At 37.4% G+C, this 72,089-nt stretch overlaps 2 protein-coding genes and 4 long non-coding RNA genes across 9 annotated transcripts; all 6 read left to right on the forward strand.

Moving 5' to 3' along the window:
• Positions 1-3,249: 3,249 nt before the first annotated feature.
• On the forward strand, positions 3,250-27,781 carry strip2 (striatin interacting protein 2). 4 transcript variants are annotated; one of them, XM_084406510.1, is made up of 22 exons: positions 3,250-3,353; positions 8,456-8,525; positions 9,383-9,457; positions 11,679-11,813; positions 12,120-12,240; positions 14,413-14,481; positions 14,853-14,959; positions 15,101-15,228; positions 15,928-16,116; positions 17,845-17,895; positions 18,968-19,200; positions 20,904-20,969; positions 21,127-21,190; positions 22,027-22,098; positions 22,184-22,258; positions 22,938-23,035; positions 23,149-23,275; positions 24,292-24,392; positions 24,479-24,545; positions 24,689-24,793; positions 24,971-25,175; positions 26,484-27,781. In XM_084406510.1, exons 1-22 carry the CDS (start codon positions 3,330-3,332, stop codon positions 26,732-26,734), a joined length of 2,433 nt encoding a protein of 810 aa, XP_084262636.1. In that variant the 5' UTR covers positions 3,250-3,329; the 3' UTR covers positions 26,735-27,781. The 4 variants fall into 4 exon arrangements, with proteins under 4 accessions (XP_084262636.1, XP_084262637.1, XP_084262634.1 ...); XM_084406508.1 differs by having other exon boundaries at positions 3,313-3,443; XM_084406511.1 differs by lacking the exon at positions 17,845-17,895 and having other exon boundaries at positions 3,254-3,353.
• A 2,650-nt stretch (positions 27,782-30,431) lies between these two features.
• On the forward strand, positions 30,432-32,373 carry LOC311288904. Its single transcript, XR_014627039.1, has 3 exons — positions 30,432-30,716; positions 31,360-31,450; positions 31,628-32,373. It is a non-coding gene; the product is annotated as an uncharacterized lncRNA (long non-coding RNA).
• Positions 32,374-33,004: 631 nt separating this feature from the next.
• LOC311288901 lies at positions 33,005-34,605 on the forward strand. The gene is made up of 3 exons (XR_014627037.1): positions 33,005-33,490; positions 34,134-34,224; positions 34,408-34,605. It is a non-coding gene; the product is annotated as an uncharacterized lncRNA (long non-coding RNA).
• A 1,631-nt stretch (positions 34,606-36,236) lies between these two features.
• On the forward strand, positions 36,237-38,174 carry LOC311288900. Its single transcript, XR_014627036.1, has 3 exons — positions 36,237-36,465; positions 37,109-37,201; positions 37,384-38,174. It is a non-coding gene; the product is annotated as an uncharacterized lncRNA (long non-coding RNA).
• A 4,958-nt stretch (positions 38,175-43,132) lies between these two features.
• LOC311289108 (scavenger receptor cysteine-rich type 1 protein M130) lies at positions 43,133-47,063 on the forward strand (the record flags this gene model as incomplete). Its single annotated transcript, XM_084406866.1, has 7 exons — positions 43,133-43,138; positions 43,200-43,299; positions 44,519-44,878; positions 45,187-45,495; positions 46,350-46,658; positions 46,754-46,936; positions 47,038-47,063. The coding sequence occupies 7 exons, from the start codon at positions 43,133-43,135 to the stop codon at positions 47,061-47,063; spliced, it is 1,293 nt and encodes a 430-aa protein (XP_084262992.1).
• A 2,741-nt stretch (positions 47,064-49,804) lies between these two features.
• On the forward strand, positions 49,805-50,326 carry LOC311288905. The gene is made up of 3 exons (XR_014627040.1): positions 49,805-49,882; positions 49,976-50,077; positions 50,186-50,326. It is a non-coding gene; the product is annotated as an uncharacterized lncRNA (long non-coding RNA).
• Positions 50,327-72,089: the final 21,763 nt, after the last annotated feature.

Consider the following 72,089-nt stretch of genomic DNA (forward strand, 5'->3'; position numbering starts at 1 on the left):
TGTACCGAATTTTGGTTGTAGTACCACCAGAGTTCCACTGGGGGCGCTCGCCATGAGTGCAAAATGAATGGGAGTCAATGGGGCTAGACGGCTAAATTTGTCTCTTTCACCCGATTGCCGTTGAGAAATCTCAGATGTGATTGTAGATTTTGCAAGTTCAACATGGGTTTTAGGTCGAAAGTTGAATGAACGAGTACTTATGTCGTTTTGATTTCTTACAGGTTGAGTTGTTGTTGCCCATAACACGCTAGCATTCTGCTAATGACGTCAGCATTCTGACGTCATTGACATTTTGAAAGACTTTTTTAAATCAAATAAGTGACTCTAAAAAATCTAACACCCAGCAATGTGTAATTTCTTTGCATCTCCTTTCGAATACAACATTCAAATTACTAGACAAAAAATTATATCCTGAGAAAAGTGGATTTTGGGGGGTATACCGCCATTGACCTCCATTCATTCTGCACTCGTCCTGTGAGCGCCCTCATATGGAATCAGAGTGGAACTGCAACCAGTTCAGAAGCCGGAAGTGTAGTGAGAGTGAAACTTCTCGCCATATTAGACATTCTCTGGTATAGCCTAGCCTACATCTTTGTTGTGTAGCCTAAACCCTAAAAAGTATGGAGAAACAAGTTGCAGTGTGCAAGATATATTTCCATATTTATATCTCAAACCTTCTGAGCCTACACGACACCATTTTCAACAAAAAACGGAAAAACATTTTATGCGTTTTGGGGGCCTTAAAACGCAAAAACTACAAAAACGTGAATTTGTGAAAATGGTGACGTCATGCGCATGTAGTGTTTCTTTAAAAAGGGACATCGTCAGCTACTGGCCTGGCATGCATAATACAGCGTTTTTAGTGGTTTTCACTGATCCTTGCGATTGAACGGGGATCATTTTGACAATGATGTGAATAAATTATTTTTGCTGTTTTTAGTAGGTAGGCTAGTTGTAGTGTAAACATACCCTCAGAATGGTGCATCGTCTGAATTGGATAAAGCTGTGTGGCTCTCAGTGACCTCACTGCCAGTCTTAACCTTTTCTGTTGAAATCTGTACAATTTCTGGTGGGCGTCTTTCATACTTTCAAATTAAAATGTTTATTTAAGACAATTGACTTGTTGTAGCCAGGGCCGGCTCTAGCCCTTTGGTTGCCCTAGGCAAGATTGAGTCCAACCCCCCCCCCCCCCCCCCCCCCCCCCCCCCTCTTTATAAGAAAATAAGAAATAAGAAAATTGATAAGTGTCAAGCCTTTATTTGTTATAATTTTGATGATTATGGCTTACAGCTTATGAAACCCCCAAATTCAAAATCACAGAAAATTAGAATTGATATGAATTAATATGTCATAAGCTGTAAGCCATAACAAAGTCTTGAAATATCTCACTTTGCATGTAATGAGTCTATATAATATATTAGTTTCACCTTATAAGTTGAATAATTGAAATAAATGAACTTTTGCACGATATTCTAATTTTTCGAGTTTCACCTGTAGTCACTCCAACACTTCAACAAGCAAAATATTACTTAAATGATACACTCTAATAAATTGCACATACAAAAATGCTACAAAGAATGTTCATTGATGAACAAACAAAAATGCTCTAATAGTCACTCCAACAAGCAAATTATGACTTGAAGAATCAACTGTAAATTGTTTATACACAAATTCTACAAAGAATGTTCAAGGATATTTACCAAATTGGATTAATTTAAGCAAATTATGACCATTAAACTGGTTTAACTATACCCTACAAACAAATGTGCTATTATGGATAATGTATGTACCACTACAAAATTAAAATATTTAAGTTCTTTTAGTTCTATCTCAAATAATAAAATATTAACAGTTGTTTCTGCCATTTCTATTCACTTTCAAAGTAACTAACTTATAGCTAGCAAACGCTTAGTGACAGCAATGAAACGTACAATATTAGGTGATGTAGGCTACAATACTAAGTAAATTTATTTCATTGGTAAGATGAGAAGACTTACTCTATACTGAGCTTTATTTTTTTTATCTTCTTCCTTTCTCCGTTTTCGTCCCTGTGCACCTGAGGTTTAGACCGCTTCATTTTCGATCAACGCGCCAGCAGCTGAGCACTTCCCTAACGTAACGTAACGCAACCCTCCCGCCCCCCGCCAATGCAGAAATGGTCGACAAAAATCATAAATTCAATCTAATAATCAGGTTGACAAGCAATTTTAAACGTGTGGTTGAGGGGCGCCCTTTGCCCTTTCTAATTCTTTGCCGTTTCGTTCTAATTTTATGATATGGGAAGTAGATAGGGCGACACTAGAGTGCGTCCGCGCCCCCAACACATTTGTCGCCCTAGGCAACCGCCTAGTTCGCCTATAGCAATCGCCGGCCCTGGTTGTAGCCTATGTATTGACACCACCATTGAACGTGTCCCCTTCCTTTCAACGATCAATAATTCTCTGTCCAAAACATCACAATGTGGCTCTTTCTAGCTGTAGAGAAGAAAACTCAGTGTTCTTTCTGTTCCTCAATCTGAATAATAGCACTTTGTTTGGCCGCATAACAACAGCACTCTCTAAAGGCCACATGTCTTTCTTAGATTGACTGGTGGTTTTATTTATATCTTTATGTATTTTACATTAACTAATAAGCGACACAAGCGCACTGGGGTGTTAAAAAAAACACACACACACACACACACACACACACACACACTCACACACACACACACACACACACACACACACACACACACACACACACACACACACACTCCACACTCCCAGATATTAAATAGAAGATATTAACATTCATTATTGCAGGGTTTACCTCAATTTAAAGGCAACATAAACATTTATCAAAATTAGTAGGCCTACATTCTAAGATAATTATGGTCAGTTTTTTCAGTGGAAAAGCATTCATTGTGATGTGCTCTCTATTTATTTTTTATGAATCACCAGAATATACACAAAATTCTTAAAAATATATACAACTCACATTATGAAAACTCATAGGCTAAGTAAACAAAAACATGGATCTATGTAGGAGAAAACTATTTATGTCAGGGGTAAATTACAACGTTTAAGTAAAGAAATTAAAGTAACATGCCTCATAAGTCTTTTGCTTTTTTGTTTTTAAAATGGTCTAAAATAGTGTCTCATGGAATGCAATAGTAGCACCTGCATTTTCGTGGTCAAGTGCGGTGTGGGCGTGGCTCGCTGCAGGCGTTGCGTCAGCAGCCAATCAGAGCGGCGGGGCCGGAGATAACTCTGAGCGTGGAATCCAGCAGCGTATGTTCCAGTGTGACTGTGTATTTCCGTGCGGCGAACACATCCTCAGCCTGACAGATGCAGCAGTCCGACGACATGGAGGTACCTTTACTTAATGATTCTAACAGTAACAGACAGAAGTCTCTGGCTCAAGAGAGAGATGGGTTCAGCAATCAGCTGAAGGATTCGGAGGTAATCCGAGCACACTGACAGTTTGCACGGGTAGAGGAGTGTGTGTATATATGTATAAGGTGGCTTGTTGCTGGGGGCTTTTAAATGCCTCGAGCTGTTATTTTAGAAACATGCATGGTGCTAAAAATACCTTCTCCGTAGGAATTTGATATGGTGTGACTGGCTGATGGTAAATAGGGGATATACATGCGTTTCATGTGCGTGCCTTTGAAGGGGAAACATGAAGGGTGCATTTCTATCTCTCTTTAATTCCCACTTCTTCCACTGTATATGTGCACATGCGCATGCAAAATGCTGAGAATGTATGTATTTGGCTCTTAATCATGTGTATTCACCCATCAATGTCAGTGGGCATACATTCCAAATGCATTATATGAAAATAAATAATTCGCTAGCAGATTGTTTATTACAAATAAATTCAACAAAGTCTATTGAGTCAATAAAGTCTTGTTTCCACGGTTCTTATATATATTCAAAACCAGTTTGGTCAATATTAGCCTAATATTATAGAATATGTATTGGGATATTGGGCTTTAAAGGGGTCAATGGACTTTGTTGAATTTATTTGTAATATGCAATCTGCTGGTGAATTATTTATTTTCATTGCATTTATTTAAAAGAGGCATCCATCCATCCATCCATCCATCCATCCATCCATCCATCCATCCATCCATCCATCCATCCATCCATCCATCCATCCATCCATCCATCCATCCATCCATCCATCCATCCATCCATCCATCCATCCATCCATCCATCCATCCATCCATCCATCCATCCATCCATCCTTAAAAATAAAAGCAAGCAAATGCATATTTGAGTCTCTCTTTGGCACTGCTCAGGGCATATTCAGTCTTCAAGGACAGTAACACATGTTGTGCTGGAATATGTCCAGCCTAGTGAAGTTATGGTAATGAATTCCTCAACCGTGATCGTTGAGCATATTGAGGTTTTTTTTTTATTATTATTATTTTTTTTTCATAGAGGAATTAGAGCGTGTTTTACTCCTGCAGCAGACAGTGGTGGGGAGGCGGTTTGAATGTACATAAAAAGCCTTAAAATTATGTGCATGGCTGGAGTTTATGACGAGGAGTGAAACTCAAGGGTCAAATATGTGAGTGATCTGTCATTAAACCAGAAAGTACTGGATGTGAACCTCTGTGCTTGGTCTTATGATATATGCATGTTAATATTAGTGATGAATTATTGTATCTGGCTGCATAAAAGGAGTTATGAATATTAAATGATGAATATTGACTGGCGTCTTTGGGTTTTTGGTCCAGTAGGTTAATGCTTGCACAGGGAACCACATTGTACAGCCCCGTTTTGAGATTTGAGATTTACAGATTATTCCAGTTTGTTTTCGCATGCAACTCTTGTTCAGTTGCTCCTTGTTATGGTTTGGTTGGGCTTTGATTCAGCTGCACTTTGGGCTTTAGATTCAGTGTTGAAATTGATGTGAATATACCCAAAATATAAATAGAAAACTGGAATTTTAACCCTGTAAAGCCTGACATATGAAATAAGACTTTCAATAAGATGAAAAATTGTGGGGGGCAAAACATAATGCAGTACAATACAATGATGAAAAAATAAATGTTCATCAAAAGATGTATCATATTTTTGATACTTGCGTGTCTTGAGTAATCCGTGGATTCACGGCATAAATTAGTATTTGATTTATAGGATGTTCTAGTCTATAAGTATCCACAGTTTGCCTTTGGATCAGATGTTTTGGCCCTTGACCTGCCATGTTTTCTCTAAAACCATCAATATCTGGTATTGGTTTGGGTTAGACATGAGAGTTCTGCTTCTGGGAGATCAGAGTGGGAGTATAACATTTAGGGAAGGTGTCTGTAACGCTGTCAAAAGGAAAGCCCATGTCTCTCTCTATCTCTCTCTCTCTGTCTCTCCCACACAGTTCTCAGTTGGGGCCTTTAACCAGGAGTATCAATGCCATCTGCTCCTGAGGTCCAAAATAAAATGCTCCTGACTGTGCCACACATGTCTGTGAAGAGGGTTAACATGAGAAATCATTAGTTTTGTGTTTACAACTGCGTGCATACATAAAAAATCTGCACATGCATCATGATGATGATGATTATGATGATTTCTCACATCCAATATACATTTTTGCCCATAAAGCATTATACATTTAAAATTGAAATTTTGTTTTATTTCTAATCACTAGTTTACACCGATGAAAAACAATTGGTCTGATGCGGACCAGTTATTTATTTTTATTTTTATTTTTTATTAATATATTAAATTAACTTTTATATCTATATTTTTTTGTAAATTTGTAGTCATTTTGTTATGAGCTTTTGTCATTTTATTCATTTTTTTATATTGCTATTTAGGTTTAATTTATTAATGTAAATTTTTATTTAATTTTTAGTCATTTCATTTTGTGCTTTTGTCATTTTGTTGGTTTAAAAAAATATTGCTATTTAGGTTTAATTTATTCATGTTAATTTTTATTTAATTTTTAGTCATTTAATTTTGTGCTTTTGTCATTTTGTTGGTTTAAAAAAATATTGCTATTTAGGTTTAATGCATTTCTAAGAAAAATTTGTCATTTCATTATGTGCTTTTGCCTTTTTTTTTTCTTTTTTTTTAATTGCTATTTAGGTTTTTAGTTTTTATTTATTTCCAATTAATAATTTTAGTGCTTCAACCTAAACTTATTTCAGTTTATTGCAAAGACAACATTTCTAATTTTCAACATCCCATTTTATTTATTTATTATTATTTTTTTCCAGCTTTATTTCAATTAACATAACTGTTTTTAATAGCTTTAGTTAACAATAATAACCCTGATAGGGACTTATTTTAAGTTTCCTCAATTGGCCGCTGCTAGTAAAGTCATCAATGTATTTTCAGCTAATAGCTGTCAAAGTAAAGAGTACTGTAAAAGCACTCTGAGAAAGTAGAGCGAGGTCAACGTCAACGATCAATTTGAAAATGATCTCCGGTCTTGAACTCTGTAGCTGAGTCCACCAATATCAAGAGCTCTTTCAGAATCATTGTGAAAAGATGTGGATAACGCTGGCCTGAATGGGTCGGTGGCAAAAAGAGTCCATTAGTCAAAAGGTAGCATGTGAAAGCAAATCTGAGGTTTGTCAAAAAGCATAATAGTGGGTGACCCAGTTGTAATGTTTTTTTTTTAGGTCAGATGCCTCCATAATCGAGCTTCAGAGTGGTAATTATGGGACAAGTCTAATATAAACATAACACCATGCAGTGAAGAATAGATAATGCAAAATACAGGGATGAATCATTGTATATGGCTGCATTAAATAAGTTATGAATATTAAATGATGAATATTAACTGGCATCTTTTGGTTTTTGGTCCAGATCAATTCTGATACAGGACACATTGTGCAGCCCCGTTTTGAGATTTACAAATTATTCCAGTCTGTTTCAAGGCATAGAGGGGCGTTCCGCTCTTTCAGTTGCTCCGTGTTTTGGTTTATTTGGGCTTTGATTCAGTTGCACTTTGGGCTTTAGATTTGACGATTAATCCAGTTTGTCTAAAACACTGTCTTTGTTTAAAACACTGTCTTTTAAATCTTTTTGTCCACTTTCGACCACTTCTGTCCTGATTTCTTTAAGGGGAGGTTAATGTGTGGGTAAATGTATTGGCATTTTCAGATCTTTTGATCTAATGGAGGAAATAAGCTCACGCAATTTTTATATGAACATGAAATGAGACTGAAAAACATATGGAGAGCAGCATCTCTCCTTTCTGCTCTGACAGCCGCCAGATCACACCGAACATGATTGACGAAAATGCTTTTTAATACCAGGTGTAAACAGGGCCTTAGTCTAGAACAGTACACGCAGAAAGTTTTTTTTTTTACATTTTTTTTTTTAAATATAAATAGAAAAAATAGAATAGAAAGTGTTAGTATTAATGGGTCAAGTGTTGATGAAGAAGTTACGTCTTTAGCTGTTTTTTGAAAATGGCTAAAGACTCAGCTGCTCATGTTGAGCTAGGCAGGTCATTCCACAGGGAACAGTCAAGGTAAAGGTTCGTGAAAGTGATTTTGTGCCCCTTTGGGATGACGCCTCAAGGCACCATTCACTTGCAGAACTCAAGCTTCTGTAGGGCGCAAAAGTCTGAAGTAGTGAGTTGAGGCATGGGTTGCAGAGCCAGTGGTTATTCTGTTGGCAAACATCAGTGCCTTGAATTTGATGCGAGCCGCTATTGGCAACCAGTGAAAATTAATGAAGAGAGGTGTGACGTGCTCTCTTCAGCTCATTAAAGATCACTCTCGCTGCTGCAGATCAGTTATAGAGGTTGACAGTACATGCTGGAAGGCCTGCCAGAGAGCATTACAATAGTCCAGTATGGAACTATACTTTGGTAAAAAAACAAAACACATAATGAATCAAAGCTCATCACAAGTAGCTCTTCCAAAAGCTGAGGTAAATATTAATATATACAAGATGCACACAACAAAACAAAACAAAAATGTCAGTAGAGAACAGTTACAAACTCTTCCTCTCCCAGAAGTCGTACACAGTATAGACCCAAAAAGCTTATTACAGATGCAAACTTAGAACATCGACCAATATTGTATAGCATCAGTCACCCTTAACAAGCTATTTATAATCTGAGATGCTTTAATCCTAGTCACAATTGAGTACGTGAATTGAGATGCAATGTGTGGCTTTAATTGTGACTTTTCACTTACTGTTGTATGCAGTGGTGCTTCTTTATATTTAGATCTTTGTGGCTACTGAGTTACTGTGTGATACTGCACTGATGGAAATGCTCACTGTCAGTGTGTATGTGTGAGCATGTGTAAATTTACTTTACATTTCCCACTCTGTAGTTGTTGAAGTACTATAGTGTGTCCGAGCTTCATTTGCATAATTACAGGGAAAAGCACATGCTGATGAAATAGTGGAAAGACCTGAAATGCAGTTGGTAGGTGCTCCAGGATGTTAGACATGTGACACTTTCTGTTGTAGCAGTCTAGTTATTGTTTGCTTCTGGTCCGCAGGGGTCCATGGAGTCCCCCAACCTGGAGTTTGAATATGGGGACACAGATGGCTTCACTGCTGAGCTCTCAGGTCAGTCACACAAACATATCTGGGTGAACAATCACTGAATTCGGGTGATTTAATCTTTTAAAAGGATGTATTTATTTTAAATAACATATGGAAGCAGCACAAGAACAGTTTTAGATGTTGCAAGAGTTTAAACGTAGATTTAATATTAAAATAGAATTAATTGAAGAACAGATGTGCATTATATACTGTATATATTTTCTGATAAGTTTAATGTTGCAATTTTAACACTAGCCCTGTGCATGGTTCTTGTGTTTCATTATAAATTGGAGCTTTTATGCCTTTAATTATACTAAATGTAGCAGTATATAAAGTATTAGGTTACACTTTATTTCAATAGTCCACTTTAGACATTCTAATAGCTTTGCAACTACACACCAACTGACTTTTATTAATTTGCAACTACATGCCGCCTAACCCATTAGAGTATTGGTAGACTGTTAGGTTAGGGTTAGTAGAGCAAGTTGACATGTAGTTGCAATGTTACTTTATATAGAATATCTGTCGGGGAGCATCAAAATAAAGAGTTATCAAATATTAAGTGGACAGTCCACTCTAATGACTGCTAGTTAACATGTAGTTGCAAAGATAGTTAGTAGACTGTATGTTGGAAAAGTGTTACCAAGTATTATTATACAATATTATAATTTGTAAATGTTATTTGCTGTTGATGCTTGTTACTATAGTATTTAGGGACAGTTTGAGCCTCTCTGTCTAAATGCTCATTATAGTGCATTTTAATTGCCATGTAATGCACAACATGCCAATTAATGTTTAATGAATGTATTTTACTATGAAAAGCCCATGTCATGTGCTTGTTTTCTTTTAATCATGTCTTTTTTTTTGTCTCTTTCACACAGAGTTGTACAGCTACACAGAGGAACCAGAGTTCAGTCTAAACAGGGATTACTTTGAGGAAGACTTCAAGAATCATGGTAATGTAGCCAGTGTTATATTACAGCTAAAAGTCTAAGTCATATGTTTCTGTAATGCACTGCAAAAAAAAATATATATATTTCGTTTTTTTAGTATTTTTTTCATGGAAAGTTCTTCCCACTTTGGAAAATAGTTTTTCATGTTATAAACCTACGGAGGTCTAAGGTACATGGTGATGGAAAAAAATGGGAGGAAAATACATATTTTAATGCTGTTGCATTCGCTCGCAAAAGTTTTGTGTTTCCCCGTGAAACTTTGCGTTCTCAAACACAGATTAACAAACAGATCTTTATTTGTTATTGCATCTTCCACACTAACACTAACATCATAGTGTTTAAGATTTTTGTGCTCAAATTGCATTGTAATTGTAAGAAACTGCTTGGAGTGCAGGTTGGTTAAACTGCTAAGAGTTACAAACTTACAAGTTAGACATCACTTTTTTTTTAAGACTTGATAACGTTTTTAAATCAGTTTGGCCTAATATGATACTGAAAAGTAAGACTGAATACCCCTTGACTAACTGCTAGTGGTCATACTAGATCTTAAGACACTGTCTTAACCTATTGGCTATGTTTATGCAACTGGCCGAAGCTTCGTTTCCACCTGTGTCTGAAAGAGAACAGAAATAAAGCCTCAGCAAAATTCCACAGTTCTTTTTCTGTGAGAAAAGGAGAAGTTTAATGAATGTTTATGTAGTGACGATATGTGTGTGTGTGTGTAGCCTCAGGCTTTACCCTGCCTGCTGTGTGAACAAACTCACCTCACCAGACCTCTCGCTCTCTGTCTCTCTCTCTCTCTCTCTCTCTCTCTCTCTCTCTCTGTGTATGCCTTGGCTTGGCACTGCAGTCTCTACTGAATGGAAAAAAGTGCCTGGATCACCCACGTGACGTTAACTTTTGTGCGTTTGTGTGCGCTGTACGTCTGTGTTGATTCTGAAGCAACATGTCACGTGTTGGAGTCGGTTACAAGACACATTCGTACTTTTGCAAGTTATTGCCATCCAAAGTGGTCATCTTTTTATTTTATTTTGTCCACTTATGAGTTTCATTTTCCACCCTCTCTCAGGCACTTACAAGAAAATAGGTCATTTAAAACTATTTTTAGTTTTGACTAGTTTAAACTAGTTTTGTCTTGTTTCCCAGTACAAATATCTCAACATTCTTAAATCAAGATACATTTACTTGAGAAGCAAAATGACTTAGAGGGGTCATGAATTGAGAAATCAAATTTTCCTTGATCTTTTAACATATAAGAGGTCAATCATGTACTATAAAAATGTCATCATTGACATTCATCTTCTACATCATTGACTCTTTAGACCTGACCACCGATTTATGTCATGTAGTAGTAAATACGAAAGAGACGCAAACACAAGATAGAGATGAGCAAAGTAAAATATTTGTTTCTTTTGTATATTGTCTTCTGATTTGGGATCTCTGGCTCAAAAGTGTATGGCTCAATTTTTACCAGTTGCCATTTTTCATCATCGGAAATTTTCAAAACCATTCCACACGTGTAACAGGGACGTTGACAATTATTTTAATATACAAAACTGTTACCCAATCATAGCAGTGGGCATTTACTTCCCAGTTTAAAAGAGAGGGTCAAAAACAGGATAGAAATGAGCCTATTACTTCTAAATTAGGATGTTTTTTATGTAAAAATCTTGCTAACATAATTGCAAAAATTAATACATTATTCAGAAAAACTATTATTTTGCTTGATTCAAGAATATTTAGACATTAGCACTGGAAAACAAGACAAAAATACTGAGTTTTGCAGCAAACATTTCCGCAATACTCAAGATCAAAATCATTCCCATCAGAAATCAAATGTAAATCTTTCATTGTCACATGAATGACCTCGGGGATTTAATTTTACACATTCCTTTCACTGACGACTTTACAGCAGAAATCTTCCACACAAACTAATAAGCATATGGCAAATGTTTTACTAAGCGCATTTTCAAACCAGGAAGGTTTGTACAGTAATTTGCATTCGTGAATCCCCCTCTCGTATATATAGTTGAGGAACATTTATGAGAAGAAAGGTCAGTGAAGTGAACAAGTATGTGCCGCCCCTCTCACGGATGTTTGAGCAACACAAATCCTGACTAATCTTTCTCACATGTGAGAAATGAACCAGAATGGGAGGTGGTAGAAGAATGACAGAAATGATCAACATGGACAGAGATTTGATTCTTCTGTCCTCTGCTCTCAGTGAAGGGTCGGAGGTGGATGGAGTTGAGTTTGGAGGAGCAGAGGGCGTATGTCATGAGATTGCTGGATGCTCTAGAGGTCACCGATCGGGACAAGAGGCTCAAAGTGGCCCGGGCCATCCTCTATTTGGCCCAAGGTACGAATACAACACATGCAACCACAATGGAATTGGTGAAACTAGTCAAGAACAAATCATATTTTGCACCCAAATCAAAAGAAAGATATTAAACTATATCTATTTTAGGATCATTAAGGCCATGGCGAAATTCTTTTTCGTTATTGGCTTAGGGGTAAAAAGAAGTACAAAATACGTGATCAGCAATATACTGTTAGTGAACATCTTGACGTTGAGAGCAGCGTTTAGATGAATATGTAAATACTCTGTAAAAAATGTCTAACCTCCCCAACTCAAAATTTTTCTTGCTTCTGTGTGTGTATTAAGGTGTGTTTGATGAGTGTGACACAGAGACCGACGTCCTCTACTGGTCTCGACACAATGTCTTCCTCCTCTACGACATGGGCATCTTCACGGCTCTGCTGGAGCTCCTCAGCATGGAGATAGAGTGAGTGTCTTTATTTCCCAAAATGCCTCAGTCTCTCTGTAGAGATCTGTGGCTGAGGCCAGACCATCTGCTCCAGGCAGGGAAAGACTGAAATATTGAAAGAGACAGACAGCGAGGGAAGTGTTTAACAGTGCTTCTATTTTTATTCTCTTTCTCCTGAGGGAGCAGGTTAGAAACGGCTCAGTCATGACTGTGTGTGTGAAACAGTGTTTAAGGGGTTGTGTATCTCTGCAGTTCTCCTGGGTGTTGTCCTAATGAGCTGTACACCTTTTCCTTTTCTGTTTCTTAATGCCCGCTGTGTATGGTAGCAGCTGCCTGGGTGGCACAGCGAGCCAGTTCTCTATTTCTCTAATTACCCACATTAAGTACACTTCCATGTTAATGGATCTTTCTATTCCATTAAGAGAGTGATATCAGTGATATCAGATGTCTCTCTTAGTATTGCACATACTTTACAACCACCCAGAACACCCTAAAAAACAACTCAAAAACGAATGTGCAAAGAACACATTAGTAACATCATAGCAACGGCCTGGAGTTGATACCTGATTATAAATCTCACCGGGTCAAAATTGCATTGTTGAGACAAAAAAACGCAGATAAGTTGCAATGGTGAATAAGACTGTATGTATTTTATTATTACATTTAGAAATAATGTAAAATACCGGTAAACAATTTTAACGGTATTCAGAATAGAAATGCAATACAAAGTATAAAACTAACATAATTATGGTGGCATCAATATACGGCAAACCTAAACAAATATATTTTAAGCGAAACTGAAACTATAGGAGAAATTCACTATACAAATAAGCTTGGGCTCTTGTATCTTTCTCATTCGGCACAAATCCAAACGTGTGCACTTTGAACATGATTTAGAGGCTAATAAAAAAAAAGTGTTGATTAAATTTATATTTCTTAGAAAAAGCTTCAAAATAATGAAAAAACCCATGAAACATTTTATATTCACATATCCTAATTTTCATTAACATACAAAAAGAAACCTTTCATAATATAATATAATATAATATAATATAATATAATATAATATAATATAATATAATATAATATAATATAATATAATATAATATAATATAATTAATATAATCAGTGCTGGTATTGGTACCTAAAACTATTAAGAATATAAATGAAATAAAGCTAAATAAAATATAAATATTAGAAATACATTTATATTAATGAATTAAAGCTAAAAAGAAATTGCTAAAAAATAATAAAATGAAAAAAGCACATAACAAAATTACTAAAACTTAAATTAAATTGAAACCTAAATAAAAGCTATTAATAATTCAAAATATTAAAGAAATGTACAAATAATACAAACATAACACTGAATAATATAATATAATATAATATAATATAATATAATATAATATAATATAATATAATATAATATAATATAATATAATATAATATAACAATCTGACTGTGTCCCTGGTGAACGTAGCTTTTTTTTTTCCGCAGCACATTTCAGATGATAAACTGCTGCTTATAATGTTTCATATATTAAATGTTAACTACTGTAGGTTTTGGTTCATCATATTCTTATGAAGTTAATATAAGCATCAAAGCAAGATCAAAAAGGCACAATTCTTTTGTGTATCATTTTCATACCTGCTGTCATCTCTGGTCTTTATTTCCTGCACCCCCGCCGTCTCTCTCCGTTTCCTCCTGCTCTTGTGTTCAGAGAGCCTCAGAGTGGCCGTGTTCTGTTCTTCAAAGACAGCCTGGCCACCATGCGTCTCCTCTTTCAAGCCCCTGCCTGGCGGATTTAATGTATTTGTACCATTGTCCCATCAGCCCACACAGCAGAACTGTGCTCAGGGAGGCCGTACCACTGCCTCTTCTGCTGTTTATGATGCCGTACATTTAGCCCTCCAGCTTCTCTGAGCATTGATTCATATGTGGCCAAGCACAACATATTCAAATGATCAAGGTTGACAGCTTGTCAGGTGCAATAAGATAGTATTTGTGCTGCAGAATGAAAGCAAGACATTAGACCACATGCCCTGTTTGCCTCTCACAAACTCATTTATATTGTATTTTGTGGCGTAATAAAACCATTGGCTGGTTGTAATGAGTCTTGATGCGGATGTTATGTAAGGATGTCCGTAGAGTGCTATTTTGAATTAATATTGTTCCCTTTTCCTCTAGTAATAACCAGGCGTGCAGCACTGCGGTAAGAAAGCCAGCCATTTCGCTGGCAGACAGCACTGAACTCAGGTAAGATGTCCACTGGGAACGAATCATTTTCTTCTTTCACAGACATTCATACGCTCTCTCACAACATGACTTCTTTTCACCCAACCCACAATCCACTTCTCAGATTTACTGAGGCAGCCTCAGATCTTTCTGACGGCAGCCTCAAATGCCTTCATGTTTTTGAGCTCAATATATCTGCTCTCTCCAAGCATACATAATTGAGACCTGAATGTTGTTTTCCTGTAAGAAGTAAAGCTGCTGCATTAGCTGATTATAGAAAATACTTGCCTTTGGTCACAATAAACAAAGACTCTCTCTCTCTCACTAATACACACGCTCTTACACACAATCACTCGGATTGAAAGTAAAGGGATTTGCGTTATGTTCTGAAGGGTTCTTCTGAGCATCATGTATCTGATGATTGAGACCATTCGTGTGGAAATGGAGGGTGACAGTCCTGAGAGGAAGGCAGCTAGAGAGGCCTTCAAAACAGAGTTGGGTGAGAAAGAACTGCGTCCTTAAGTCTTACAGATATACAGAATATAGTGTGTGTGCGTGCGTGTGTGTGTGTGTTGTGTTCGCAGTGGTTGGCTGTTGACCTTCTCTATGGTGCAGTGATTAACCTCCCTCCTCCTCTCAGGTTCACCCCTCTATAACGGAGAGCCTTTTGCCCTCCTCCTCTTCACCATGGTAACCAAGTTCTGCAGTATGAATGCACCCCATTTCCCCATGAAGAAAGTGCTGCTCTTACTGTGGAAGACCATACTGGTTAGTCTCAATACACACACATCAGAATTACTATAGAATATGTTCCAATTTAGATCAAAACTTAAATTTGATTCTGTTCTATTCTATTCTTTTCTAGTCTATTCCGCACATAAATCACTGCTCATTCTATGTTGTTCTGTTATGCTGTTATATTCAATTTGATTGCATTTCACTTATAGATTCCTTCTATTATATTCAGTTCTATTCTACACATCAATCACTGCCTATTCTATGCTGCTACATTCTATTTCATTCCATTTCACTTATAGATTACTACTTCATTTGTATTGTTTTGTATTCTATTCTATTCTACACATCAATCACTGCTGATTCTATTATGCTGTTACTTTATATTTTATTCCATTTCACTTATAGATTAATTCTATTCTATTCCACACATTAATCACTGCTTGTTCTGTTATGCTAAATTACATTCTATTTTATTCCATTTCACTTTATGAATAGAATAGATTTATTCTATTCTATTCTATTCTATTCTATTCTATTCTATTCTATTCTATTCTATTCTATTCTATTCTATTCTATTCTATTCTATCAGATAGAAAAGGTTTTCCATAATACAAACATTGTGTCTATCATGGACTGTTTCAAGTCTAAATCAAGTCAATAACAGACCTGCTTCCGTCGCTATAGTGCTCTGTCCATTGATCTCTGTGTCTGTGTTGACGTGCACCTCAGTTCACACTGGGAGGTTTCGAGGAGCTGCAGGAGATGAAGGTGAGGATGAGAGAGCAGTTCAACCTGCCGCCGCTCCCTGAGGACAGCATTAAGGTGGTGCGAAACATGCGAGCCGCCTCACCTCCAGCCTCGGCCATGGAGCTCATCGAGCAACAGCAGCAGCAGAAGAGAGGACGCAGGAGCCGCAGGGTACGAGAAGCACACGCCAAACACACAGCTTTCAAAGCAGTTGCACAAGCAGAAACCACGTGAAGAAGTACAATCACTGCGCCAGCATGAGTTGAGCTCACTACACACAACCACTGCGCATAAACCTATACAATCAGTATGTGAAATACACAACACACATATAATGGCCCACCCAGCCTAAAAAACTTACACAACCTTTTAAATAAACACAAAATGGACTACATGCCTGTGTTTTACCACACTCCTGCCCTTAAAGACACTCTGACATTGCAACGATGATGTCACAATGAGAGTGAAATTTAGCAGTGTACCGATTGGCCGGTCTGTCTGCACAACATTGTGGACCAATCACAGCAGGTTTCACGCTGCAAAAATGTTTTTTTCTTATTTTTCCAGTACAAATATCTAAGCATTCTTAAAGCAAGAAAAATTTTATGTAGAAGCAAAATGACATTAAGAAATTAAGTGTTTACAGGAGCTACCCATTTTATCCATTCCAGATGTACATCGTATTGCCAAACGGACGTCCAGAGCCCCGAGTACTTCGGTAGATAAAGGATTTAAGTTTTTACGCCTCCTCATTTATTCATGATTATGAAGTTAGTATATGTAGCTTTTGCTTATGGCACCCGATGTAGAGTTAGCTAACTATCAGTAAGTTAGTTTAGACTTGTATGCTATCATAGTAGTTTAACCTTTTATATTTGCTTGCAGACGATTAAAACAATCAAATGAAGACTGCATTTAATTTTTTTTATAAAATTTTATTTTCTGATACTTAAGCATTCGTGACATTTTTATTAAAACAGAAATAAGAATTGTATTCTAAAAAAAAGCGCAAAATAAGCTACCTCAGAGATAACGTACCGCTGCAGATGCGTATGGTAATGCAAACCGGAAATGTTTATACCCGTTTTCCGGTTCGAACGTTGGGCGTTCCGCATAACCCCTATTGAGCGGTTTAGTCCAAATTTTCTGAAGAGACACGATCGCTTTATATGTTGAATAGACTGAATTTAGGCTTTTATTCACATATGAACATAAATCAATGCACACATCAGTTGTGGTAAACAGAAGCCCAAACATGATCGCTTGACGTGCGAAAACCAATGAGGTTAATTCTCGTGTTACGCAGCACGTTTGAGCTTCCGTAAGAGGTTTGTTCCTGCATGTCAAGCAGGTTCGGTTGAGCTTCTGTTTATGTTCGCTGATCAACGTTTATATTTGAATAAAAGCCTAAATTCAATCTGTTCATTTTATAAAGCAATCGTGTCTCTTCAGAAAATGTGGACTAAACCACTTAATTCATTATGGATTAGTCTATTTATGAACTTTTTAAAGCGTCAATGTTTCAGTTGCGTAGCTGGCAATGGATGGAGGGACAGAAAGCTCTCAGATTTCATTAAAAAAAAATCTTCATTTGTGTTCTGAAGATGAACGAAAGCCTTACGGGTTTGGAACGACATGAGGGTGAACTATCCCTTTAATGTTGATCCATTTTTAAGATCTTATGTCATTTTGCTTCATAAGTAAATGTATCTTGATTTAAGAATGTCTAGATATTTGTACTGGAAACTAAGACAAAAATAATGAGTAAGAAAATCTCTTTTTTGCAGTGCACAGTTTTTGACTTTCCTCTGTCTCCCTCTCTACTCCTTTCTGCCCTTTTCTCTCTGGGTTTTGGTTTTCCTGTTGGCTCATTCCCATCTCTTCCTTGTGTCCCTACAGAGTGCCTTTGTTGATAGCTTGGAAGGAGACAGTCCATATGCCAAGAAACAGGTCTTTACCCTAAACCCCTTTTGTGCATTTTCTTTGTTGTGGGCCGGCCTTGCACTCTTCCACTCTCTTTTCCTTCACAGCAATTTGTTTTTCCTTTGAAACTTGATTTGGGGAAGGGAAGGGTTCTGAGAAATACAGCTGACCATGGCTACCGGACATTAGCAAAACTCTCTCTCCTCCTCCTATCTTTCCATTTGCACATCTTTCCACACATTCTCAGTCAATGAGATCCACGTAGACACACTACGGCTCCCACTAGCTAGCAGAATGGCTTCTTCTCATAGGCAACCAATCACAGCTGAGTCACCTTTGCTCATGGCCTCAGCACCGCCCACAGACACACTCATACATTGACTGCACTGGAACAAAGGATGACGCTCCACTAATGCACCTCATGCCTGCTGCTTGCTCTGAATCTTGCCATTCATCCGTTTGCACAACACTAGAGATGTAAAGAACTTGTTTTTTGTGCCTTAGTTGAACTGAGTCTGCACAGGAATGTTGAAAAAGGAGTTGCAGTGTTGTATCTAGAATGTACGAGTCCCCAAAATTGCGTCAAGGATTCAAAGTTTTTGTGATGCTTATCATTTGCAGGTTCACGGAACGGTAAGTTTCAGCAATAAACCCTAACTAATGGATGGGGAATGTAATCTGAAGACTAAACAATGAAAAATTACCACAAGTAAGTGGGTGACCCTTATGTGAGTCTCGTTCAGTGACTGTAAACATTTGAAACCTCTGATTCAGGATGTTTCAGTTTGGACAGTTGACATTTTATTTTACATAAAAAGGATGCCAAATGAAACAACTTGATTTTAAAATTATAACACACCAATCGGTCGGCCGTCGGTGAGCGTCTGTCGGGCTAGTTTTTGCGGTGTGTTCAAGTGTAGCATTTTGGACAAGACGCAGCCAACGCTAGGCGACAACACAATAGCCTTTCGTCACCAGTGTCGCCTTTCATCACGCAGTGTAATGGCCTTTAAAACTTATAAATGAGACTCGATATCAGGGTCCAGAGTAATATGCACATTTGCAACTTGATATTAAACTCTTTCTTCTTCTCTTGCAGCCCCTGGTCAAGCAGGACAGCCTGGACACTTACAACGAACGGGACCCTTTCAAGAATGATGATGCCCGGGATGAGGAAGATGACCCGGAGGATGTGGACAGTGGCATTGAGGGAGAGGTCGACCCTCTCGACAGAGACGTCATCATCCAACCGCCACCGCCACCACCACCGCTGCGGCCCCCGACTGAGAGAGTGTCCTTCCCCAAGGGCCTGCCCTGGGCCCCCAAAGTCAGGTAGTGTACAAGATCTTTTCTTCAAATGTGACTCTACAGGATGGCCAGACTAACTATAAACTCATGGCTTTTTTCGCTGGTTTCAAAACACACACCACGCAGGATATTATCTGCCATTCATTTTCACTTAAATTTAATGCTTTAACAGTTGGTGACATATGCTTGGAAAAAATCCTGAGATCTAAAAGATAATGTCAGCGACTTACCTATGATGCATCAACCTCACGTTTGCATAGGCTGTACTATTCGAATTCATGATTGGTTGACTGCCAAATTAAAATATTAAACAAAACGATTAACCGATTACTGGTCATTTCAAATAAACGTTTCTGTTCAGAATGATTGAACTTTATTTACTTTTTTGTTCCTGGTAAAGTTTCGTTTGTTTTTGTTTTCGTTCCTTGAACCGGTTCAGAACCCTGCATAAACTGTACTATATAGAATATGACTGTGTGTTTTCAGAAATCTATTAATTTGCAATGAGTTCAGGGAGACTTAAACTACTGGTCAAAAGTTTGTAAGGGGTTAATACGTTTTTTTAAATATATTTTTGAAAGAAGTATCTTATGCTCACCAAGGCTGCATTTATTTGAAAAAAAATACAGTAGCTATGTTTCCATCCACCAATTTTTATGCGCATCCGATATGAAGACATGCGCATAAACTATAATGGAAATTGTACGATGGCATACATTTACTGAATAAATCCCTCTGCGAAACAAAAAAAATCACATGACTTTGCCTCAACAGAGGATGTGATTGGATAACTGGACTAACCAGCGGACCAATCGCATCGGTAGCCTCTCAAATGTTGGTTTGGTTATTCTGAAATGCCTGAGTCAAAGTCTGTCATCAAAATGATTTGGTTTAATTCCCTTCCAGAAACGGATAACATGACAGCATTTACTGCGTTTCATCTTTGCACTCTGAGGTGCAAGTAATTTATGATGTAGGAAAAAGAGCCATAGTAGCTTCCCCTATTGCAGTAACTTCCATTTTTATTACAGAAATTTTGTGACAATTTCCCAGGAAGTGATGAATTTGTTCTCCTGAACACATGGGGTGGAAACGCTGCTTTATTCGCAAATGTTTCATGCAGTATTACAATTTTGCGTATAAGTTAAATTTGCAACTTTGTCATGAGAACAGTAATATTCTGAAATATTTAAAATAACTGTTTTGTATTTGAATGCATTTTAAAATGTAGTGCATCTGATGCTCCATACTGTATCTGTAGAGACTCATCTAACTCCCTAGAAAAATCTACTTCAGCTCCTGTGCTAGAAATACAGGCTCCAGTATGTCTGGCTTAAATAATGCATATTTGAGGACAGAGACAGATGAACATGGAGAAACATAGAGGAAGAAAGGAAAGAAGGAAAAGAGATGAATTTGGAACAGTGAAAGCTGTGACAGTCACAATTGATCAAATCCTCTTGATTATTTGTCATGCAGTACAGTATTTACCTGTGAATTGTAACGCTGTGCTGAGCTGCGCTGCTGCATGAAGATGAGAAGGATAGGGTGGAGGAGGGGGTGTTGCAGCAATTTAAAGAGGTTAGCGTAAAGATGACAGTCCTGAAGGGATGCCTTTACGTTAATCTTTTTGATGTCTGTTGGTAGCAGTCCTGTCCTAAACTGAGGAAAAGCTGTTTATAGCAAACCAACTCCTCATGTAGTCCATTCCCGTCTTTCTTCCACAGAGAGAAAGACATCGAGCACTTTCTGGAGACCAGCAGAAATAAATTTATCGGCTTCACCTTGGGAAAGTGAGTCTTTGATCAGTTCACCTGGGCTAAAGCTCCTCCACTGAGGTTACAAATCTATGATAACCTATAATAAAGGTCACATTCATTATCATTAAATCAGTATACTCTGCTGTTTCTGTTTTACAGTGTGTATTTGTTCTTTCTGATGTTATTTTAGTGACACTGACACTCTGGTTGGGTTACCTCGGCCCATACATGAGAGTGTAAAGACTCTGAAACAGGTGAGCATGGAAACATTTTTGTTTTCTAGTATTCTTCTAGACAGCTGAGGATTAAAGGGGACCTATTATGCCCTTTTAAATTTTCAACTTTCTTTAGTGTGTAATGTTGCTGTTTGAGCATGAAAAATGTCTGTAAATTTATAAAGTCACTCATATCAGTGCGCACTGTTTCTGAACTCCCTGAAACACCTCCATTGTATTCTTGAGTTTTCTTCTGGGAACGAACACATCACAATATTCCTCATTTAAATTATTCCCGACCAAGGCATACGCAGAATAAAGGGGCAGGGCCTGGTTGAGTTAGTTAGTACTGGGTTAAAACTCGCTGTTCTGGTAAGGGGCGTGACATTTCCCAAACATGCTCAAAGCGCTTGACCAATCACAACACACTGCTCCAGCCAACCAAAAAGAGCACGTTGTGCTGTTTGGAAGGAGGGAGACAGGAACTAAACAGAGCGTTACTGACAGACCGGGAAGCGAGGTGCTGCAACAATGTCAAATATGTGAAAAATAAAAAAATCAAGCTTGAAAACCTATTGTAGAAGACCCCAAAAACAAAATCAAGATTTTTGAGAAAAGGAATAGGTTTTCTTTAACAAAGATGGTTTGAACATTACTATAAATATGCATGAATACTAAATGGTAATTTTCTATTGAGACTCCATAAGTGGATTATATCTGTCGGGTTTACCAGCTGTTCTGCCACTGATATGCATTGACGTGAATCCAGTGGTATAATGAGTGCTCTATTGGGGCTCTTTCAGCCAATCACAGTTTAGATATCCATCCTTGGTCACCATGGCAATTCTCTCTCACTGATCCCTTTCTCTCTCAAGCACAAGTATGTCTCCATAGCGGAGGTCCAGATCAAGAGAGAGGAGGAGCTGCAGCAGTGCCCCATGACAATGGTAAGTGACTCAAGTTCACTGTTCTTGTGCATTTATTACTGGTTCATTAAGCTGTCAATCGGAATTGTCTCTTTTGATTGGCTAGGGTGAGGAGGAGGTGGAAGAAACACCTGCAGAGATTCTATATTTGGGAATGTTGCCCAGCCTCTCACAGTATGTTGTAAGTGTCCCCTACACTTCATCTTTCTAACTGAATTTTACACAAACATTCTAATTACATATTCACAAGCATCTGAGTGTGTTTTTGATCATTTTCTTTCTGATAATATTTTACAGCTCTATCTCTCTTTAAGGCCAGACACTACAGGCAAAAACATTTGTTTTTTATGCACTGGTCAGTTTTGAGAATTTGGGCTATTTTATAACGTAGTTGCTGACTAGTGGAAAGAAAACACTCTTAAGTGTTTATTTTATTGCACTTTATCTATTATTTGCATCGTCATTTCAAGTTTTCTCGAAATGAGTCAGAAATGTCCACTTCAGTAGTATTTACTTACAGCAAACTTTCCAGTTTTATTCCCATCTATATTCTGACAGTTTTTACTTTTTTTGTTTTCCTTCTGGCTGTTGGCAGTATTTTCTGATTTATGGAATGATAAGAGAATTCCCCTCTGTAAAAACCTTTGACTCTAATATTTCAATAAAATGAAACCAGAATTTGTTTAATTTGACCAATTGTCCAAAAACACATTCCATAGAAAAATCGTGAAACTCTGCTCCCTGATCTACTTCCCAATATTGGATTATGCATAACATTTGGTAATAGTGTAGTACTAAATGCATGCAACTATTCAGACAAACCAGGTAGGAGTGTTGCACTAATGTTATTCTCTTTGTAGATTGCTCTTTTGAAGCTGCTTCTGGCTGCAGCTCCAACCTCCAAAGCAAAGACAGATTCTATCAACATCCTAGCCGACGTTCTGCCAGAGGAGATGCCGTAAGTCTACACACAAACGCACATACAACAGAGACTAAAATGGTGCATGAAAAGATCAGTGCAGTTTGTTTTAGATGCACAGCAAACATTTGCCATATTTGTGTGTGAAACAGAATCACCGTCCTCCAGAGCATGAAGCTGGGCATTGATGTGAACAGACACAAGGAGATTATCGTCAAAGCGATTTCAGCTCTCCTGCTACTGCTGCTCAAACACTTCAAACTCAACCACATATACCAGGTCAGACTCTTCCCCCCCTCTCTCTCTTTATTTTCCATTCCTTTCTCTGCTTGTGTCTCTCTGATCTCCTGCACTTGACTGACCCTGCATTCTGCTGATAGGCTCGCCGTCAAAGCAACATTGATCTCAAGACAACTACAATGAGAAAAGCTTTTAAATGAAAAAAAGATACTATAATGCATCAGTAAGAAAGACAAATATTTCAAACTAAAGAGAGGATTTAGATCTTTTTCAGCTCGACCAGTAAAACCCACTCGGATGCTAAGAAATCTGAGAATTTCTCTCCTCATACATCAGATAATTAAAAAATATTAGCAGGGTACAAGAACAAAGTGTCTTGCCAGCACAGTTCAGACTAATCCTGTATGATGAGCATGACAAATTATGAAAAATGAACGTGGGTGTTTTTTTTTTAAGTGTCGCCCTCTATTGGTGGAGAATGGAAGCGGTGATAAATAGCTCTGCAGTGGGAAGAGTTTTATAACACACTTATTTTGTCATGCCAGTTTACCCCTTCTCAGACTCAACTTAAAGGACTGAATAATCAGCTACTAAAGGCAGTCACGCACCTCTTTTACTTCTCTTTCCATTTCAATTACCAAATCACTCATTTGCTCAGATTAGACAACATTGCTGATCCACTGATATATCCTGCTGAGCTGATGTACAGTTAATTCTGGGTAGCTCTTTGACAGAGTTTGCCCATTGAGATCTAAAGCCGTGATAAATGCAGAACAACCGGAGGAGACAAATCACTCTTCAGTATGCATCTCAGTCTCAGATGAATGCCTTACAAATGAAAGCCTAATGAAAGCTCATGTGAGAACTAGAGAAGTTGGCAGTTAATTATAGATATTATGGGACAAACTGACTTCCTCTCTATGTAACACACTGGATTTAAATGGCCATTCCTCCTTATATTAAAATGTAGTGTTGTTCATATGCTGAAGATTTTTATGAAGTACATAATTTATGAACATGATGTACTGAATGTTTTTTTTTTACATCCCGAACAGTTTGACTATGTGGCTCAGCACCTGGTGTTTGCCAACTGCATCCCCCTCATCCTCAAATTCTTCAACCAGAACATTATGTCTTACATCAGTGCCAAAAACAGGTAGACATTTAGATTTATGCTCATTTAAACCAACTCCTGTGTCCGTAATTTGTTTAAAAAAAACATATTGTGTTTTCTGATGGCAGCATTTGTGCCCTGGATTTCCCACATTGTGTGGTTCATGAAATGCCTGAACTCACAGCTGAAAGCCTGGTAATTATACAAAACACTGCTTTTATTTTGTCTGTTTTTTTTTTACTTAAACTCCAGATAATATTTTGTAGGTGACTGAAAAGATAAAGATGGCAATTTGAATGTTGTTAAGACGGTGAATGTGTGTCTGTGTGTGTAAACAGGAAGCTGGTGACAGTAATCAGTTTTGCTGGCGTAATCTCTTCTCCTGCATCAACCTACTGAGGATCCTAAACAAAATCACTAAGTGGAAACACTCGAGAACTATGGTGAAAGAAAGAAAATATTCATTTTAAAGATTACTAGAGCATTAAGTATCATTTTCTAATACATATCTATGCCTCCTTCACAAAATGTGAATGAATTTCTTTGTAAATGGTTGCATTCATATGAATGGTTTTGTGTACAATTTACATTGGTTTTTGTTGGTTGTCTTTCCTTTACAGATGCTTGTGGTGTTCAAATCTGCTCCCATCCTGAAGAGGGCACTCAAGGTCAAACAGGCCATGATGCAGCTCTATGTTCTTAAACTCCTCAAGATCCAGACAAAGTATCTGGGGCGCCAGTGGAGAAAGAGTAACATGAAAACCATGTCCGCCATCTACCAGAAAGTCAGACATCGGCTCAATGACGACTGGGCGTATGGGAATGGTAAAAATCTATTTTGTTTTTTACTTAAGGGAGGAAGACCCTATGGAAAGTGTAGCGTAGGTTACTTGAGTAAACTGATCAGATTCCAATTTAATATGTTTCAGATGTGTCCTTGAACATGAATCATAGTGAATCATGAGTCATTGACTGTATTCAAAATTCAGATACTTCCCCAAACTTTAAAAAAGAAGCAACTTAACTGACACTGTAGGTCACATGACAGTGACAACATGGTGGATGTCCAAATGTCATCTATACTATATAGAACGTACTTTAACGGGTGCGAAGTGAGTTTCAAACCAAATGTAGTACCTACTATACAAGCTGTGTCCCAATTCAGAGCCTGCATCCTTCAAAGGCCGAATGCGTTTGAGCGGCTTGACGAAGGCTGACCCATTTCGAATGCTCCTTCAAATGCAGCCTATAATGTATCGTTCGTTTCCCGGGCCGTTAAGGATTGAACGGATGGATTCCTTCTCAGCCTAGCCAATCCCAATAATCATTGTGCTCTGATGAGGACTACATTCTTTTGAGAGAAAATTCTGGATTACCCTTCTAGGGTTTGAACTTAAGCCGGGCTCAGACTACAGGAGTTTCAGGAAGATTTATGCCCGATTTACTCCTCCCGACATTCAGTGAAAAAAAAATCACATCCAGGGCATCGGTCAGTTCCAATGTTCAGCCCAGATTATTAAGTGACGGAACTTTTGAAATGGAGAACAGCGAAACAACAAGCAGCCGTACTGGTCCGGTGGACAACGGAGATGGAGTACGGCTGGTCGAAATGTGGCAACAACACGACTTCCTTTATAATGTCTCCTCATATAATGTCTACAGCCAGTTGCCGTGACACCGTATCCATTTTGTTTACATCCGCTTCCCCCGTGAGATGCTAAATCTGGCATGTTAAGAAAGAATGTCTTGTAGCGTGAGGTGCGCCAGGATTTTCAAATCAAGTAGTGTGTGTAGGTTTGAGATTTGAAAGAAGAAAATCTGTGAAGATTCTCTTCATGTGCTTGATGCAACCAGATTTCACAATCGGTTAAGATTTAAAAACTCCTGTAGTCTGAGCCCGGCTTTACTTGAATATCTAATAGTGTAAGGTATATATTGACAAAGGTCCTGGACTTCGAAAGCGTGGGCTTTAAAGTCTGCGCACTTCGAAGGATGCAGCCTCTGAATTGTGACACTACTACAGTATGCGATTTCAGTTGCAGCGATAGCGTTCCACATTACCTGTTATCATATGTAATACATACTGTTTGTCATAGCTTTCAAATGCTCCTATATTTCCTTCTCTTCTCCCAGATATCGACGCTCGGCCGTGGGACTTTCAGGCGGAGGAGTGTGCACTGCGCGAGAGCATCGAGAAATTCAACACGCGGCGTTACGATAAGAATCAGAACAACGAGTTTACGCCAGTGGACAATTGCCTCCAAAGCGTTCTAGGTCAGCGCGTCGACCTGCCCGAAGACTTCCATTACAGCTACGAGATGTGGCTTGAAAGGGAGGTGTTCTCCCAACCTATTCAGTGGGAAGGTCTGCTACAGGCCCAGTGATCCTACTGTGATGATCATAAGACATTTGTTTCTTATTAAACCGACACAATTACTGTGGCTTACGATCGACAGAGAAATGTTTAAAGCACTGAGGGTCTGCCGTTCCTGTTCTGTAATGAATTCTTGTAAATATAGATATAAATATGTGATTATGGAATGGTGGTCTTCCTTTGGAAATGGAATGAAAGAATGATATCTTCTCCAATAACTGAAGCACACTTTGTATAATGACTGCATAACTACAGTATTCTAACATAGGCTATATACTATTTTGAAATGATCAATATTTATTTATATGGTCACTCACTGTGTCTTACTGTGGAAATGTTCATTTTTATGTAAATATGATCACTTCATTAGGTTGTGAGGTACCCCCTGATTCTGAGGTAGGGTCCCTCTTGAAAAGCGGTTGTGTCATTCAGTTCATGTGTTAAAACTCCTCTGGTTATTTATTTATCTCTGTGGCATCATGTGTTAAACAGGAGGACGTCTATGTTCTCGAGAAAGCAGTGAGTCACCTCTTTTTGTCCCCATGTAGCACTGCACCACACAAAGCCCCCTGAGCAGCACAATACACACATTCTAAGTGTCCTTGGTGACTTTATCGTCACCCACACTAGACAATGTCACTCGTTAAATGGTGCTGGTTTTTAACGCTTCGTTTCATCTTCTTGTTAATTGTCACACTTTTTTTCTGAGATTATATGACAAGTTCTTGTGAAGCACTGTAAGAATAATTTGTGCTCTCTCCCATCAAAACAGTGTTATATATGGCACCTCATCATGTTCATCAGGATTATTTTACTGGGTTTGTCTTGCATATCATTTCTTGATTTTTATATTCTCATTGTTTTGTACTAAATTAAGGTGCTGTGTAAATGAAACTACCTATGATGATCCATGCCAAATATAGCACTACCACATTTTTTTTATATGTACACTAATTAGTTGTATTTGTACAGACTGCACTGTAAGTGAATGTGGCAAATTGATGTAAGAGTCTTTAATAAATTATAAATGGAGTTAATCATTACCTCGAGTAACATATCTCATTGTCAATGTCAGTATTTGTGTGTGTGTGTGTGTGTGTGTGTGATAGGATAAAAAAAAGATTAATAAAAACTGTACAATTTTGTTGTTCCTGACTTTTCGCTTAGAGTGACCCCTGATCCCAGCATAAATTTATTTGTAGATTATTAATCACGATAGCTGAATCATGTCAGAAACTGAAGTACAGTTTTTCATCCGCTCCACTAGGCGACGTGAGCGTGTTTCACTATCAGAGCGACTCGTTTAGATCCATGACAACAATGACGCTTGATGACAGCCGCTACAGCAGCACGTGCAGATGACGGTTATTAATATCAAACAACTGTACATATTTTAGCAAAAAAAGCGACACACAGTCCGATAAAATGCGGGAATTGAGCATCGCGCTATTCACTGGTAAGTAACTTTGCACTTAAAGAGAATTTCTTTGGTAAAATGAGTAGCTGTGTCACGTAATTAGGCTTTGTTTACATGCCCTGTTGCTGAACTCCATCAGACCTTCAGAAGAACAAATTAATCCGAAGTAGTTGTTGCGTTAACGTTTCATTTATAATTTTTGAATGAATCGCCATTTTATATTAATATTTTGAAGTAGAATAATAAGGAATGGTGTTTTTTTTTTTTTTTTTTTGTCATTGCTGTTGTTGTAGTGTTACTGTAGGTAATAATCTACTGGATTAATGTTTGTTATTATAGTCAGTTGGAGTGAGAAGCTCTGATGTTTCTGCTGCTTCATGCTGTAGTAGAGCTGCAGTGCTTTTGCTTCTAATAAAAACCATCATATATACAGTCCAGAACAGAACAGGACTAAAACCATGTACTGGAAACCAGCCTTTTAGGATTACTCTTGTTTATTGTGAAGGAAAGTCTCATTTTAATTTTAATTTAATTAAAATATTGTTATTGATACGGCATTACTGAAGTATAATATACTCAGGAATATATTTTCCACACTATACAGCTTTCGGCTTTAGGATTTCCATCTATTAGCTAGTCTTTAGACAAACTTTCACATACTCATTTTTTAGATGTAGAATATGGAGTGAAGTCTGTTTTTTATTTATGTCTTTCCTTACAGAATGTGTTTGGACCATTACATCCTGTCTTCAGAAACAGAGCTCAGAGCCGTGTGGACAGACATTGACTTTAATGATGGACATCTGCTCATGGACAGGTAATGTATGTGATGTGTGATTGTGTGTTTTCCTGAGCAAATGATGGGAATCTAAATGGGTGGGGAGGGACGGGGAGTGAAATTTTTTTGTAACAATTATAATTTTTTTCCCCCCTGTTTGTCCAAAAGCATAACCGCTGCTGGTGACTGTGCCGGAAGCTCCGGGGGGAGACCGCACTGGTATCCCCCTCCTTTGGGCGCGCGCCACTCACACACACCACACACACTCCTATCGCAGAGACCCGGCTGGGATTGAACCAGCAACCTCTGAACCCGTGAGGCAGCGCTCTTACCTGTGAGCCACAGATCTCTTGCTAAGACATGTGAAGGAACTTCTATTTCACTATTATCCTGAGAGTTTCCAATAAAGCAGTTAAAGAGAGATTTGAACCCGTGGCTTCATCACTGCCTTGCCCTCAGAAAGCATGTGTTTGTCCACTCACCCATCATGGATTTCACAGCAATAACTGGTTTTCGGGACTCCTTGTCTAATGAGAACTATTGAAAGTCAGCAATAGTGGGACTTGAACTCAGGACGCTGTGATTGAAATGCAACGCTTTATCTCCTGACCCACTGAGACTGCAGAGATGATGAGTGTTGTAACAGGTTTGATCCAGAGCTTTGTGTTAAATGATGAATAACTTCAGCAAATGTGGGGTTTGAACAAGGACTTTCCAGCTTGAAAGCAAGACAACTATCCACTGAGCCACAGAGACTGTGATACAATGGTGATGTTTTAGATTTAAAGTGTATTGTAACGTATGTTTAAGCTGGGTCATCATTGACTGATAACTCACTGACTACTCTGCAAGTTTGTGTGTTTATTTCTGGACAAAGTATTTCTTTAGATATATTATTCAATTATGAGAAGACCAGAGCTACTCTTATAGAATAATTTTTTTTATTTCAAGTGTCATGTGTGAAAAGCTGTTTGACATTGAAATATACATACTGATATATAAGCTAAATATACATAAACCATAGACTGTAAAAAACAACAACAACATAAAAGTGTTTCGCCCTCCTGTGGTGATTTGTGGGAATTACACCACTGCAAATCGAGTCTAATTAATTTATAATTGTTTCGCCCTCCTGTGGGAATTTGTGGGAATTACACCACTGCAAATCGAGTTTAATGAACATGAAAAGTGTTTCGCCCTCCTGTGGTGATTTGTGGGAATTACACCACTGCAAATCGAGTCTAATGGACATAAAGTGTTTCGCCCTCCTGTGGTGATTTGTGGGAATTACACCACTGCAAATCGTCCTCTTTTCTTCTGTCCTCTCTTTTCTTCTGTTAAAAATACATTCATAAACACGAAAGACCAGACTTCCTAGTTCAGAGGCAAATAATTACTTTCTGCGCCACTGAGCTTGTATCTAATGCATGTGTATGAAGTGACTTAGGCTCAGGCTTTGTAAAAGATGGTCACTGCATCTGTGGGATTTAAACATGTTTCTGTTGCTGCTTCATGATGCAAAGTCTCAGATGTGATCTCGCCACTATAATCCGACAGTAAAGTGCAGTTCTTCATCCGCTCCACTAGGCGGCAGAAGCGGGGTTCTCCTTCAGTCTGACACTTCTGCTGCTTGACAACATGACGCTTGATGACAATCACAACAACACGTGCAGATCCTGCAAAAGAGATGACAGCTCTTAATGTCACTTTAACAGCTTATATTCCAGCTCAACTGCAAATAAAACCGACTCACAGACGGATATAATGCGGGAACCGAGTATGACACGAGACTCACCTGTAAGTAACTTTCCGATTAAAGTCAATTTCTCTTGTCAAATGACTTGCTCGCTCTATCAAATCAGTCGCTAGTTGTAGCGTTACCTTTCTAGTCTCTGAATGAATCGCCCTCTGATAGTCACACTATAAAGTGTAATAAGAAGGTCTCAGTTGATATTGCAGTGTTTTCTGGATTGATGTGAGAGTCAGCAGGAGTTGTGTGAAGCTCTGATGTTCTCCTGTTGCTTCGTGCTTTTCTACTTCCTGTTATGACTGGGATATGAGAGTAAAACACAGCCTCTAAAATGATATTTTAATTCAAAATGTCATAATACAACAGGCATGAAACAATGAAGTCAAGAGCAGCGACTAGACACTTTGCTCTTGGTTTTCATTGTGTATCATTTCTGTAATCTTGTTCTGATGTTTGTAGGTCTGTAGATTCTTCGAATGAGGAGTGAGTTTTAGTTTTATTCAGTGTTTTCTTCATTCTGTGGCCTGGAAGACAGTAATTGAATTAAATGAGACCAACAGTAGAATGACTGATACAGCATTAATGATGTATAACAGATTTAATTTGAGGCTACTTATAAATTCAGATTTTTTCTATATTTTTAGATATACAGTGTGTGATAATGTGTTTGTTTATGCCGTGACTCTACAGAATCGGTGATGTGTTGTGGAGCGTAAACCCGGCCAACAGAAGCAGAGATCTGGGACTTGTAGACTAATGATGGACATCTGCTCATGGACAGGTAATGTATATGATGTGTGTTTGTGTGTTTTACTGTGGTAAACATCTAGGTTCTCATTATTTTCTTTTTGAAGGGCCTCACCTTTGAAAAGCAAATGATGGGAATCTAAATGGGTGGGGAAGGGACGGGACATTTTTTGTAACAATTATATATTTTTCCCCCCTGTGTGTCCAAAAGCATAACCGCTGCTGGTGACTGTGCCGGAAGCTCCGGGGGGAGACCGCACTGGTATCCCCCTCCTTTGGGCGCGCGCCACTCACACACACCACACACACTCCTATCGCAGAGACCCGGCTGGGATTGAACCAGCAACCTCTGAACCCGTGAGGCAGCGCTCTTACCTGTGAGCCACAGATCTCTTGCTGAGACATGTGAAGGAACTTCTATTTCACTATTATCCTGAGAGTTTCCAATAAAGCAGTTAAAGAGAGATTTGAACCCGTGTCTTCATCACTGCCTTGACCTCAGAGAGCATATGTTTGTCCACTCACCCATCATGGATTTTGCAACAATAACTGGTTTTCGGGACTCCTTGTCTAATGAGAACTATTGAAAGTCAGCAATAGTGGGACTTGAACTCAGGACGCTGTGACTGAAACACAACGCTTTATCTCCTGACCCAGTGAGACTGCAGAGATGATGAGTGTTGTAACAGATTTGATCCAGAGCTTTGTGTTAAATGATGAATAACTTCAGCAAATGTGGGGTTTGAACAAGGACTTTCCAGCTTGAAAGCAAGACAACTATCCTCTGAACCACAGAGACTGTGATACAACGGTGATGTTTTAGATTTAAAGTGTATTGTAACATATGTTTAAGCTGGGTAAAAGATGGTCATCATTGACTGATAACTCACTGACTACTCTGCAAGTTTGTGTGTTTATTTCTGGACAAAGTATTTCTTTAGATATATTATTCAATTATGAGAAGACCAGAGCTACTCTTATAGAGCTTTTTTTTATTTATTTCAAGTGTCATGTGTGAAAAGCTGTTTGACGCTGAAATATGCATACTGATATATAAGCTAATTATACATAAACCATAGATAGACTGTAAAAAACAACAACATAAAAGTGTTTCGCCCTCCTGTGGTGATTTGTGGGAATTACACCACTGCAAATCGAGTCTAATGAACATAAAGTGTTTCGCCCTCCTGTGGTGATTTGTGTGAATTACACCACTGCAAATCGAGTCTAATTAATTTATAATTGTTTCGCCCTCCTGTGGTGATTTGTGGGAATTACACCACTGCAAATCGAGTCTAATGAACATAAAAAGTGTTTCGCCCTCCTGTGGTGATTTGTGTGAATTACACCACTGCAAATCGAGTCTAATTAATTTATAATTGTTTCGCCCTCCTGTGGTGATTTGTGTGAATTACACCACTGCAAATCGAGTCTAATTAATTTATAAGTGTTTCGCCCTCCTGTGGTGATTTGTGTGAATTACACCACTGCAAATTGAGTCTAATGAACATAAAAAGTGTTTCGCCCTCCTGTGGTGATTTGTGGGAATTACACCACTGCAAATCGAGTCTAATGAACATAAATGGGATATTTCTTCTGTCTTCTCTTTTCTTCTGTTAAAAATACATTCATAAACACGAAAGACCAGACTTCCTAGTTCAGAGGCAAATAATTATTTTCTGCGCCACTGAGCTTGTATCTAATGCATGTGTATGAAGTGACTTAGGCTCAGGCTTTGTAAAAGATGATCTGTATCTGTGGGATTTAAACATGTTTCTGTTGCTGCTTCATGATTCAAAGTCTCAGATGTGATCTCGCCACTATAATCCGACAGTAAAGTGCAGTTCTTCATCCGCTCCACTAGGCGGCAGAAGCGGGGTTCTCCTTCAGTCTGACACTTCTGCTGCTTGACAACATGACGCTTGATGACAAACACAACAACACGTGCAGATCCTGCAAAAGAGATAACAGCTCTTAATGTCACTTTATCAGCACATATTCCAGCTCAACTGCAGATAAAACCGACTCACAGACGGATAAAATGCGGGAACCGAGTATGACACGAGACTCACCTGTAAGTAACTTTCCGATTAAAGTCAATTTCTCTTGTCAAATGACTTGCTCGCTCTATCAAATCAGTCGCTAGTTGTAGCGTTACCTTTTTAGTCTCTGAATGAATCGCCCTCTGATAGTCACACTATAAAGTGTAATAAGAAGGTCTCAGTTGATATTGCAGTGTTTTCTGGATTGATGTGAGAGTCAGCAGGAGTTGTGTGAAGCTCTGATGTTCTCCTGTTGCTTCGTGCTTTTCTACTTCCTGTTATGACTGGGATATGAGAGTAAAACACAGCCTCTAAAATGATATTTTAATTCAAAATGTCATAATACAACAGGCATGAAACAATGAAGTCAAGAGCAGCGACTAGACACTTTGCTCTTGGTTTTCATTGTGTATCATTTCTGTAATCTTGTTCTGATGTTTGTAGGTCTGTAGATTCTTCGAATGAGGAGTGAGTTTTAGTTTTATTCAGTGTTTTCTTCATTCTGTGGCCTGGAAGACAGTAATTGAATTAAATGAGACCAACAGTAGATTGACTGATACAGCATTAATGATGTATAACAGATTTAATTTGAGGCTACTTATAAATTCAGATTTTTTCTTTATTTTTAGATATACAGTGTGTGATAATGTGTTTGTTTATGCCGTGACTCTACAGAATCGGTGATGTGTTGTGGAGCGTAAACCCGGCCAACAGAAGCAGAGATCTGGGACTTGTAGACTAATGATGGACATCTGCTCATGGACAGGTAATGTATATGGTGTGTGATTGTGTGTTTTACTGTGGTAAACATGTAGGTTCCCATAATTTTCTTTTTGAAGGGCCTCCCCTTTGAAAAGCAAATGATGGGAATCTAAACGGGTGGGGAAGGGACGGGGAGTGACATTTTTTTGTAACAATTATATATTTTCCCCCCCTGTGTGTCCAAAAGCATAACCACTGCTGGTGACTGTGCCGGAAGCTCCGGGGGGAGACCGCACTGGTATCCCCCTCCTTTGGGCGCGCGCCACTCACACACACCACACACACTCCTATCGCAGAGACCCGGCTGGGATTGAACCAGCAACCTCTGAACCCGTGAGGCAGCGCTCTTACCTGTGAGCCACAGATCTCTTGCTGAGACATGTGAAGGAACTTCTGTTTCACTATTATCCTGAGAGTTTCCAATAAAGCAGTTAAAGAGAGATTTGAACCCGTGGCTTCATCACTGCCTTACCCTCAGAAAGCATGTGTTTATCCACTCACCCATCATGGATTTCACAGCAATAACTGGTTTTCGGGACTCCTTGTCTAATGAGAACTATTGAAAGTCAGCAATAGTGGGATTTGAACTCAGGACGCTGTGATTGAAACACAACGCTTTATTTCCTGAGCCACTGAGACTGCAGAGATGATGAGCGTTTTCAACAGGTTTGATCCAGAGCTTTGTGTTAAATGATGAATAACTTCAGCAAATGTGGGGTTTGAACCAGAACTTTCCAGCTTGAAAGCAAGACAACTATCCTCTGAACCACAGAGACTGTGATACAATGGTGATGTTTTAGATTTAAAGTGTATTGTAACGTATGTTTAAGCTGGGTCATGATTGACTGATAACTCACTGACTACTCTGCAAGTTTGTGTGTTTATTTCTGGACAAAGTATTTCTTTAGATATATTATTCAATTATGAGAAGACCAGAGCTACTCTTATAGAGCTTTTTTTATTTTATTTCAAGTGTCATGTGTGAAAAGCTGTTTGACGCTGAAATATGCATACTGATATATAAGCTAATTATACATAAACCATAGATAGACTGTAAAAAACAACAACATAAAAGTGTTTCGCCCTCCTGTGGTGATTTGTGTGAATTACACCACTGCAAATCGAGTCTAATGAACATAAAGTGTTTCGCCCTCCTGTGGTGATTTGTGTGAATTACACCACTGCAAATCGAGTCTAATTAATTTATAATTGTTTCGCCCTCCTGTGGTGATTTGTGTGAATTACACCACTGCAAATCGAGTCTAATTAATTTATAAGTGTTTCGCCCTCCTGTGGTGATTTGTGTGAATTACACCACTGCAAATTGAGTCTAATGAACATAAAAATTGTTTCGCCCTCCTGTGGTGATTTGTGTGAATTACACCACTGCAAATTGAGTCTAATTAATTTATAAGTGTTTCGCCCTCCTGTGGTGATTTGTGTGAATTACACCACTGCAAATCGAGTCTAATGAACATAAAGTGTTTCGCCCTCCTGTGGTGATTTGTGTGAATTACACCACTGCAAATCGAGTCTAATTAATTTATAAGTGTTTCGCCCTCCTGTGGTGATTTGTGGGAATTACACCACTGCAAATTGAGTCTAATGAACATAAAGTGTTTCGCCCTCCTGTGGTGATTTGTGTGAATTACACCACTGCAAATTGAGTCTAATGAACATAAAAAGTGTTTCGCCCTCCTGTGGTGATTTGTGGGAATTACACCACTGCAAATCGAGTCTAATGAACATAAATGGGATATTTCTTCTGTCTTCTCTTTTCTTCTGTTAAAAATACATTCATAAACACGAAAGACCAGACTTCCTAGTTCAGAGGCAAATAATTATTTTCTGCGCCACTGAGCTTGTATCTAATGCATGTGTATGAAGTGACTTAGGCTCAGGCTTTGTAAAAGATGGTCACTGCATCTGTGGGATTTAAACATGTTTCTGTTGCTGCTTCATGATTCAAAGTCTCAGATGTGATCTCGCCACTATAATCCGACAGTAAAGTGCAGTTCTTCATCCGCTCCACTAGGCGGCAGAAGCGGGGTTCTCCTTCAGTCTGACACTTCTGCTGCTTGACAACATGACGCTTGATGACAATCACAACAACACGTGCAGATCCTGCAAAAGAGATGACAGCTCTTAATGTCACTTTAACAGCTTATATTCCAGCTCAACTGCAGATAAAACCGACTCACAGACGGATAAAATGCGGGAACCGAGTATGACACGAGACTCACCTGTAAGTAACTTTCCGATTAAAGTCCATTTCTCTTGTCAAATGACTTGCTCGCTCTATCAAATCAGTCGCTAGTTGTAGCGTTACCTTTCTAGTCTCTGAATGAATCGCCCTCTGATAGTCACACTATAAAGTGTAATAAGAAGGTCTCAGTTGATATTGCAGTGTTTTCTGGATTGATGTGAGAGTCAGCAGGAGTTGTGTGAAGCTCTGATGTTCTCCTGTTGCTTCATGCTTTTCTACTTCCTGTTATGACTGGGATATGAGAGTAAAACACAGCCTCTAAAATGATATTTTAATTCAAAATGTCATAATACAACAGGCATGAAACAATGAAGTCAAGAGCAGCGACTAGACACTTTGCTCTTGGTTTTCATTGTGTATCATTTCTGTAATCTTGTTCTGATGTTTGTAGGTCTGTAGATTCTTCGAATGAGGAGTGAGTTTTAGTTTTATTCAGTGTTTTCTTCATTCTGTGGCCTGGAAGACAGTAATTGAATTAAATGAGACCAACAGTAGATTGACTGATACAGCATTAATGATGTATAACAGATTTAATTTGAGGCTACTTATAAATGCAAATTTTTTCTTTATTTTTAGATGTACAGTGTGTGATGATGTGTTTGTTTATGCCGTGACTCTACAGAATCGGTGATGTGTTGTGGAGCGTAAACCCGGTCAACAGAAGCAGAGATCTGGGACTTGTAGACTGTAATGATGGACATCTGCTCATGGACAGGTAATGTATGTGATGTGTGATTGTGTGTTTTCCTGTGCTAAACATGTAGGTTCCCATCATTTTCTTTTTGAAGGGCCTCCCCTTTGAAAAGCAAATGATGGGAATCTAAACGGGTGGGGAAGGGACGGGGAGTGAATTTTTTTGTAACAATTACATTTTTGTTCCCCCTGTGTGTCCAAAAGCATAACCGCTGCTGGTGACTGTGCCGGAAGCTCCGGGGGGAGACCGCACTGGTATCCCCCTCCTTTGGGCGCGCGCCACTCACACACACCACACACACTCCTATCGCAGAGACCCGGCTGGGATTGAACCAGCAACCTCTGAACCCGTGAGGCAGCGCTCTTACCTGTGAGCCACAGATCTCTTGCTGAGACATGTGAAGGAACTTCTATTTCACTATTATCCTGAGAGTTTCCAATAAAGCAGTTAAAGAGAGATTTGAACCCGTGGCTTCATCACTGCCTTACCCTCAGAAAGCATGTGTTTATCCACTCACCCATCATGGATTTCACAGCAATAACTGGTTTTCGGGACTCCTTGTCTAATGAGAACTATTGAAAGTCAGCAATAGTGGGATTTGAACTCAGGACGCTGTGATTGAAACACAACGCTTTATTTCCTGAGCCGCTGAGACTGCAGAGATGATGAGTGTTGTAACAGGTTTGATCCAGAGCTTTGTGTTAAATGATGAATAACTTCAGCAAATGTTGGGTTTGAACCAGGACTTTCTGTTTTGAATGGGAGACAACTATCCACTGAACCACAGAGACTGTAACACTATGATGCTGTTTTAAGGTCATTTAGAATTTTATTTATTTATTTTGTCAAGTTAATTTTATATTAAAGCTTGTTATTGTTATTGGTGATTTTATGAATTACACCAAGTCTAATCTTAAATGCGCTACACTTCTGTAAGAAGGTGAGAGCAGAAAAATATGAACTGCCAATAAGAACTATTTATGCTACCAATGTTCTGTCCTGTCTTCTGTTCAAATAAATACATTTGCAAACAAGTCAAAAGAGTTAAATGTGTTGCGCCCTCCTGTGGTGATTTGTGTGAATTACACCATTTCAAATCAAGTCAAATATATTTAAAATAGTTTGCCCTCCTGTGGTGGTTTGTGTGAATTACACCATTTCAAATCAAGTCAAATATATTTAAAATAGTTTGCCCTCCTGTGGTGGTTTGTGTGAATTACACTGCTGCACATCAAGTCTAATGAATTTAAAATAATTCAACCTCCTGTGTGAATTACACAGTTTCAAATCAAATTTAATGAATTTAAAATAGTTTGCCCTCCTGTGGTGTTTTGTGTGAATTACACCACCGTTACAAAACAAGAATAATCACCTGAAAATAGTTTGCCCTCCTGTGGTGATTTGTGTGAATTACACCACTGTAAATCGAGTCTAATGAACTTGAAACAAACCTGAACATATGAGACTTTATTCACAATCACGTGTGAAAATATATCAGAGTTAGACATCTTTAACACACTGTTAAATTACTGTTACTGACCTGATATCAAATTATATAGATTATCCTATGCAGAAGCAAAAACGTCTAGAATTGTTTTTATTAGCGATAATTTCTTAGCTCTGTAAACAGTAAATTGTTTTTTATAATTTAAAAAAGAAATAGTCTGTATAATTATTTCGTGCATTGTTGTGATCTATGTGTTCAAATAAATGTACTATTAAAAAATAAATGTAGAAATAAGAGACATAATCAGGAATTAATTCACAGCTGGTTCCCTCAATATTTCCCTATGGGGTTTTCAATTTATGAGTAAAATTGTGGTAAACATAACTCGACGATACTTGAACGTTTTGTTCTACAACATTCTGTAAATTACACACCCATATGGAAAACGTGAATTTCTAAATAAGTAGCCAAGTTAAGAATGTTTGGGGTGTGTGAGTGTGTGCAGATTACGTTGTAAGATATTATTTTACTCATAAATTGAAAAAAAAAACAACACATTATAAAACCCCAATAGGAAAATCTGGAGGGAACCAGTGTGGCTCGGTCTCAAATGAACCCTGAGCGCTTGCGGTCATACTCCAAGTCCATATTTATTTGCCTAGATGCCCCTGTAGTGCGGTCATGTGGTCATGAGGTACTGACAACAGTGTAGCATTCTGCTGTTTGAAACAAACTGTATAGAGCATTTAGTCTTTGTTAATACTTTGAACAATTTTTTATAATAAGCAGTAGTTCACAGTGTACTGTGAAGCATACAATATGCTAGTATTCCATCCTGAAAACTGTCATGTCTTAGGAACAGTTATTTCATTAGGCCTATAACTTTGACAGACCATCACACTGTGTTCGGATGTGGGATATCCCTACCTGACATCTTCATGGGATGCTTGGAAGATGATGTAAAAAGAAACAAAATGACAATGCTAGCATATGTTTAGATGTAGCGCAGTTGTGCAAATATCAAAAGAGAAGTCTGCTTACCACGTCTTCCGCTCCTTTCTCTTCTTATAATGTAATGCAGGAACTTATACTCACTGACGCATTTCATTCACTTAAATCTGAATGTTTATGATAAACTTAAAACTACACAGCTTCCTGGGTGCCACCCTGTTTGTGTGATGTCATAAACCTGTATATGCCATCACGTCAAAATCACATTTGAAAATTTCTGCTAAATATTCCCAAATAACTCCAACATCAAGCGGAATTAAAGTGGCACCACTTTCTAGGATTTGAGTTAAGTTGAACACATTGTGGAAAGTTATTAGTTAACCTTTTCAAATTCAGATAATGTTAGTACATCAAACTATTGGTGATATTAAGGATAAAACTGGTAAAATAACTGCGACAGAAAACTACAGGCCAATTGCATTGGCAAGTGTGCTTTCTAAAATATTTGAGCAAATCCTCATGGATAGGATCAAAGAATATTTAATAACTACAGATAACCAATTTGGTTTTAAAAGTAAGCTTGGCACTGATCTATGCATATATTCATTAAAAGAAGTAGTTAGTAAGTATAATACTCATAATTCCACCGTTTTTATGTGTTTTTTAGATGCTTCCAAGGCGTTTGATCGAATAAATCATTCTAAGCTTTTTTTAAAATTACAAGAAAGAGGAGTTCCCCCTTATATTATAAGAATTTTACTCTTTTGGTATATATATCAAACCTTAAAAGTACAATGGGGTAATTCCGTTTCGGAACCGTTCTATATGACAAATGGGGTTCGGCAGGGTGGGCTATTGTCACCCCTTCTTTTTAATCTCTTCATGGATGGTCTTTCTGTGGAGTTAAATGACTGTAAGACTGGATGTCTGATAGGTGATAGCATTCTTAATCATTTGATGTATGCGGATGATGTTGTCATTATGTCTCCGTGTAGTGTAGGCCTACAACAATTGCTTCGAATTTGCTCAAATTATGGTAAGCAGCATGACATAAAATTTAATATTAAAAAGAGTGTAATCATGATTGTTAAAACCCAAGAGGACCAAAAGATTAACTTTCCTTCTTTATATTTAGATGATAAAGTTTTAAATGTAGTAACTAAAGTAAAGTACCTAGGCCACATCATTAAAGATGATTTAAATGATGATGATGATGTGCAGCGCCAGTGCTGTAAATTGTATGGGCAAGCCAATATGCTGGCTCGTAAGTTTTCTATGTGTTCAGACGATGTGAAAATAACTTTATTCAGAGCATACTGTGCTTCTTTCTATACAGCCCACCTGTGGTGTAAATATTCTAAAGCAAAGATGAGAAAGTTACAGGTGGCATATAATGATGCTCTTAGAATTTTACTTAAGGTCCCAAGGTGGTCAAGTGCAAGTCAAATGTTTGTGGCTAATAATATACTCACGTTGAATGCTGTCTTGAGGAAGTATATGTATAGCTTCATATGTCGGATGAATGATTCTAAAAATAGTATCATAAGAGACTTAAACAATATTGTGTTGAGTGAAACAAGGTATTTTTCTTGTTTCTGGAAGCATTGGAGAGAAAGCTTGTATGTATTTTAAATTATGTATGTTGTTTTTGTCTATGGATGTTGTAAGTTATTTATATGGACCGATGGGTCTGAAATAAAGAATTAATAATAATAATATTGGAATTTTTATACTATGACCCTTTAATATATGTCTAGCATCATGCAGTCGTTACTTGAACATACTTATGACGTCCTTATGCAAATCTCTGCGAGCTGAATTTTAATGTTTATGAGTGCAGTTGTTACAAGCAGTCTCACTCTTCTCCCATTTGGCCTTTGTCAGTGCTTTATGTACATTGCAAAAAAAAAAAGCAAAACCAAGACAAATGTATGTGTCAGGCAGAGATTTGCATTGGTGTGCCTTAAAAACTATACAAGTGTACAACTGTGCTAATACTGAGAATGAAATGACATTAAAGTAAGTTGTTGAAGGCCATTTGAAGCGCAGCGCATTGTAAGGCATTTAAAGAACAAGCAGAAACGTTATATAAAGACATTCAAATCTTAAATAAGATTTGTTTAAAAAAAAAAAAGGTATAGTTCTCATAGTATACGAGAACATTTTGCGAGAGAACTCAAAAGCATTGACATACATTTGTCCTCCTATCTTATTTTTTTTTCTCCATAACCATGTCCCTTTAGGAGCTCCGCAGTTTATATATTACAGTTTGTTTCAATTGCTTACACACGTTTTCAAAACTTTGCCTCTTTTTTTCCCCAAAACTTTACACACAAATCCAAAAATATAGCACACACAAATTGCAAAATGCCTCACATCTCTTGCAAAATTAAGCGCTGCATTCAAAATATCACAAACATCTCAAAAGCAAATATTTGTCTTACGTTGCAAACACCTTTGCCCTAATATTATATTTTAGGATATATCATTTACACACAGTTATTCAAAACCTAAAGCTCTTCTTTTATGAGCTCCTGTACATTTCTGTACAAGATTGAAAGTAATTGGCAGAGATGAGGTCTTGAAAAATTCACGTTTGAAACCAAGCAAATTTTTTTTTTTTTTTTTTTTTACTGTAAGCATCTGTGGTTGTGAATACAGTATTACACAATAATATGAAATATATATAAAAGCTATAACTTGACCTTTGGGCTATTTATAGTCCTATTCTAAAGCCTTGATTGGTTGGTGTTGAGTAAAGCAATGAGTGTTTGCACACGTGAGGAGTTAGTGTGGCATTTTGATAGGTTGTGTTTGAAAAAGGAAATCAAGATACTTCCTGTTAGATTTTTGTGTGTTACATTACATAAAGAATTGTGCGTTGTGGTTTGCAAAAAGTTTTTTATGAAATTGAAAACTGAGTCGAAGGCAGAGAATTAGTGTACGGTTTTGCAGATTTGGTGTGTGGTTCTGGTGTTTGAGTGTCAGGTTATAGAAATTGTGTGTCAAGTAAGAATTTTGTGTGTAAGCGGTTGAAAAAACCTGTAATATTAATATGGGTGTAATATTTAAGTGTCTTTTAACCTGAATGTCCAGATTTATTTCCGTTATAAAAGCACAAATTGGCTTAACATTTGTTCATTTAGTCACTGTTGGAAAACCCATATGGCAAAGGTTTCCAGCCTCAAGTTTTTTTTAAAGATGCTTATTTGCATATTCTTTTAACACCAAGGAGCAAGTTTGCAAGCTCTTCTTTGCACTTCTTGGCCTATTTGAATAGTTAAATCAAGATTTGATTGCCAAATGTGGCTGTCCTGCTCATAAGACGCGTGGCAAGAAATGATCAGAACTAATGATATAAAACAATGCGTTTTAGCATTTTTTTAAATTCCCTGTTGTTTACTCTGTTATATTAGACATTGCTTAAATTTATACATGTTCATTGGTTGGAGTAGTTTGTAATATGTACAAATAGAATCACTTTTGCACAACAGAAACAACTTAAATTAACATTAAATTAGCATAACATTTCCTCAGAGTCGTCCACTGGCAACATGGAGGTTCGTTCCTTTCTGGCAGTGTGGTGTGTTATTTTGAGCGTATTTCTTTCTTTTACTGTAGTCTGTGAAGGAGGGGCTCAATGGGGTTCACAGAGCTCTCTTACACCTCTACAAACAGACGTTCACTCGTCCTCTGAGCACCAGACGAATGACATCCAAAGGTTTGTTCGCCTTACTTATTTTCTTTTTGCTTATTTGTAGTGATCTTTTGTTCATTAATGTTTGAACATCATTTTTTCAAGTTTGTTGTTGAATGACTTCGGAGTCACCATGATATTTAAAAATAACCTCATGATTTTTAGGTCTCTTTTTAACATGAAAGGGCATATATTGTGAGGAATCATTTAATTTCATTTTTTATAATTTAATCATATAATTTGATAATTACATTAAATTAAATATACAAAATATATGACATCATAGTATAGGCAGAGGCGGACAGAGTACACAGCTTCATTACTTGAGTAAAAGTACAGATACACCTTGCTAAATTTTACTCAAGTACAAGTACAAGTACTACAGTCAGATGTCTACTTAAGTAAAAGTACTTGTTTTTAAAAGTACTTGAGTATCAAGAGTACAAGAGTACATTTTCTAAATATTGCATTACTACAGCCACAGCGCTTACATTGGTAAACACAGCAAACACTTGAAGCGAAAACTATCATTAACTTGTTCAGAAAATTGAAATAGTCTGGCGAGGTGGGGCCACGGGTTGGCACATTCCCGGGATGGACCTGCCGCGTCTTCATCCATTGTTTCGTCCATGGTTTCGTCTCTTATCTAAATCTGACCATAGAGTTGACTTTGGCGGAAAGCTGAAGGTGATTGCTGATAGGCTGTCCCAATCAGTGGCGCCTGCACAATCCAATCACGTTTGAGAGGGAAACAACAAATTGAGGGTTTCCGAGATTTTTCTTTTTTCCTTTTTCCTTTTTTTTTTCGAAGTAGTAACGGGTACTCACGGTTATGGATAGAAATGTAGCGGAGTAAAGAGTACAATATTTGCCTCTCAAATGTACTTGAGTAAAGTCATGAGTACTCCCCAAAAATAATACTCGAGTAAAGTACAGATCCCTCAAAATTGTACTCAAGTACTTAACTCAAGTAAATGTACTCCGTTACTGTCCGGCTCTGAGTATAGGCCTTTACTACTGTGTAAGAAATTCGAATTTAACTATAGTCTGAAGTTGTTTTCAGTTACTGCTGCTTATAGGTACAATAACTGTTGTCTCTTTTCAGTCACTATGCTGTACTTTCTGAGCTTCATTTTGCTTATGGGTGAGACACACACACATATATGCACACAAATCCTTCTATTTAATTATTAATACACATTGTGTATGTGACTCCCCTAAACTTTTTGTATTTTTCAAACAGACTATGTAGAAAATGCAGACGTCAGTACATCCAGTTTAACCAGTACAACCAATAACCCTATAGTGAGGTTGGTGAATGGTGTTAATGGCTGTTCTGGAAGGGTTGAGATTTACCGTGAGGACTGGGGCACCATTTGTGATGAAGGGCTGGATGAAGTCGAAGGCCAAATGATCTGCATAGAAGCAGGTTGTGGTCCTTTCATATCCATGCACTCTGGTGATTTGTTTGGAGAGGGCTCGGGACCATTACTGACAGATGACATGAACTGTTTTGGGAACGAGAGCTCGGTGCTCGACTGCGATTGGCAGAACCACACCGACGAGTGCGACCACACGAAAGACGCTGGAGTTGTCTGTGACTGTAGGTTACATTCACGTTATTGTCTAAATCATATATCATTCCAACACTCCTAAAAAAAATAAAGGTTCCAAAAGGGAGATTTCGAGAGAATATTTCGAGGAGAATCATTTTGGGTTCCCTAAAGAACCTTTCATGTGAAGAATGTTTTAATAATTCCTTTTTTTTCACTGTTAAAGATTAAAGAACATTTAGTGCAATGGAAAGGTTCCATGGATGTCATCAAGGTCATGGAATCATCATTGCCAACAAAGAACCTTTATTTTTAAGAGTGAAAGAACTTTCATAACATTTCATTTTCACTTCCACAGCCATCTTAAGGCTTCAAGGAGGCAGTGGCAAGTGTTCAGGGAGAGTGGAGATTTTCCATGACAGAGAGTGGGGAACGGTCTGTGACACCAACTGGGATCTCATGGACGCATTGGTGGTGTGCACAGAACGTGGCTGTGGAAATCCAGTGGCTTTATACTACAATGCTTTTTTCAGTCAGGGATCGGGTAAAGTATGGATGGACGGCATCAACTGCAGGGGCCGAGAAGCTTCACTGAAAGATTGTGTGTTTAGCGGTTGGGGAGTGAGCACCTGTACACATGCGGATGATGCTGGAGTCACCTGTTCAGGTAGGTACGCCCACTTGAATCTGAAATCAAAGCACTTTATGATTACATGCACCAATTTTTGTCAATCCAAGGCTACGTTCACACTTGTCAGTTTTTGGGATTGGCAAACGCATTTACTTACAGGTGTGAGTCTCAAAATGTCCCATTCACAGAAATAATGGTTTTATTATCAAAGTTCGAGAGGAGCACGTTTAGATAATTAACACATTCAGTTAATCAACTAATGAGATAAGAGCATACCTCTGTTCCATAACAGTTTCCCAGCATCCCTCCACCACCCCATCTCCTCACTTCTAACTATTTCTATCCCAACCTGGGATGGGGTGAGTGCTCTGAGTTCTGGGTGTAAGTGTGAACTCATGAACAGTGGAGACAATTTAACGTTGCTGTCCCTACAATAACAAACTATGCCACAAACTTCAAATACTTTTGAAATGTTTTGCCTTAACCTCTTTAGGTATAGGCTGACAAATTCTGACAAATATATCAGAATTTTTTTATATATATATTTAGTCTCCACTGAACAGCTCTAAGCACATAAATAAACAATTAGACATTCGTAAGCAACGATCTCATAAAAATAATCTGGTAAACATGTGCTTAAGGTATTTTTGAATCTGATAGGAGATCATATTTAAGCGTTTACATGCCGAGTTATTTCCTATTGATCGGATTATTTCAGGTCTACACCACCCCAATCGAAATATCATTCCAATCGAGCTCATTTGGATCAAATGAAGTGTTTACATGAAGGCTTTTCAATCTAATTTCTAACAGATTATTTGAGTACATGCAAACATAGCTACTGCTGGTGGTGCATTTTTTTCACAAACGTCCTCTTTTCTCTTCTTTAGAGGTTAGGCTTATAGATGGAGAAAACTCTTGCTCCGGGAGGGTGGAGGTCCTCTATGATGGTTATGGGTGGGGAACGGTTAGCGATGACGGCTGGAATCTGTTGGGTGGAGATGTGATCTGCAAACAGGTCGCTTGTGGGAGTGCGCTGAGTGTCACGGGTGGATCTTTTTTTAAGAAGGGTTCAGGTAGTATATGGGTGTATGATACCAATTGTGCTGGGACTGAACCCTCTCTGAAAAGCTGTATTTCAGGGATAAACGATAATAAAAAGTTTACACACAACAATGATGCAGGAGTTGTCTGCAGAGGTAAGTGTGAACGACAAACTCTGGGAACTACAATGATTATGTCAAGATTGCATGTCAAATGCAACGTGAATTCATCTGAATTATTCTCCTTTCAGAGGTCAAACTGGTAAACGGCCCAAACGTTTGTTCTGGCACAGTCCAGGTTCATTATAGTGGAGATTGGGGCACAGTTTGTCACAACAATTGGGATCTACTGGATGGTCTTGTGCTGTGTCGAGAGCTTGGCTGTGGTCCTCTTATACAGACATACACTGGAGCTCATTTCGGGATCGGTTCAGGTAACATATTGATGGATAGTTTACCGTGTACCGGGAGTGAGTCCTCACTGAAGGAGTGCAAATTCTCTGGCTCGGTAGACAGCCTCTGTACACATTCTCAGGATGCAGGAGTCACCTGCGGAGGTAAATTCAAATAAGAAGAGGTTTGAATTGAACAAATGTGCTTATTTACACTTTATTTATTATTGCAAGAAAAGAATAGGACCATGCATGTTGAAAATTGTACATTTCAGGGCTAGTTGTCTCTTTTCCCTCTCAGCGAGGGTTTGATTCTGACAGTCAGTTTCTGAATAGACTCAAAACTTTAGTCTTGACTAAAATCTTATGGACATTTCCACCGCTACGGACCCTTTTCACATTTCTGTGGTTCTCAGAAGCAGAAGTCGTCATAGTTGGGTAAAATTCTAGATTGGTGAACGGAAATTACAACAAATATATTTTTTTGCATTCCCAATTGCCATATTGCAAATAATTCAGAATAGCTTTTCTCTGACTTTCCAAACGAGGATACAAATGTATTATGTTGGTCAGAAAAGAGAAATGTTGCAGAAACCATTTTACTGGTATTTAATGACAAGTTAGTAAAATGGTTATAAAGGTACATTATTTAAAAAAAAAATATATATATATATATATAAAAAAGTAAAATTTTTACTAGATGTACAGTGAAAGTCATGTGTAACCACAGTGTAATTACATATGGTATTAATTACCGTATGTAATTAATAACCCTGTAAACACATCATCACAGTCTTTGAAAAGGGTCCTTTATCCAGGAAAAAGTTGTTAATTTAATACTTGTTGACCTTTTGTGCCACAAAAGCTGTTCACAATGGGAACCTAACATTGTAGTCTATTTCATGACTGTGCATATTTTTTAAACAATTTTAACAATTAAAGCAAATATGGAAAATGTGTTTTGGCTAACAAATTAAAATTAATATAGATTTTTTTATTAAATAATTTATAAATTGTACATATCAAACACGTGACAACCAGCTCTGGCCTGAAATGTATAAAAGATAATATGTAAACAGTATACAGTTATTGTTATATGTATGTTGTCTGAGATATGTACTTACTCTGTCTCTCAGAAGTGAGATTGGTAAATGGAGGCAGCAGTTGTTCTGGAAGGGTGGAGGTTCTTATAAACGATCAGTGGGGAACTGTTTGTGGAAACAGTTGGGATATGACTGACGCTGAAGTTGTCTGTAGAGAGCTGGGCTGTGGAAGTCCGGTAGAGGTAAAGACAGATGGTTATTTCGGAAGTGGTATAGGACCAATATGGATGGATGATGTGAAATGCACAGGCACTGAGGCCTCAGTGAAGAACTGCCCATCAAGGGCATGGGGAGTACACAACTGTGAGCATGCAAAGGATGCAGGTGTCATCTGCCGAGGTAAACTAGATGTCTTGGAACTTTCTGACTGCATTTTCTTACTTTATATTTTGTTTTATTTTTATACATGTATATGTTTCCAAAATATATACCCATATATGGGCCCTTTTCACATTTCCGAGGTTCTCAGAAGCTGAAGTCATCATAGTTGGATAAACTTCAATAGTGGGAACAAAAACTGTCAAACTTGCCGTAACTCCCTCAACCGTTGTATTAGAAACACTCACACAGCAGCATTAACTAGTTTTCTATAATTTAATATGCTAAGGTAAATAAACGCAAAATATAGTGTTATAAATGTACATGGATTTAAATTTTTTTTTTTTTTACAATGTTAATAACTGGAAATGCATCATCTCAGTCTGTGAAAAGACTTATCTCTACTTTATTACTTTAATTAGGGTTCTGTTTACTCTGACAACTGTTCGAAAATCACAATTGCAGCTGGATCTTGGTGAAATGCAAGTTTACTTATAGTCAACAAAATGTGTCAAGGGGGCCATCAAAATTACTGAAAAACTGTATTAAATAATGTTACAAATACAGGTTACACTTATTTTAAGGTGTCTCTGTTACAGTGTAATTATATATTTAAGTACTGAGCAATAATAATAAACTATATGTACTTACAGCCTATTGTTTTAGGATGACATAACTTGATTTCAAGATAGGATGAGAACGTCATTACTTCAGGGTTAGGGTTAAGATTAAGGTGTGGTTTAGGGTTAGTTGCATGTAATTATGCACAATTTATAGTAATTACTACAGTAACTATGTGAAATAAAGTGTTACAGAAATGCATTGAATTATCATGTTCAGATGGACATATCATGCATTTTTACACTGCTATTATTAATGTAAACACAGAGACAGATCAGGAACTCTTCTGACTTCTTTCTAGAGGTGAAGTTGGTGAATACGAACAACACCTGTCAGGGCACAGTGCAGGTGCTTCATGATGGCCAGTGGGGAACAGTGTGCCACAACAGCTGGGATATCGCAGATGGTTTAGTACTATGTAGAGAGCTGGGCTGTGGTGGAAATGCAGAGCCCTTGACAAATGCCCATTTTGGGACCGGCGAGGGGCCGATATGGATGGATTCCCTCAGATGCAGTGGAGACGAGTCAAACCTCGGGAACTGCCAATTTGGTGGGTGGGGAAACCATCAATGCATTCATGCCTATGATGCAGGAATCATCTGCAGAGGTGACCAAACCAGAATCTGTTCTCTGCATTTGCAAATATTAACAAAGAAAATGTATTTCTATATTAAACATAAAATGATTAACTTAAACCATACGACATCATGCAAAAAAAAATACAACAACAACTGTGATAACATGAAACAACAACAAATATAAAACCAAATTCTTAAAAGAAATACATGGTTCAGTTATCTTGGTGAATGAGCATATATCATATTTCATTACCATATTAAGATTTGCTTTCTCCTTTACAGAGATTAGAAATGTGCTCAGGATTAAGGTGAACGCTGACTCTGTGAATCCCAACGACCCTTCACAAATGACAAAACTACTGGACAAAGTAATGAATTTTCCTAATTCAATTACCTTTTTTTTTTCACTTTTCTATTGTTGCCATTGAGAGTCTGTGGTCTCGTTCATCTGAATTGCACAGATTAAAAAAGAGGTCGCAAAGAATGGAAATTTCTCTGTCAAGTGGAGAACTCAGTCGAATGGGAAAGTGTTTCAGGAACAGAAATTATTCGATCCCTGACAGGTTTGTAAACTCCTTCTGAATGGGCTTATTTTAAAGATGTAACTTGAATATAGAATTTCAAATCTTTATTCAAATAGTTACTGGTTTTTGTTTCTGTTATTTCCACAGGAGCCAAATAAGAAATGACCTTTCATGACTAATTCAAGAGAACAGCAGAATCATCCAGATGATGAAGACATTTTAGTGTTTGTATACTGAAAAAGGTTTAATAAGATAAAGGATAACATAAAGAACATCACTGTTTAGTTTGCAGCAGGTCAAAGCCAGTGAAGGTTTGTCATCATTTTGAAGGCCATTGTCATTCTGAAAGGAAAATAAAAATGTAAACCTTTGATTTTCTTTACATGTTCACATCTTTATTTGATTTCAGATGCAATATATATTAATACAACATAACCTCCTAAAATATGTAAAGTCTGTTAAATAATTGTCTTAAATATGTATTCATTTATATAAAAATCTTTTACTTTATTTCACTTTGGTCTCTCTCTCTTCATGGCACCAGTACATTATATGCACATTTCATTTTACATATACAGTATATAATATTCATTATTATAGTGTTTAAAAGAGCTGTAAATATAAGGCATCTCTTTCATAAGGCATTCCTTTCTCAGGCAAATTATGTGGGAAGGTCTGATTTGATATTCAGTTAGTGTTACTTGAGGCTCACCTACCACATTTTTTTATGACTTTAGATTATAATTATTAACAGCAGTTCTTGCAGAATCATCCAGATGGTGAAGACATTTTAGTGTTTGTATACTGAAAAAGGTTAATAAAAAGGTTTAATAAAATAAAGGATAACATAAAGAACATCATTGTTTAGTTTGCAGCATTGTCATTGGTTGGAGGTGAAAGGAAAATAAAAATGTAAAACATTGATTTTCTTTAAATGTTCACATTTATTTGATTTCTGACGCAATATATATAAATATAACCTCCTAAAATATTTAAAGTCTGTATAAAAATATGTATCCATTATAATATTTTACTTTATTTCACTTTGGTCTCTCTCTCTTCATGACACCAGGAAGCACCAGTACATTATATACACATTTCATTTCCATATATATAATATTCATTATTATAGTGTTTTAAAGAGCTGTATAAGGCATTTCTTTCATAACGCATTTCTTTCTCAGGCAAATGTGGGAAGATCTGATTTGAATTGAGCCTCACCTACCACATTTTTGAAGACTTTAGATTATTATTAAGAATTAAGAATGAAGACAGTGAGGCACCAGATAAAATAGCATTACTCCATCATAGTTAGGGTTAGAGTCTGTGTTTTCTTGCTTTTCTGTCATTCAAAAAGGACCTGTGAATATAACAGGTTTATAATTAAAATATAAAATTATAATATTCCATAAATATAAGTAGTATAATACCATTCAGTTTACAAACCTGTGGCTGTTTTCTGTTTGTGAAATACCTGCTCATCAGGCTGTGTTCTCCAGTTCACACTATACTTCCCTGTAATTTGTACCACGTTCCTTATCTGTGAAATTCAGTGAAATCTTAGTAAGAAAACACTCAAGCTACACATCACACTTATTAAGCACATGAACCTCACCATGTCCAAAAGATCCTTCTTGATATGTGGGTCATTGACATCGACTCCAATCTTGGTCTTCACCATAATCCTCACCACAACTCGTCTCACAGTTTCTGTGAAGTAAAACATTGACGGGGGCTTTTAAAGATGAACGGTCTGACATTACGGCATCTTTTCATTGCATTTGCCAGGAAAACACAAGAGAATGTGAGATGTGAATGACATAATTCGACAAAGTCGACAAAAGATGAAAGTAGTCTTTTCTTCCCTATTGTGACATATATCTGAGTGAAACGGCTTCTCAAACAAGAAAATATATGGGGCAGGACTTAATTCTGTCAAATGGGATTTGACTGAATGGTTCTGGTTTGCTTTTGGTCGATCTTATGAGTGACAGGTTGTCCCGCCCTTACACCAGTAAACACATTACCAGAGAATATTAAAGGAGTCATAACCTGCAATTTTCACTTTTCCACGAGAATCAATGTATGTTATGATCGACTAACGATTATACACTGGCCGGGAAGCCGATATTTAAAAGTGAAGCGTTTGTTTACCTCAGGGTAAATAAACCAGCGCGCGTGCACGCGCACTTAAATACGAGATTTTGATTTCAGCTCCCTCTTGACGTCATGAGGTAGTAGGATATACCATATATGGACACCGCAGCAGGAAGCCCCCCTTCCCCTCTCCCCCTCATATTCAGTTCAGTCGAGAACGATGGAGAAACCGAGTGCACACCGGACTTGCTCTGTGGTTGATTGGCATAAAAAACATGTAAATGTGTTTTATCTCCCAAAATCGGACAAAACTATCAGGGACCAGTGGATGAAATTCATTTTTAATGACGCTGTCCCAACAACCCTTTCAACTGTCGTGCAGAGCCATATAGAGCGTCCACTACAGCCAAAACATCGCATTGATCTCGCGAGATAATAATGCCTTCAGAAATAAGGGTAAAAGTAGGTCTGTGTTTATTTTTTTTCCACTTTTCTTTTTTAGAAGGGCCTGAAAGACTATAATACAGCAGTAGGTATCCAATGTAATACTAGGTTATGACTCCTTTAAAAAAAATTAAACATTAAAAAAATAATAATAACGATGTGCACTGATAAATAATTTATAATAGATTCTGCAATATTCAGTAATAATTTAGGAATTCCATTTTGATTTCATGGTGACTTTAAGCTATACATCGTTTGAGGAGGTTCACATTTAAGATGATCTTACTTTGGCAAAAAACTCCCGCATGAAGCGTATTCAAACAACTGCTCACACCCCATCCAGTAAAAGGACAGTCCCGCACAGTCCGCTCATTTCCTGTACAGATCACATTATCCATCCATATTTTCCCGACTGAAGGACCCACATACGCCTTTGGCTCTGCAATGTCTCCACAGTCCAGCTCTTGACACAACACTGTAGCATCTTCTAGATCCCAACCAGTGTAACACACTGCGCCCCAGTGCTCTTGATACCGAATCTGAACTCTACCGTCACATGCACTGGAACCATCCACCAGCTTCACATCTGTTGAAAGAGTGGTTTTACACATAAACCCTTGCACGCTTATAGACCAGAATGCACCAATCAAATTTTTAAAAGGTCAAAACCTCTTTGTAAATGTAATTTATTATCCATGAATTGCTGAGTTTTGTTTAACATAGAGCTTTTATATAAAATACTAAATATAAACATTACAAAAGTCATAATGCAATAATACTGTTACTGTTTGTGTGATCTCTGTACAACTGTTCACAGAAACTGATGTGCAATTTGTTGAATAAACTACTCTCATGATGCTGAATCAATAAAGCAATAATTTTGAATTTGCATCCATGTAAATCTGAGATTTTTGCCTAACCAAAGTTCATTGACTTCACTGTAAAAAAATTGTAACACTCCCAAATCAAAAATTTCAATTGACCGATAACATCTACATATTTTCAATTGGCCCAAGTGAAAATCTGTACATTTAATTTTAGAATTTACAGAATTTCACTTGGGCCAATTGAAAAATATAGATGTTATCGGTCAATTGAAATTTTTGATTTGGGAGTGTTACAAATTTTTTACAGTGTTCAAAGATGGCATGCAATGGTAACACTTTCCAATACAGTCCCATTAATATTAGCTAATGCATTAACTAATATTAACAAAAAATGTGCAATACATTTGTTACAGTAAAAATGTCTGCCAATTTTTTTTGGACCTTTTCTGATCTTGAACTGCTGTTGGAAAAGACTAATTTATGTTCAACATAAAAAACAACAGCATGCTGTTTTAGGATGACATTAAAGTCATTACTCACTGAGTAAATAATGAGTAATGACATTACTGGCTTCAAAGCAATATGAAAAATGTATCAGAGACCTTTTTACTCACTATTACAAGTGGCTCCAGCATCTTTTAAATGTTCACAGCTCTGTATTCCCCATTTTGTTGATGTACAGTTCATCAATGAGGCCTCAATCCCAGTACATTGTGCAGCACCCATCCATACAGGTCCTAAACCTTGTCCAAAATAAGCAGCACTCTTTGCCTCTTTCACACTCCCACAGTCCAATTCTTTACACACCACTGCAGCATCTGACAGATCCCAGCCATCATCACACACTGTTCCCCACTGACCGCTATAGAGAACCTCCACTCGTCCAGAACAAGAGTCAGTGCCATGTACCAACCTAATAAAGGCTAACATAAAAAAAAGAGTAAAGGGATCAGAAATGTTTATCTTTATTCAGTAAATGCAATATTTACGTAACTTTCATCCACCTTCACAGATGACTCCAGCGTCTTCAGAATGCCCACAGTTGTGTATTCCCCATCCATTTGTCATACAGTTCTTTAGCGAGGACTCGGTGCCAGCACAGTTTACATCATCCATCCATATCTGTCCTGATCCTTGTCCGAAATAAGCAACACTCTTTGCCTCTATCACATCCCCACAGCCCATCTCTCTACACACCACTGCAGCATCTGACAGATCCCAGTAATCGTCACACACTGTTCCCCATGTTCCATTATAGAGAACCTCCACTCGTCCAGAACAAAAGCCGATACCATTCATCAACCTCAGAAAAGCTTCGACGGGAGGTCCATTTCCGAAATCTGGATGAATTATAAAATGTATCACACAAACCCATAACATACGTCTTAACAATCATTTAAATCTTTCAAGAGTACCCTGAAAAAAAATGTGGTGTAGAAACAATTCACTTAGACGTTGCTAGTCAATTTCACAATGAATTACATATAAAAGTTTTGAAGTAGAAAGAATAGTATTTTTTTGACAACTTCAAAAATCTAATTGTTTTAACTTTATACAGAGAGCAATGTTTATGTCTGCATGTTTCTTCATACCTAGCATGAGAAGGAGCCACAAGGAATTTAACATTGTGCCTGAAAGAAAGACAAAATTATTAATTTGACTGTTTTGCCAAATAAACAAGGGAAAGTCTGTTCTATTGTTTAAAAGTACTTTCTGCCACAAAAATGTTTGCAAAATCCTAGATTATAACACTACCATCATCATCACATTTATTTTTTAGGCAGAAAACCTATTTAATTGTGCTGTGGTTTAGCATCTTAATAGCAGATGCAAGGTATAGCCAGTTGAATAATTTAGTATTACAAAAAAAAAGATTGAGGGAAAGTGTTTTGGTAAACATTTGAAGCACATAAAATCAACTTTAATTACACAAATTGTCAGTATCTAATAAAAAAGCAATGATTATTAGATGTCTTTAACCTGTTAAATTGTCAGACCTTTCGGAAGCGTCTTCGTCTCCGTGATGGTGTGAGATCGAGTTGAAGATGTTTCCAGGTGATTGTATTTCTATGTGGAATCATCTGCCTTCTTGGCTCCTCCCTTCAGATGACATTACTTGACAATGATGAGCATAAGAAAGAAAGCTCTTACTGTACAACAGTCCATCTTTCAGAGTCACTGAGAACACAACCCTATTAAATGCTCAGGAGGTGGTTGATTCAATTAGCCACGAAACCAGGAGTGAGTTTTTTATCTGCAATAAATTGCAGAAACATGCACTGTTTGGTGTAAGAACAACATGTATGTTGTTTTATTTCAATGCAAATCCACTCAAACGTGTGGGAATTATTGGAATGCTCTGCTTTGTAAATTCCCTTTCTTAGCTGTGAAGAGGAGATCTATCAGTATTCAAATATCAAAATATCTTGATGATATCCTTTTGATGGGTTAGTTTCATGGAATTTCCTTTACAAAGACATGCAAAGCATATGGAAACTAAATGTCAAAATTGTTGACAACTAGAGCCCTAGATTTGTTTGTATTTCCATGGACACCCTGGTCAACCCATCATACCAGAGAAGTTCATATGCATGAGACAAAGTACTGAACTGGAATAAGTTTACCTATTAGATGCAATAAAAGCAGTTCCTTCACATTTCAGGCATGGACAATTCTTAAAAACACTTGGTTAAAAACACGCTCACAGAGCAAGCCAAAAAGGTCAGAGAGTCTGTAACTTACTAGCTCATATTACATATACATGTACCTATAAACAAATTACATACAGAGTATTCCTTAGGTTGTTTGCATATTGTTCAGGTTGAATTGATTGTGCGCAGGTATTGTGTGTATCAGGGCCGTGCACAGACCCTTTGAGGGGCATGTGTTGAAACTCCCTCCCTCCCTTTTTTTTTGTGTGTGTTTTTTGTTTTTATATTAAGACTATTTAGTAAGCCTACATAAAAGGAAGAAATGGTCACATCTTCATGAAAAATTCACCAACACAAAATAATAGTCTCAAAAGCTTTAGATTTATTCACTATTAATAACAACCATAATAATAATATAGATAATATAGATATACAGGGTTTCAGGGCTACTTTAGCCCTAAAGGGCTAAAGCCCTAAAAAAACGTTTTACTATATTTATACATGTGAAGATGAGTGGAGAGTATAGAATACTATAGATTCAAAAATGAGCTAGATAGCCAATACGTGCATATTACCAGCCTTGAATTAACCATAGTTTAATATTATTACCATAACATGATTAAATGTTAATAAATTAAGTGTATCAGCAATCATAAAATCAAAGAAGACATTTCTTAGAAGTATATGTTATCCTAGGTGACGAGGATCACTCAGTCGCTTTGTGTAAGTTCCAGTACGAAACAGTGTGAGGGCGCACCTGTGCTTATGATTTTCTGATGCTAAAATCAAATGATACGCTTTGTTGTTGTTGTATATATTGTTAACATTTTACAAAAGTCAAACTCAAATGCAGTTACGGGGTTTTTGACCAGCGAATGAGTGCAAATGTGCATTTTGTCCGTCATTAAAACAGGTTACAAACTAGTTTGTTGTTGCTATATGGGCGCTCAGTTTTTCCTGTTGTAAAATACATTTGGCCAAAATCTCATTTTATAAAAGATGAAATGCTACTGTATGCACAGGCTATTTAAGTCTAGGCTATGTATTGACTATGACTAGATGGCAAATGCTAGACCTCTCTCTCAGGTCCCACAATGTCAGACATCAAATAAATAAAATATGAGCCTTTATAGATAGACATAGTGTTTAGTACTTATTCAAACTACAAGATCTTTGTTTACCCTTGCAAAACTTCACAATCAGCTGCTGTCTACTGTGCGGCTGCTGTGGAACTTCAATTCATTCGAGAATTAAGTCAAGATATAGTGGGCGGAGTTATCAGGCTTACTGACAGTTTGAGGATCAAACAAGATTTACACAAAGCTCTTTTTAAGAACTTTCATTGGCTAAATATTTGTAAAACAGACAGACAGACAGATGTAAAGGGTGACCAATAGCATTGATTTATAAAAAAAAATTAAATAAAAGGCATGGAGTGTAAAGGCAAAAAGAGCATGTGTTCTGCACAGGTTGAGCCTTACCTGTGCATGTGCCTGGTGTGTATTATGTAAAGCGGGTGCCAGTAAGTTTGGACTACCCCACGAGAAAGCAAAATTCTCTCCTGAGAATTTACATTTGAACTCTCTCTTGCATATGTAACAGCAACATCCGAGATGCACCACACAGTGCAGCTCACACCTCACTTTTACAGTCTCATCATCTCCCCCTGCTCCCCCTCTTCTCCTCCTCACCTAAAACTCACTAAAACCTATGTTGCAATGTTAAATGTGGACAATAATAATTATACATGTTTGGTATCATTTGAAATGTCTCAGTGCGACTGGTACAAAGGTCTCATTCCCAAAAGATAATAACGTTTTTAAGAGTTGTTTAAGAGAAAAAGAGAAAAGAGTTGTTTATATTTGTTATGAAAATATCAAATTTCCATAACAATTCCTCCTCTTTATCATTCCCTGATAAACGATTTAGTTTCATTAACATTAGTTTTGATCAAATAAGTAAGTATGTTATCTTAAACCGGGCTAAAAATGAATAAACCTTGTCATCACGTTTTTTTTTTTTTTTTTGGTTGAGAACCAGACCCTCATTTCAGACCCTGCATCCTTCTAACCAATGTAGTTGTTCAAAATTACCTCCAATACTTCCATTGCGGACTATCTTTCATAGCTTATTACACATCAGTTAATAGATTTTCTACATTTGCACCTAACAAGTCAATACCTAGTTTGATTCAATCAAATAAAATCATAAAACTTTTCTTCAACCATTAATTGGTCAACATTTTCCTCCAGGTCTGTTGATCATCTTGTTGCCTCATGGATGTTCCGTTTTCACCAATATGACACTTTGCATGCCGTAGAGAGGATTTTCCACCGTAGGCAGGGAGAGATATGTTTCTAGCACATATCATTGATCCCCCACTTTATTCTTTGCATTGGCGTGTGGGGTTGCTGACGTTGGTTTTGTAGTTTAAGGTGAGATGCTTGGACCCAGGTCTAACACTCTTCAATCATTTTCAAATCCTTACAAGATTTTCCCTTAGATCACGATCGCACCCCCACTGGAATGAGTCATTTACTGTCTGCTGTCACCTGTGAAAGCAGACCTTAAGTGATTTTGTTAGTGACCGCTTGTCTTGTCGTCCCTTTTGGTGTGACCTGTGGAATTTTCAACCTGAAACATATCATCGGATAATTTCCTGCTCATTGAATAGCACTCAGGGTCCTTTTCCCCTGAAAAACGCTCAACCCACGTTGCTCATGTTAACAAAACAATACAGAATTAGTTCTGTTTGGTTCAATCCATCCTGACATCCTGCAAAATGAAAATTTTAAGTTAGGCATTGCACAGGGTTAGGCACTGTTTCTTCACTTTGCTCATGTTAACAAGACAAAATGTATACATTTGGAACAGAATCAGTTCTGTTTGATGCAATCCGTTCTGACATCCTGAAAAATAAACATTTTAAGTTATGCGCTGCGCAGGTGTGGCACCTTTCTGCCACAATAATAACCCAGGCCAGGATAACTAGTCAAATTTATCCATAGCCATTGTTTTCACTGGGCACAGTCTGCCCTGTTCACTCCTGTATGACAAGATCAGCTGGTTTTAGACAAATGGTCCTTCTAACCCCCTGGGCTTTCCTGTCCTTCTGACCCCCCCCCCCCCCCCCCCCTGAAGAGTTGAAAGGCTCTTATCTGACCATTTGTTCATGTGTGTGTGTGTCTTCGCTCATGCCATGTGCGCAAAAGTCTGCATCTTCTGTAAAGAAAAACAAACATTGAGGTTATTGTCACATAGTTTTCTTTTGTCTGCTGTGCTGTCGCATCTGCCCTGGCGTTTCCTGTCGAAACAATTCTTGTTATTAGCACACTTACAGATACAAACAATGCACACAGCAATTTTGTTAGGGGGAAGAATGGCTTCTTGCAGGGTTTTTACCCAATTAAACCCAATGTCCTTCCAACATTTATCTTCCCACCTGTGCGATGGCTTTCAGCAAATGTGAACCCCTTAGTAAACCATATTTGGCAACTGTTATCATCCTCCTCTTGATGCACGAGATCTCATCTCATGCATCAATTTAACATAATAAGATTCTCTTACATTTATCAGACGCTTTTATCCAAAGCAACTTACATTTCAAGGTACACATTTACATTCTTATCAGTTCTTGCTTTCCCTCGGAAATCGAACGACCTTGGCGTTACAAGCGCCAAACTCTACTGTTTGAGCTATAGGAAGACTGCAATATTTGTTAATATTTATTTGGTAACATTTGTTTGGATAAAGTTTGCTAACCCAAACGTTGTCCTTCAGCCAAATTTCCTTTAGACATCTTTCTCTGCCTCTGAAATAAAAATATTACTTAAAGCCACAATTTCATCTTCTTATCAAATTGTTTTAAGGCAACGGCCCCTAGTTCCACAGCGTTTCTTGCTTTTCAGGCCTATTGTTTGGTCTCTTAAGGCAGCAACTGTCATCTACGAACATTCTCCAGGTCATCAATTGGTCAGGTCAGGTCGTGGTGTGCACACTTCGTCAACGTCAGTCGAATAACAATCTCCCCTTTTTACAATACATAACTGTTAAGGGCTCTCTGGATAATCTGATATTTACTTAGCCTACGTGTTTGTTGCTGTCAAATCTATAACTTTTTCTCAACACATGACTGACGGCCATCTACGACTTCACAATTCTAATTTACACATCAATACTTAAACCTGTCCAGAAAGTAATTCAAATCTGCTGCACATCATAAATTACCAAAATAATGATTAACAGACAGAGCTTGATGATCAATCAACTTAAAGCTCGTCCTATGTTCTGTGTTGCCTTCTCATCAGATTGACTCACAATCCTCAGCTTACTTTCAAATTTGTCATTTGCCTTAACCCATCTATAATGCTAAAACACTCTTTCCAGAGGTTAATGACAAATTTATACACACTATTCAGACAGAACAGTTGTCCTAAACTAACACATACTGTACAAAACATGAATTAACACTCACACTCATCCCTGACTATGAACTGCTCATATTTCTTATTCATATCTTTTCTCTAAAAAGATTTACATTTTAAATGACATTTTAACCTTACATTTTCCTGTATCTTTTATCTAATGTTTTTATGGCCTCTTAACCAGTTTCAAAGCATGTCTGTTCATTATTCATCTGATTTTAGAAAAGTCAGCTGGATTGTTTTGGTGCATACAGTCATGGCATTTACATTCACTGAATGACCCCGCTGACCGCAATAAACACTCTCTGTTATTCTGCCTACAGTCTTATCACTCTGATCTTTCTAACATCTCCACCCTACTTTACACCCCTGAAACAGTGTTTTCTATTTAGGAAATGCAAAACAGAGCCATTGATAAGCAGTTCTCTGTATTTCCTTTTACAGTCCCAGTTGCAAATTCAATTACAATAGCCAAATCATAATCTTCATCATATTAACATTGATCTACTTTCTAACCCATATTAACACAGACTTTTCTTTAAATTTGTGTCATTTTGGCACTTTCTTTGTTTGGAGCCAGTCAAGTTATTGTTTATCTTTCCAATCACAATCAAACTTTTACAAAACATCATCTGCAAATCTCTTCAGAGCATGAGCAGAACTGCTTACAGCATTTGCTCTCTTTTATCTCGGGACTGTTCAGTTACTCTTCATACAGTATTAAAACTTTACCGTGTCATTAATTTCATCAACACTGGTTTTAAAAGCTTATTCTTCTATCAAATGGTTAGTTTGCAGATTCAGCTTAAATCACAAGATTGTATTATGATTATTCAGTCCCACTTATTCTACTGTTTCACAGAAACCACAAGATTCTCTAAATCTTCTCAGTCTCTAAATTACACATGCTATCTTAGCCGCTTGCACCTTCAACTCTTGTTACTAAAATACGGCAATCTAATCTTCAATACTCTTGTTTTCATAACATTAATACAATAAAGCATTCACATCGTCATTTCAATCATTATTTTATCTCTAAAATATAGAATTTTTCCCGTTTTGCTTACATTTGCGTACATGATTCCTTATCTTTATATCATGTTAATCCCTGTTAATCATACTCAATGCCTTATTTTTATCTAAAACTCATTTCATACCATTTCAACTTAATTTGACTTAACAGGCGTTCATAAATATGAATTATATCTTTCCTTATATCTTTCCCTACATGCCACTTCCTTCTGTATCTGTTCAATCCAACAATTTACTGTTTCCATCAGGAAAAACATTCTACCTTTCCCTACATGCCAGTTCCTTCTGCATCGACTCTGTTCTCTTTTCCATCCAACAATTTACTGTTTGTAAATCCTATCAATAAAAATATTCTATTTTCCTACTATGTTTCCCTAAATGCTAATCCTTTCTGCATTTATTTTCGTTTTCTTCTATCTTCTTCAGTTCAACAAACTACTGTCTGTTCACAGTTTTACACTCATGAACAAAACTACAACAACCCTTTGTTTAACAATTATCCGTTTCCCAATTTCTTGCATGCATTTCTGGCCGTAATTTTTCCCATTTTACAGAAAAACTGGTGTAGCCTATAAAATTTTGTTCAAGCTTGCTTTGAGATGACCCCATATTGGCTGATTTCTATCTCTCCTGGATTTTCCTTCGACGCGCATCTAATAATCTGTGAGACGTCTCTCACCTCAAATCGGCAAGGGTAGCAAATATGCTTCCTGTAATTACGGTTTACTCAAAATCTTTCTGTGAGCACTTTCTAGCGCTCGATTAATTCTGATTCACCTAATTAATCTGGTGTGGCTCTTCCGTCCACTTTTACGAGACTTCCTCGGGTTACAGAGATTTTTGAGTAAACCTAATTAATCAGGTGTGGCTCTTCCGTCCGTGTGGCTCGTCCGTCCACTTACGAGCTAGTTTTCGGCATAAAATTGACTTGACTTTTGTGTTTGTGTATGCACAAAGCTTAATAAATATATTCTGGCATAAAATTGGCTAGTTCCAGGTTACAATCTATTATTTAATCTATTAATCTAGTATTATTTTAATTTAATACTGTGAAGCTGCTTTGATACAATCTGTATTGTGAAAAGCGCTATACAAATATACTTGACTTGACTTGCTCCCCATCGAAAACCTTTTCTGCCCGTACCAAAGAGATAGTTCCAGCCACTATGGTTCACCCACAGTTATATCAAATTACACCACACAAATTAAAATAATTTTACTGTCTCTTACCCGAGATGCTTTTACTGCCACCGAGTTCTTTCTGATTCCAGTGGGTTCCTCCTGGCCCTGATAGCAGTTTTGGCTCTTCTCTCTCAATTCGGCGAGGTAAGACTAAAGCCTTTTGTGCTTTAGGGTGATCAGTCCGTCAATTCGCTTTCTCAGGACCAGAAGAAACCTCATGGAGTCCGACTTCTGACACCAATTGATGTGGCAAAATCAATAGTTAACAAACAGCATCAAGGCATAAGAAACATTCAGAGTCAAATTGTATTAAAGAATGGCATTCACTCCTATTCTGGAAGAGTGGAGGTTTTCCACAATAGACAGTGGTGAACAGTGTGTGATGATGGCTGGGATCTGTCAGATGCTGCAGTGGTTTGTAGAGAGATGCATTATACTAAATGCATTATATAATAAATAAATATATGGCAAAAAGTATGCGTTTTATTGCTTCAATATTTTATTTGCTTTTTATCACCAATCAGTTATGGCGGTATTGTCAAGGTTTGAGGATAATGGATAAGACTTCAGGAGGCAATGTTGGTCAGACATGAGCTAAAGAAGTGTCACGGGTAGTTGAGGAAAACAGACGAAAATTCAAACGCAAAGCTTTACATACAATAGTCCAAATGACAGGCGAACAGGATGACACACACACACAGCTCATTTCATCATCGATACGCAACGATTTAGTATTTTATACAAAACCATTAACAAATCTATCAATTATAAAGCAACTCATTCTCCCCTTGACAACATACACTTCCTTGTACACACAGTTGATTGACAACTGCATTCTACAACCAATTAAAATTCAGAAAAATTCAGGTGGTGACATCACATTTACATTTAATCTGTATAGTGGTATTTATTTAAATTGAGTCTCTTTCTTAATAATTAATTTAAAGATAAATGTTCAACATCAAATGAAATAGTCTGAAATACAACTGCTATTTCAAACCTTTCGGCAAAATATTTTCTGCTAAACACCAATAAATCTTACAATGATTCTCCATTTCTTCATTGGGTGATGAAATAAAACGATGGCATCCAAAGGATAAAAACTAGTAAAAAGTACTACTTTATTTGTAAAAATAGAAACAAAAGTTTTGACTTGTTGATTTTGGTCACAAAATGCAGCATTAAAATGCAGTTTGTTTACTTAAGTGAATAATTTCCCCAATACTGCTGTATGGTAATGACTTTCCAAAGTAAAAAACACTCCCATTGACACATGGCTCATTGTTTGATCTTATATTCTAGGAAATACATCATGCAAACTACTGTATCTTGATTTTAAGGGGCGCGTGTTAACGGATGAAATTTTGTTTAACAAATATATTCGTTTTTAAATCAGCTGATAAAACATATCCATGTCTACAGCTCTTTTCAAAAAAGACCGGCTCAATCGAAGATGAAGAAGAGAACCATTTAGCAGGTATTAATAACTTCATATTTTATATGTTTGCAAATTTAATTACTTGTTTTTTTGTATTTTGTGATATATTTTATATAGCTGGCTATGCTCATATAGATAATAGATTAGAGGGGTTATTGTTAAAATGTCTTTACTTTGGCCAATATACACAGTGTACTGTGCTGTATATTCGATTACAATATGACAATACAATTAGAAACACTCAATTAGACAATTGTCTCATAATAAATATTTAGAATGAACAGCAATTATTTAAAATGTTGTATCATTTTTTGTCTGTAACATTCATTTCCTAACACATAAACTAGTTTTCATTTTTGGATTTTACATCATGTTTTCTGATATTCAACATTATCTGATTATGCTATTATGACACAGGATAAAATCAAGTTACACTTTATTTCGATGGTCCACTTTAGACATTCTACGAACTATCATTTTGATTAGAAATCATCATTTTTTTTATTTTAGTAGACTGTTAGGTTAGGGATATGTTGTTAGGGTTCTGGTTAGTAGAAGAAGTTAACATGTAGTAAAGATACTTATATTCAGTAGAATGTCTGTTGGTGACCATCAAAATAAAGTGTTAGCATATATTAAGCAGACAGTCTACTAATACTCTAATGACTGCTAGTTGACTAGTTGCAAATTTACTTATAGTTAGTAGAATGTCTAAAGTGGACCATCGAAATAAAGTATAACCTAACATCATCATGTTACATATTTACATGACTGTTTGAATATTATGGTCTTAATTTGCATTCAGTTGCTTGGCTACACAGTGTAAAATGTGTGTTAAAATGTTATAGATTAAATACAGTAGATTGATATTCTTATTAATTGAGAAAGCAGTTTAGAAAACAAGACAAAGCAATTAATGTTTTGTGTGAGGATTCAACATGAATAATATATAATTTCTATTATATTTCTAGACACTATGCTGTGGTTCATGCAATTCTTTCTGCTTCTGGGTAAGAGAACTCATAATACACATTGAAACGAATCTTGGTCACTGGTACATTTTTAGCAAAGTGAAAGCTTAAATTTCTCAGAACTATGAATTCTAGTTTTTTAACTATTTAATAGCCTATTGAAAAAATAACAATTTGGATCTTTGACTCTTTAGCATGTACAGGTTATACAATTGCCACTAGTACAGATGAAATCAGGATGGTGAATGGTTCCAGCTCCTGTTCTGGACGAGTGGAGGTTCTCTATAATGGAACATGGGGAACAGTGTGTGATGATGGCTGGGATCTGTCAGATGCTGCAGTGGTGTGTAGAGAGATGGGCTGTGGAGATGTGATAGAGGCAAAGAGTACAGCTTATTTTGGACTAGGATCAGGACAGATATGGATGGATGATGTAAATTGCACTGGCACTGAGACTTCACTAAAGAACTGTAGGACACGTGGATGGGGAATACACAACTGTGGACATTTCAAGGATGCTGGAGTCATGTGCACTGGTGAGTCAAAAACAATCACTGAACTTAAGTGTATAGTTTTTATAGTTTTAATATTGTACGTTTTCCTTTTTAAGGAATGACCCAAGAGAGATAAACATAACCAGACTTGTTCTTCCAAACACTATGTGTGATTGTTCTTTTTCAAACAAGATAATATTAAGGCAAATGCACAAAAACTAACTTGTGTCTTTATATTATTTGTATGGATAGTATCTGTCAGATTGGTGAATGGAGACGACTCCTGTTCTGGACGAGTGGAGGTTCTCTATAATGGAATATGGGGAACAGTGTGTGATGATTACTGGGATGCGTCAGATGCTGCAGTGGTGTGTAGAGAACTGGGCTGTGGGAGTGTTGTAGATGCAAGTCATGCTTATTTTGGCCAGGGATCAGGGCCAGTGTGGTTGAATAATGTACAATGTATTGGGAGTGAATCTACTTTAAAAAGATGCAAATCAAATGCAATCGCCTCCTGCAGAAATTATAAACGTGCTGGAGTCATCTGTCAATGTGAGTCATAAAACTTTAAACAATGATTTTAATATGACATTGTCTAATCAACCCATCTTAATAGACATACAAATTAATTTATTTTCTTTTGCCATGGCTTTAGCTCCTGTCTCATTGAGAAATGGCAGTCATCCGTGTTCTGGAAGAGTGGAGGTGCGCCACAATGGAATATGGGGAACAGTGTGTGATGATGGCTGGGATCTGTCAGATGCTGCAGTGGTGTGTAGAGAGATGGGCTGTGGGGATGTGATAGAGGCAAAGAGTGCTGCTTATTTCGGACAAGGATCAGGACAGATATGGATGAATAATGTGAGATGTAATGGAACAGAGTCTACACTGAAGGACTGTGTATTAAGTGGAAGAGTTCAACAGAACTGCAGCCATGAAAAAGATGCTGGTGTTATCTGTGGAGGTGAGTGAATAATGTCTTATAATACCTTCTGACTAATATAATACTTTAATAACACTGCTGCATTTCTTAACATAACATTATTAAGGCCCATACACATCAAGAATGACAGCTATAATGATAACTATTAACAGAACGATAACATTCTGTTTACTATAAGCGTGCGCTGCAGTGATCTTTAAAGTCAGCATTAAACGGAGGTTGCGATTTCTTCCATATTGTGATGAATATCCGAGTGAAACGACTTCTCAAACAAGAAAAAATTGCTTGATTTTGTCCATGGGGAATTGATTGGATGATTGGATGTTTAGGGTTATGGATGCTATTGGTCGATCTCATGTGAGTGACAGGTTGCCCCGCCCTCGTGCCAGTAAACATGTCATTAGAGAAGAGAAAATGTCTCTTGATGTTCCTGCAAGAGGGAGAAGTTATTTTGCTTAAAGATTACGAGGCCACATGAATTAGAAAAAAAAATATGCATGGATAAATCATTTCTAATAAATACTGCAATGTTCATTAAAAAATAAGAAATGTCAATTTTTATTCAAGGCGACTGAAAGCAGAATTCATTCTGACTGGCTTTTCTGAAAGTGATTCCAACAATATTGTTTCTCTGTGCCGTTATTGTTATAGTTGCGGTGTGAAATCTTTTATATTTAGAATGATATTCAGGATCGTCCTATGATGTGAATAAGACTATATCAACTCTGTTTCTGACTTGCTTGTTTGTTAGCCAAAATTCAATTGCAGAATGGTTCCAGCTCCTGTTCTGGAAGAGTGGAGGTTCTCCATAATGGAACATGGGGAACAGTGTGTGATGATGGCTGGGATCTGTCAGATGCTGCAGTGGTGTGTAGAGAGATGGGATGTGGGAATGCTACAGAGGCAAAAAAAGGTGCTTTTTTTGGGAACGGCTCAGGACCAATATGGATGAATAAAGTAAATTGTTATGGGAATGAGCTTACTCTAAAGAGATGTAGATCAGATGGATGGGACATACAGAACTGTAATCATCGTAAAGATGCTGGTGTCATCTGCCAATGTGAGTCAAAAACATGAATAAAAATGAGACCACTTATCCCAGGTTCAGACTACTACACGATATCGTCCGATTTTGGCAGCCCGAGTGTGTCGTGGTAATTCGTAAACGACAATGGTCATCTATACTCATGAAGTGATCGTTTTAGAGGTGCTTCAGCAACCTGGTGAGCACTGGAACTAGCATTAATCTAACATGATGCTTCAGTGACTATTTCCGCATTCTCTATGACATCACACACATCGTTAAAGATGGCAAGCGATGATTGGTCGGGAAGCAACGTGTAGTTTGACATGTTTTTGTCAACGACACAACAAGAATTTAGAAGTCAAAACTGGATAATCTGAAACAGTGACTATCGTAATAGATAAAAATATTGTGTAGTCTGAACCCAGCATTACACTGTACCATCCAGAACATTACTAGTCCTGTTTAAAAATCAAACTAATGTAACATTAATCATTATTGTCTTTGAAAGATTATACTTTATCTTCAACAACTGCAAAAACAAGCTCAACAACAGAAGTGAAGTCTGCAGCTGCTGTTTCTGCCACCAGTTCTCTAAGAAACAACTCTTCCGTCTCTTGTACGTGAAAATTTACCTCTTTTGAACAATGTGCAAACCTTTCAACATTTTTCCAGCGATTTTTAAACATCTTGCAATATGGTTTTACCATATTTGAGACGTGTGTTAAATTAAGCAGTTACTATAGAAACAAACAGAGCTTGACTTTAACACCCACCAACCCGGCAAATGCAGGTGGATTTCAGCAGTGGTGTATAACACGTCACTCCTACTAGCCACTATATGGCGGGTTGAATTTTATATATAATATGTACATTTTTCAATTGTAATTTGTAGTCTTTTAAAAAAGCATCTGAAATAATAAACTAAGTGCAATGTAGTGTTGTCAAAAATATAGATTTTTCGATACATAATCGATACTGAAATTTTTCGCAGAATAGATATACAATACCAGCTGAGATTTATTGCTCTCTCATCTCTCCGACAGCAAGTTGACACACAAACCCGCCTCCCTTCACTCACTTGTTTAATTTGCTCCGGAATGACAATTGTTGGTGTTACAGGGCTTGAATTTCTGCACATAATTGTACTCATCCTGCAGATTTTGTGCTCACACCTAAAGTTTGCGCACATAAAGCCGCCTCTCAGTAAACTAAGCTCTTTTTCGCTGTTTATTGCGCTTAAACAGTCAAATACACACAAAATAATGTCAAAATGCCGGTCTTGGCGAGTATTCGCGTAAACACAGTCAGTTATGTTAAGTGAATGTAAACAGCTGAGAAAGAAAACACACGTGTAACAGTATAATGGATTCGTGCATCAAGTCTTAAAGTGACAGCAGCCTAATATACCTACTGCCAAATTATGAGATAATATAAAAAAATATCTATATGGCAGTTTTCCCACATGGTATATCGATGTCAAAATTGTGGCCAGTGAAAATGCTGAGTGGCTAGTAATTTTGGAAAACCATTTGCCACAGTGGCTGGTGAACAAAAAAGTTAATGTCAAGCCCTGGAAACAAATATATTAGGCTAAATAATTAGCAAAGCACAAAATATTAATATTTTTAATAATAATTATAATATCATAATAAAATGACAGAGATTCAGTTTCATGTCTATTTCAGACCACTTTACCTATATCAACGAGTCAAAAAGCTGGATTGACGCACTAGGATACTGCAAAATTCACCACCAGACTTTGGTGCACATTTTAAATGCCACAGCACAAGAGTACATCACACAGATGCTGCAGGGTAAAGACATCCCCAATGGAGTGTGGATCGGGCTTGAACGGAGTATGCTCTTTACTTGTTCGCCCTGGCTGTGGACCGGTGGGCCATATGTGGACTATGCATCATGGCATCAAACATTTCCAGTGGACCTAGGGAGCAAGTTTTGTGGAAAACTTCTTACAGACGAACAGAACATGTTTGGATGGGTGGATGCTTGCTGCCATGAGCAACTTCCTTTTATTTGTCAGGTCAGTATGTTATTGGCTTTTTCACTGCATGCATGCGTTATTGTAGCCTGACGTCGTCATACTCAGATTCTAGTCAGAATGTGAGTCTGATACTTCTCCATAGAGATTTGATTATGGGGCGTGTCTCAACCGAACCAGGAAAAAAAAAAACTCTGCACTCAATTGGATAGACCTACAACCAATCAGAGCAACGGAGTAAATGACGCATGTTCTTCATTCATATTTTCAACCAACAAAATGTCGCGGCTCTCTGTTCCTCTTTTAAAATGAATGCGCTGTCGATATCTTCTATAACAGACGCGATGGCGGAATCTACACATGATGTTTCATAAACAAAGTTCGGGAGGAGCACGTACAAATAATCAATCCAATATCAACTTGTCATCAAACAATACCATGTCTAACGTTACCCTATCTATCAGCATGAGGAAGCATATTCACTCTGTAAACTTACCTAACACTCCTTGACAGTTTTTCAGCATCCCTCCACCACCCCGAATCCTCACTCTTGTCTTGTTCTCTCACAACCAGGAATACGGGGGAGTATGGCTACCGAGCCCACAGCCCTCTCCTCGGACAGCACGTCATATACGCATTTATTCCATCGACTTATTTGTGTGAAATCTTATATACGCATTTATTCTATCTGACTTATTTGTAAATGTGAACTCGTGATATCTCAATTCTCCAGCAGCAGTCGTCTTTGTTGTAAACTAATTCAAATTAAGCGCTCTTTGGTGACGTGGATGATTACGTTACCGTTGCTCATCTGTCCATCATCGTATAAAGCCCGCCCTGACAATTTGATTGGTCCGAACAATTTTTGTTCGGGCATAATAGCTACTCAACGGAGCGAGTCCAGACCGAACTTCCTGACCAAAAAATGTTGTGGGCGGGGTTCGGGCTGGCACCCAGGCTAGCGTTATTGTGCTTTTGATCATAAATAGCTGTGTGAACAGTTTTCATATTTTATGTTTTGTCCATCTTTAACTGAATGCTCAATACTGGTTAAATTCTACAAGTGTCTTTAAGAGTTAATGGAGCCTAAAATAACTCTTTTGTCATGTCTCATCAGGGATGAAACACTAGGCGGAGCTGTTTCCAAGTCTGGAGTCTTTTGCTGATGATCACAGAAATTGAGTCATGATGCTTTGATAAGCAAATTTCGTTTTGATTTTAAACAAGTTATATTAATATGCAGCCCTGTTTGGTGGTTTGGACTTACATTTGCATTACAAAATAATACATTTCTCTGTTTGTATTACTTAAATCTTAATCTTGTTGTACTTAAATCTTTAATAATGCATGCAATGATTTTTAACTTTATGCATGGCTGGTGGAAAGCTGACTAAATATATATTAGGATCTATGTGAAAATGTGAATCTTCTTTCTTTGTTTTGTCATAGTTTATACCGTTTATGATCTATATAATTTTATTAAAGTAAAAGTTAGTTCTGTGTGGCCATAAGTTTATTATTTGAGATTGTGCTTATTTCTTTCAAAGGTTTTTCATTCATGTGTTTTATTTTCCTTTGTTACCCATTTAAATGTATTTAATGGCAGTAAGATTTTAGTGTCATGCATAATTCATAACTATTTAAATAATGATTTTGAAATGTTTCTCTAAAGATTTTTGATTTGGTACTATTAACTGGTGGAAACAAATTATTTGCATTACAAAATGTCCGCATTTGCAGTTTTAATAAACTTGCATTATTAATATTTTCATACAATTGTAATAGTTTATATTGAGATGAAAGCTAATAAACCTTTATTTCAAAATAAATCTTGAGCAGTTAGATTTTTTATGTAAATAGCATAATTTGGTTAAGTAGTGTATATATTTTGTAGAAGTAAAAGATTATTTTAAGATTTGTTGTGATAATAGGCATATACAGTTGTTATGTATTATCATTATTATTATAATTAATAATAATAATAATAATAATAATAGGCTAATTATAATAGCCATCTCTCTCTCTCTCTCTCTCTCTCTCTCTCTCTCTCTCTCTCTCTCTCTCTCTCTCTCTCTCTCTCTCTCTCTCTCTCTCTCTCTCTCTCTCTCTCTCTCAATTCAATGGCTGTGGAAATCCAGTGGCTTTATACTACAATGCTTTTTTCAGTCAGGGATCGGGTAAAGTATGGATGGATGGCATCAACTGCAGGGGCCGAGAAACTTCACTGAAAGATTGTGTGTTTAGCGGTTGGGGAGTGAGCACCTGTACACATGCAGATGATGCTGGAGTCACCTGTTCAGGTAGGTACGCCCACTTGAATCTGAAATCAAAGCAAAAAAAAATACACTTTATGATTACATGCACCAATTTTTGTCAATCCAAGGCTACGTTCACACTAGTCAGTTTTTGGGATTGGCAAACGCATTTACTTACAGGTGTGAGTCTCAAAATGTCCCGTTCACAGAAATAATGGTTTTATTATCAAAATTCGAGAGAAGCACGTTTAGATAATTAACACATTC

This window comes from Rutilus rutilus (assembly GCF_951802725.1).
Source record: "Rutilus rutilus genome assembly, chromosome: 4".
In the NCBI taxonomy this organism is placed as follows: Eukaryota; Metazoa; Chordata; class Actinopteri; order Cypriniformes; family Leuciscidae; genus Rutilus; species Rutilus rutilus.

Coding starts and splice junctions, on each gene's coding strand:
- strip2 (XM_084406508.1), top strand. CDS start 3,330: ATGCAGCAGTCCGACGACATGGAGGTACCTTTACTTAATGATTCTAAC. Junction 11,814..12,119: donor CATCCTCTATTTGGCCCAAG/GTACGAATACAA, acceptor GTGTGTATTAAG/GTGTGTTTGATGAGTGTGAC. Junction 14,960..15,100: donor GGCCTTCAAAACAGAGTTGG/GTGAGAAAGAAC, acceptor TCCTCCTCTCAG/GTTCACCCCTCTATAACGGA.